Source organism: Cupressus sempervirens, chromosome 11 (genome assembly GCF_028749045.1).
Source record: "Cupressus sempervirens isolate cs-2001-9-10 chromosome 11, ASM2874904v1, whole genome shotgun sequence".
In the NCBI taxonomy this organism is placed as follows: domain Eukaryota; kingdom Viridiplantae; phylum Streptophyta; class Pinopsida; order Cupressales; family Cupressaceae; genus Cupressus; species Cupressus sempervirens.
In genome coordinates, this window is record NC_143128.1 from 420,009,195 (window position 1) to 420,081,283 (window position 72,089).

The 72,089-nt window shown below is 35.1% G+C and overlaps 1 protein-coding gene across 2 annotated transcripts; it reads left to right on the top strand.

The window, feature by feature from the left end:
- Positions 1–8,518: 8,518 nt before the first annotated feature.
- On the top strand, positions 8,519–57,417 carry LOC149530232 (eukaryotic translation initiation factor 4E-2-like). Of its 2 annotated transcripts, none has more exons than XM_089808456.1 (6): positions 8,519–8,588; positions 8,661–8,895; positions 45,459–45,630; positions 45,720–45,845; positions 56,880–56,945; positions 57,052–57,417. In XM_089808456.1, the coding sequence occupies exons 2-6, from the start codon at positions 8,669–8,671 to the stop codon at positions 57,097–57,099; spliced, it is 639 nt and encodes a 212-aa protein (XP_089664582.1). In that variant the 5' UTR covers positions 8,519–8,588; positions 8,661–8,668; the 3' UTR covers positions 57,100–57,417. The 2 variants fall into 2 exon arrangements, with proteins under 2 accessions (XP_089664582.1, XP_089664583.1); XM_089808457.1 differs by having other exon boundaries at positions 8,519–8,550.
- The last annotated feature ends 14,672 nt before the right edge of the window (positions 57,418–72,089 follow it).

Below are 72,089 nucleotides of genomic sequence, written 5' to 3' on the forward strand. Positions count from 1 at the left end.
ATTTCTTTCTTTTTTGTTTTCATGTGTGGCATTGAATAATTGTTCATTTTTCATAGGCACATAAAACTTGTGATTGGAGTCTTTTGGTAATAGGAGAGTATGCTCTTCACCCTTGTGGTGAATCAGAAATCTTGACTTGCCATTTGGTTTCAAAAGCAAGGGGTAACTGAATCTTCTTGGCGTGTTTGGGAGAAAATGATTGGAATAGGAGAGTATGCTCTTCACCCTTGTGGTGAACCAGAAATCTTGACTTCCAAAATTTGATCCACTTTGTGTAGTTAGAATCCTTTAGAGGGCCTGCTCTCGGACAACCTGAGAGGAACGACCCAAGTGGGAACAAGCCGATTACCTGGCTCTTCCAACCCACTATAAACTCAAGGCTATCAAGGACACAAAACCTTGGTAGACGTAGTGTTTATCTTCGTCTAGTGTGATCGCTTATGGGATTTCGACCATAGGGAGATCACTAGGCAAGAATGCTTAAGGTACTCTTGTGATCGCGAGATCGGTTACTCATCGCAAGGTGAGGTGTCCCGTAATTGGGAGCAAGAGGAACACTATGAACGGAATCCCTATCTAAACACTCTAAGTTAGTAACTACCCTTTTTTAGCCGCTCAACTTCTTGGTGCAAGGATTGATCCTAGTGGACTACCCGGATCACCCCAAGATTTACACTCACCATATGTGTTCCCTTGGTTATGCTTATGGCATTTCCATGACAAAGCCAATATCTCTTGTGGGCAACCACTTGGTGTGAGGCGAAGGAGCATCAAGCGTGGGCTAAGTTGTTGAGTAATGAACCATGACTTCTAGGTAGATATTGCTTGATGTGTTCTCGAATGTGCTATACCTGTGAAAATCTTTTGAACATACACATGACGATAATTCTAGGAAATTCTTTTGAGACGTCACATATGCTTGTATCATGTAAGGTTGCTTTGTCCCTTGCTTGATTGTTTGAAGACTACTCCATGTGTCGCTATCTTGCTTGGAAAGAAATTGCTTTTAAACATCAAACTTGCTATGCTATCAACTATTGTCAAAAATTTTCAACCAAGTCAAAACATCAAGTCTTAACATTTTCTTGTGTTTCTTGCTAAGAGGAGTCTCATCATTTGACTTTTCTTTTATATGTCTCTAGTGCTTGAACATGCTTAAAGTGACTCTTTGGTCTTGGTGCTCTTGGTATTTCTATCTTCATGGTCTATGCATGCTTGCTAGTTATCCTTTTGCTAAAATGGTTACCTTGATTTCTTGACTACACTCTTGGGTTGGAGAGTTGTTCACTTGTCACCCTGCTTGCTCTATCTATTTGGCTATTTGGGCATCTTGCCTAGCTATTGACTTGAGTCATTCATGTCGTAAGTTTCTTGGACATATTGTTTGACAAGTCACTTTAATCTCTCTCTGCTATCTTGACAAGTGAACACTCTACCTCCTATAGTTTCAACATCAAGTTATCTTCTAGACTATTTTATGCTTGGCTTTGCATCTAAAACTATGGGATCTAAACCTTGTGCTACCAAACTTCAACTGAATCTAGATGATCATGATATCCTCCATGTCACTAAAGAGTTTCAAGATCTATATGCACAATACAAAGAACTAGAAGAGACAAATGATCTTTCTTACCTTCTTCTATCTAAACGCATGACAGAAATGAAGTCTAAACTTGAGAAAAGGTTAGATGAGAAGATTGCATCATTACATGAATCTTCCTTAAGGTCTTTACATGCATGTGAGTCACCTTCTTTGAGGTCATCCTCTTCTTCTAGGTCTACATACTCTACTTCAAGACATCAAATGTCTTCATCTTCTAGATCTAAAGACCTCTTTAGAGAACAAGCAAGTGATACCTCCTTTGAGCCTATGCTAATAATGAAGACATGGATGCATTCTATTCACTTGAGAAACAACCAAAGGACTCTAGACATACTTTTGAGAGAAATATTACTCCCTTGGGGAATTCTTATGATGACATTTTGAGAACACTTCTTGGCACCAAGCTCATCATGTTGCCTAAGTCTAGCTCCTATGGAAATCCATTCTTAGATACCTATTGTGCCTATCATCAATCTAATGACCATGGTACTTCTAATTGTATAGAGCTGAAACATAAAATCCAAGATCTTATTGATGATGAGATTGTTGATCTTGGAACCTCTAGTGACTCATGTGCTGAGGACACTTCTCTTGAGCAAGATTACATTGATGAACCTATGTCTAGTAGTGGCTCCATTACATCTTCCACTTCTTCCAACACTCATGCATCTCCCAACACTTCAAATCTTTCCAACTTTCCTCCAACAAATAAAGAACCTAATGCTTTCCACATTGACTATGTGTATCCTCAAGGGCTATCTCTAAAAGAAACTCAAGCTAACCTTCATTTGGCTGCAAACCTTTTCCATGCTACCAATCCTAAACATCCTCAACCTTCATGCACTACTCCATTCACTCTTCATTCTCCCTTGTCCTCAGAAGTGGCTCCATGTCAAGAGGACTATCAAAAAGAAAAAGCTATAAATGTCAAGAAAGATCAAGATCAAGCACCCTTTCATCTCTTTCAATATTTTCCCCCTCCATATCCTATATCTTGTCCACCCCCCAAGTATGATGAAGATACCATTTCCATTATCTCCCTTGAGCTTACTGAAAATTATGAGAAAAGTTCTCTTCATATGCTATCCAAAGCTACTTGTCAAGATCAAAGCATCCCCTCATGTTCTACATCTCCACATCCACTTGAAAATTGTGCTCAAGCTTCAAGTGCTTCTATTAAAAATGTTCTTCCTATCAAAGGTACTCATGAGTCTATTGATGGCTTTGACCATGTTTCTCACTCTAAAGATGTTGATATCCCTTCCCACTATCCCTTTGCATCTTCTAAATCTATCCTTGGTCCTTATCCATCTAAGCTAAAGCATTCAAACCTTCCATCCATATTGGGGCCTTATGTTCCTCCATCTCCTACATTCACTTCTAGCTCATTCCCTAGCTCTCCTATAATACCTCAAGATCAACAAAGACAGTCATCCTTGATGACTTTTCACCCATCTATACATCTAAACCAGTCATATCATCCTTATTCATCCACAAATCCCAAGTCCTTTGGAAGTGAGAATAAACATAAGAATCCATTGAAAAATGAAGATCACTATGTCCCATCTAATCGACATGTGAATGCTAAGAAGGAGAATTCACAAAAGAGACCGCAAAGGTCAACTATTAAGAGGACTAAATCAAAGCAAATGTGGGTTCCTAAATCCATCATTGAAGAAATGCACTCTCAAGCACCCAAAGAACAAGGAAAATCTAAAGCTATATGGATTCCAAAGTCTCTTTTAAAAGACTTGAATATTGAAAATACTTCAAAGTTGACAGTCAAGCTTCCAAAGGCTTCCATTCCATCTTCTTCCAAAAATCTTTCTAAAAATATTCCAAAACCTTCCACTCCACTTTTTTCCAAATCTCTTCTACCTTCTCATAGATCTAAACCTCAAGCTATTTCATCCATGATTCCTCCATTGTTCCAATACCCTTCAAGGTGTGTGTCAATGTTGATCTTGTCCAATATTTTAGCTACCCACATGAAATCCTCTAAAACTTACACTTACTTTCTATATATGCACTCTTATCCTCCATATATTCTTCCTACTACCATTTCCCTTTCATCACCCTATCAACATCTTTGAGCATACCTTTCTATGGTCTTGGCTTATCATGGCTTATCTTTCCTATAGGAGCACTATCTAAATTCAAACAGCTTGAGCTCTTTCTAAAAAAAAAAAAAAAAAAAAAAAAAAAAAAAAAGAAGAAAAAATGAAAATGTGCCTTGGTGAAAACCACTTCTTGTGGTACCTTGGTAGCAAAAGTAAAGAGAAATAAATCCATCCTATGGTGAAAACTACTTCTTGTGGCACCTTGGATAAGTACCATGATGAAAACTTGGCAAACAGGCATCATGCGTAATTCTTCCATCATCCATCTATCCCCTCTTCTCTCTTTGATCTTGACAATGTTGAGCTATCTTTGCGTATTGGCTATCTTATCCACGAGATTTTCTATTGTGCTCTCCCATTCACTCATAGCCTCTATCTTGAGCTTTATTCTTATTTCTTTATCCCATTGCTATACTATCTAGTTGACCCCTTGGTCTTGATCATAATAAATGAAACATGGTTCTCATAGGTCTCTTGACATGTCTACTCTTTTGGACTACACGCTTTCATGCTATCTTACTCATTAGCTTCCATCGCTTATCTTATATGCTATCGCACTTGTTGGCTTCACTGCTTATCCTACACACTATCTTTCTCATTACTTCCATTGCTTATCCAAAATATGCTTCATATGACTATTTCACCTCTTTCCCTAGCTTGGGTACTCTTGCGGAGTCAGTTCTTGAGGATCACTTTCACTTGCTTCACATTCTTTTCTTATGCATTATTGCTTATCCACTGGCTTGTTTCTCCATCATGTCCTACACCTTGCTAGACATTGGGAGAAAATGATGTGATCTTGCTTGAGAACTAGTGATCTCTAAATTATTCTAAAAAATCCAAAAAATCATATATGATGCTGAAAAAATCCTAAAAATCAGAAAATGTCCTGAAAAAATGATCATCTTAGTGGAAACCTCACTTTGATGTATCACCAAAAAAAAAAAAAAAAAAAAAAAAAAAAAAAAAATCTGTCAAAGTGGTGAAAACCTGGAAACAGGCGCTACTTGAAACCCTTGCACCTATGTCTATCAGTCTCAATCATCCACTTCGCTACACATTTCCTAGCTTGGAATTGTTTCTTGTCCTCGTCTTGGGGGCACAACTGCTTAGCCTATTGAGGTATTCTTGTGCATTAGGGTTTCTTTGACAACTCACAAAATAGTGTTTCTCAACACTTCCCCCACTTTGACATCAAGTGTTTTTCAACACTTTATAGATAGTTTACCTACGGTCTCCGATGTCATGATATTTCTCACTATCAGAATCAAGTCTGGAAGAAATGGCCAAGTGACTTACACACACACACTTTAACACTTAAACGACTGAGCTATGCTGATCTTTATCTACTTTGTGTGCTTTCTATGATGATTTCTTTGCCAGGTGTTCCCTCCCTAATAGTCTTTCAAGGATGTCATTGACTAGAAGACTGGGGGCATGGGACATATTTTCTTGATTTCTGCTTGTGGATATACTTTTGTTTGTCTATAGTGTTGTAAGCATTTATGCTTGACCTATTCAACACTTTGACTTATAAATATATCATCCTTGACTGTTTTGCAAGATCACACTCAGGGTTTATCCTGGCGCTTATGCCTTGATATAAGTGTAATATTGCTAAATTAAACTTAGGGAATCTAATCGTGTAGTTATCTTGACTTACATGTCTTTGATGCTTAGATTGGATTTTCACATACCTATCTAATATCGATCATATTCATATCCTCATAGTTATACTAGTGATGGTTGTATGATCTCATGATGTCCCTAATAAATGCTCAATGATGAAATTAAGAGTCTAAATGTTATGCACTTCTTGCTGGTAAACCACTTTGCATATTAGCTTGCATTTTAGGTTCATTTTCTAGCTTAGTCTTGCATTCTTGCATATGGGGAGAGCTCTCTCTTCATCTTTCTGTGGACATATCAGCTAACTCCTTTCATATATTTCTTTACTTTCTTCTTGTTCATGTCTTTTCACCTTCTTAATCTTTCGCTTCATCTCTTTTCTATCTTGTCATCACATTATCTAAAGTTTTGACCTCTTAAATAATTTCAACATCCTAGATTCATTTTCGGGATCGAAATCCAAATTTGAGTTCATCTTGATGGTCAAAATTGTCTTTTAAAATTCTACTTTCTTCTGAGCAGTTAGCTGACCTTTTGAGGTCTAATCTCTGAATCATCACTGGAGCATCTTCATTTCTTCATGTCTTCATCATTTCCATACTTCATATCTACTTGAATTCACTGTTTCATGTCTAAAATCACCTTTCTACTCAATTTGACCTAATTTTTATGCTATATCCTTCAAGATCAACTCTAGTCAAACTGGGGCATTTTATCAATTTCTTATAGTCATTCTTGGGTTCTAATCATCTATCTGTCATCTTGGACATTGCTATATTCTAATTTTCTCATTTCTAGCCAGTTTTTGCATCCCCTTACCTCATTTCAATTTCGACCCCGAGGGGGCATAAATACTCTATCACTACTTAGGAGCATTTGTTTGATCTTCTCACTTGCTCTCACTCTATCTGCTTTTCTAAGTGTTAGTATTCTTCTTGAATTCTAACATCATCTCTTCCTAGTGTTCAGTACTACTGCTATCAGGCTGTGCATTCAGGACTTGCTATCTATTTCTGCATTTCACTCTTCAGAATTAGACATCTATATCTATCATCGCCTACTTGGCTTCGATTTTCTTTGACATAATGTGTTCCCAGATCGATCACGCATTAGTCAAAGAGGGGCAAATGTAATCACCTAAAAATGGTCATCTAGACTATTAGCCCCCTTCTCAGCATTTTGGCTAAATTAATTTAATCATTTACCTAGACCAAATTGCTAATAATCAATTTATTTGATTATAACCTATAGTTTGACTATGCTATCCTAAGTTCATTATTTGATTAAAAGAACATGTCCCCTTTTAATTAAATAAAAGACCCCATTCTTCTAACCCACTTAAAGTGCACACATAAAGTCCTTTTTCTATTTTGCAATTAAAAGAAAAGGCTTTGTGACTTTTGTCTTATATGACAAGTCAACTTATATTCTATTGGTTGATTTGTGTGTGCACATGGATCACTCCTCTTTTCAAATTCCACCGTTGATCATCCACCATCTTCATCTTGATCTCTACCGTCCATACATCTTTAAAAGGGAGAGAGCTTTCCCCCTCAATCAATCCATCTTTTGAATATTGTTATGCTGCAGGTTTTCTAATAGGTTTCTTTGGAGCTTTGTGGAGAACTTCTATTTCTTGTCTACATTCTCTCATCCATGGCATCCATGGCATTTTAGCTTAGCTTAGCTTCATTTTTACATTTAGCTTAAATCATATAGTCTAATAGTTGGATTGTAACACTCTCATCCATGCTTAGAATAGCTGCATTTTTCATATTCATTCTAGCTTAATCTTCATTTGCATTTCATTCTTGAGGAACTCCTTGGGACATTTGCATTCTTGCATCTTGTCTTTGGAACCTCCCATTGCATGGTTTACTAGCAAGAAGAGTATCTCTAAGGCTCATCTGAGAGCCCTTGAACTTGAAATACACTCTCTTGCACTCCGTGGATAGGGAGCTCTAAGCCGGCATCCAAACATTCCAAACTCATGGAATCGTTTGGATAGAAGGGTTTAGAGTGGGACACTTTCGAGTGTACAGAATCAACATGTTTTCTATATTGGTGGCTAGTACAATATGATTTCAACATTTTTTTAACAACATGACATGTTCTTTACATTAATACATTGTGATTCAACATTAGTGTTTTTTTGCTAGTGAGATAGTTGGCTATCAACAAGAGCCCTTCATGATTCTTTTTTGACAAAATAATGAATTCATGTCATCGTAAGATACTTGGGGTCTCTTTGACTGGCATCTAGGTTGGGAAGATAGATAGTGGTAAGAGAGAAGCTTTTTAAGATTCTCATCAAAGAGACATGTTCATATCAATGAGACATGCACAAGGTCCCTCTACTTCTTTTTGGTGGATGACTTATAGAATTTAGGAAGATTCTACATTTGGTGTCTTTGATATGTTTTTGTGCCTGATAAATTTATTTTTAGCATTTTTTATTTTTACTATTAATGGCCCATTTTGACTTCCAATAACTATGAGGTGGTTGGGGACTAAAAAATTGATGTCAATTTTCTCCTACGACCTTATGTATAATGTTTCAAGTGCATCCATTCTTATTTATCACTTGCAAGGCTACTTTTATACACCAATTTTTTATGAAGCTATCTCCTAGGCATGTGTTTTCCCTTCTATTTATAGGGAAATAATTTCCAAATTCCTTTCCATTTCCAATCTTTTGATATGGATCTTAACCAAAAACCTAGCAGTTTGCTTTATCTTGTCCCCTTCAAATAAGGTATGCATGTTGTTCGCCTTCAAGATGACATCATAGAGAGATTGGATGTTGTTGTATGCTACACATTCTGAGAGAAAATGCCATTCCATTTCAACCGCTCTAGACCTGCAAAATATGCAAATTCTCTGCTCCTAAGCCTCTTTGGGCCTCTTCCCTTTTCTTGTCAGTTGTGTCCCTAATAACCTTGCCTTTCCTTTAATAGCAGCCCCAAGATATGATTTTTCACCAAGTTCCTACTTAAATTAAATTCTTTAATATAATAGACTTTTTTCCTACTCTCTATCATTATTGTTCACATACATTAACTTCCGTCGTAAACATTCTTATGTCCGGAAGAAATAAAAAGTAAAATTTTTGCAATCTGGTGCAAGTGAAATCTACACAAATACGTATCAAATTTCTGGTGAAGAGGCCCGCGAGGCTTTTTCTCGGACCATTGGGAAGTTGAGCAACGAGCTTACAATTGCCATTCGAATTCGAGGTTTTTTTGGTTTAGTTTTTTGTAAGGGCCTGTAGCCTCGTGGAAGTTATAGTTTCATTTTTTATTTTACAGGCACGATAATGGAGGATGTATCAGAGATGGGCGAAGTAGGCGCGGAAGAAGGAGAAATCGTGGATGGAGGAGAGATCATCGAAAGGTCGCTGAAGCCGGCAGACTCGAGCATACACCCACTTGAGCATTCATGGACATTCTGGTTCGACAACCCAAGCGGCAAGTCAAAACAGGCTGCGTGGGGTTCTTCCTTACGCTCTGTTTACACATTCAACACTGTCGAGGATTTCTGGCGGTATGCACACCTCTACAACAACCCTAAAACTGGATGTTACGTTTACTCGCTTTCTGCTTTCTTCTTTCGCGTATCTGGGTGCAGACGATTTTCTATTCACTACCAGCATTTACGTTCACTCATTTCTGAGACACTCCAAAGGGAGTCAGTTTAAACTCAGTTTGTAATTCGGTTCATAGATTCTCGTTATGGGTTTTCCCCTATTTTTCTAATGGAGTGAGAGAATTCATATGAAATAACTGAAACTGTCAATTCCCGTTGATATGGTAGAGTAGAGGATAAATTCTTGTTGTGTTTGTCTCCTCGGTCATAATTACTTCCAAATTCACCGGACTCTTGCTCTCAAACTTGCAGGACGCGGTGCATTTTCAATTGGGTCATCACCATCCCAACAGCTTCACCCTACCAATAGATAACGCTCGTCTGGTAAATCTTCCCTCACTTGTGATTGTGAGGGATAAGTCACTTTTAGCTGTAAAAAATATCTCCACAATATAATCCCATTCTGAATTTCGCCAAAGTCAATAATACCCTTCATCAAGCTGCTTCTATTAAATCAGCATCTCGAAATGCTTGGTTATTTAGTAACGCAGATGAAAAATGCTTGGTTAGTAACGCAGATGAATCATCGAAGTCTCGATGTTAACATCTAATCAAGAAGTGGACTACTTTATATCATATCATCTTACAAAGTTTTAAAACTAAAGACAAAACTCCGTGAATCCAATTACAATATATTCAGCTGTGTTTTTGTCTTAGGAAAATTATTGAACAAACTTGTTCAACCTCCACAATTGGTGTTTCAACAAATCTAATTACTGAGACTATCGAGAATCAGTAAATGCTTGCTATCCTTCTCCTTTTCTAGCCCCTGGGATCATTCGAGAAGTTATACTTCACAATCATTTCTAGAAAAACCATATTATATTTCTTTGTAAAGTTTCTATTAGTTTAATTTGCTTTCGAACTATAGGAGTTACATTATAGTTAAAGTAATTGTATTCCCACACAATCCTCAAATTGTGAGAATACTAAAATAGGCCAATTGTGAATTCTGACCATGCCAACATAACCTGAAGTTCGTAGTGTTGATGATATGTAGCTTCTGGAGATATTTCCTCTGACAGTATTCTCTGTGATATGATTCTGATCATCCTCTCTTCTTGATGTGTTCTGCTGTTTGTTCTTCTTCATTCAAGTATTATTTTATATTCTCTGATGTCGTTTCATCAAAACAGCCAGTTGGATCTCTCTTAACTTGTAGTGGTCATCATGATATGGATGGTTGCCTGAAGTCTATGAAATGGTTTGTGTGTTGGCGTCAGTTGGAGTGGTGTCGCTGAGTTTGGTGTCATTTCATAAGTAACAGTTGAATCTACAGCTGGGTGTAAGTTTGTAATGGTAGACTTTTGATTGTCTTCAACAATGAAGAATCGCCCTCTTTAGCTTTCGGCAGTTTTGGTTCTGCCTTTTGAACAACATATTATAAATTCTGAAAGACACATTTTGTTGTGTGTAATGTATGTAATCAGGACTTTTGGTTGTTCATGGAGATCTTCTATTTTTGGCTGTCTTTATTGTCTCAGACATTTGTGATGGTGACTAGCATATAAGGTGTTTATATTACATTGTTTCTGTAGATTCAGTTTATTGCGAGGACTTTAAGAATCAGAATCTTATTATTATTATTCAGTTAAAGTGATTTTATAGTGTGGCTGGGCTTTTCCCTTCAAGTTAGAGGGTTTTCCTGGGGTAAAATTTGTGTTCTGTGTTTTAAGTTATCTATTTTGTGTACTGTGCTTTTCTGCTATAAAATTAACACATGCAATATTAAACTTGATGACATTTGACACTTCTCAGAAATTGCAGACTTCTCCAAGAAATGTGGAATGCTTCAGAATGTCTAAAGTGCATTGGAAAAGTTCCATGAGAATCATTTTGATTTTTAGTATTCATTGCCACTGTCAGAATTTCCTTTTGAAAAAGTTGGTGTTCTCTAACTCTAAGAAAGTTGGAATTTCTGCAGACACTGGAACAACCCCCCGAAATGGACCTTACAATATTCCCTGCCTAAAGGTCACTTGTTTTCAAGCAATCTCTACTCAATCATTGACTAATACTAGATAAAAATCTGAGACTCTAGTATCCCAGATTTATTTTGGAGGTTTGTGAATCTTTTTGTTTGATGTCCTATCTTGCATCAAATATCTTGCATCAAACCTACAAATGGAACCTCCCTTAGATTTTTAACTAAATCTGCATCACTCTTTGAAAAATCTATAAAAACATCTTTTGTTTTTACTTTCAGTGCCACTAATTTATGGCCATAACCATGCAGAACTGTGTTATCTTGCATTTGTCTCAGCAATAAACCACTGACATTTTTAACAAGATCATCTCTCATATTTTGCAAGTAAGAAGTTGTTTGTTTACCTGGGGCTATGATGGAAAATTTGGGATTAAGAGCTGTTAGTGATTGTAGCTGCAGGAGTCATGTTTTCTATACCTGCAAAAACTCCATCAGTGTACAGGTTGTATGAATGTGTTACCTATTCACTGCGATGCCTAATTCTTCCTTATGGTTGGGTGACTTAGACTGTGGAGAGTATTTGAATGTTTATCTACTTGAAGAGTCTTTTCTGTTGCTCAAGCTCATGTAACGTCATTTTCTTTGCAACTGTTGTTTGGTTGTGTGCCATCACAGTCAGGTATCTAAGCGGCCTTAATTCATTATGCCTGCATTCAATATTGAAGACTGATATTCTGGCATAACTTTGGGAATTCAAAGGATCTCATGTAATGTAACCGTTTATCATCATAGACACTCAAGTTTGTGACTGTTGAGTTGCTCAAGAAAATAAGTGTCATCGTTATGCAACGGAGAAAGCCAGCAGTGTTTTTCTTTGGTTTGTATTCTTCTGTGCTGAAAATCTAAGGTTGTTGATGCTGTTCTTTTGGAATAGAGAGATTGTTGTATTTCTTGTTAAGGCTATATTCTCAGATCAGGGTGCCAAGGTGGTTGCGGTAGAATAATATTGAGTCTTCAACATTGTTGATCAGTGTTGTACTTCTTCAATATTCAGTATTGTGTGAAGGAGATAGTGTGGGTGTGTTATTTATCATTTCTGTAGTCCTTCCAGTTGCAGATTTGTTATTTTAAAAGAGAGTTGGGTGTGAAGACTTGAAAGCTTGTGAAGTTTTGTATTTAGACTGATTTTTCAATAAAGTATCAATTTTTATTGTTCTATCTTATGATATTTTAGTTTGAAATTTAACATTGTATCAGAGTGGGTTCAAGGAAAGACTTAAAACCAGATTTTTTCAAGCTTTGAATCATTCTTTCTCTTCTAGTTTGATTCTTTCAGTTTTCAAAATGGTGAATGGGCTTAAAGTTGAAGATAGGCTGGATGGTGCTTTGAATTTCACATCTTGGAAGTCCAGAGTCCTTATTGCACTAGAAGAGAATGATCTCTTAAAATATATGAAGGAGGATGTGCCTGAGCCAACCGATCATGCTGAGAGAGCTCAATGGAAGAAGAATAACATTATGGCAAGCAAGATATTGATTGATTCTGCAAAGGATTATCTTGTGCCTATTATATCCAAATTGAATTCAGCTAAAGAAATGTTTGAGAGTCTTCAAAGCTTGTATGTATTCAATAATACCAGCAAAGCTCTGGTCTTGAGATGTCAACTCCTTCATATAAAGAAGCTAAGGAAGAATCAGTTATCTCCTTCTTCAGGAAAATTACAGAATTGAAAGATCAATTGATTGCCATTGGAGATACAATTGAAGATAAAGTCTTGGTTATGTTGGCCATTAATGGGCTCCCTCATTCTTGGGAGTCTTTTAATGGTAGAGATGAATTCCGCAAGTTTTATTTTTTGAGAGCTGATTGTATTCAAGAGGAATCAGTTAGAAGCAAAAGGAAATAGACAAAGATCTCATGACGAAGATCATGTTCTTGTTGTTCATGTTATTCATACATCTAAACAGAAGAAAGAAAAGAGAGAAGATAATTTTAAGAGGAGCAGATATAGGAATTCAAATTCAGCTCTTGAACCAAAGAAGAAGGATCTCTCTAGAATTCAATGTTTCAGATGTGAAAAATATGGTCACATTGCTAGAGATTGTTCAACGAGACCAAAACAGCAAGCTGCTACTTCAAATGTTGATGGTGCTTTACCTTAGAAAGAATCTTGTGACAATTTAGAGGGATTTTAATTTTAGGTGTTGTTGGTTCCCAAAACCGCAGATTGGAAATCCAAGAGCCTGCCACTTCTCCAATGGGACTTCTCAATCAGTTTTGGCCAACGAACGGGAATACTTCTTGATTCCCTTGCACTTCAGGCTTTGCTAAACCCAGGTGGGTAAACCTTCACCTTAAACACTAACTGTCTGGTTCAAGACTTTTCTATAGCGAATTTAAACTTCTGGAGTTCTTCGGCTAGCAAGGTCCTCAAACTCAATTAAAATGAAAATTGGATGCTGAGTGTTTGAATTGAATGAATCGTAAATATTTGTAAATAATGGATTTGATGTTTGTAGGAAGGAATATATAGATTTTCTGACTTCAATAATAGAAAGACAGTGCCTCTGCTCATCCGGGCAATAGAGTCAACTTCAGTGAATTTTCATGTACAACTTTATAATGTTTTACACACCTTATTGCCAACAATTAAATAATCAAGATGCGACAGATCAAATATATACGCAATCTTAAATTTAGTCTAGATTTAACTTTAACTCCTCTGGTAGGGAGACAAACTGGACATAGATACAGAAACAACTTAATAGTTCACAATATCCGTGATGATCAAATTTAAAATGCTAAATGACCATGTCCACTTATCCAACATTTAAATTGTACATAGAATTCCGAAAATAATTACAAAGGATGATTCATCTGCAGTTTAAATCTCCACGCCTTAAATAATAAATAAAGAACATTTTATTTTATTATTAAAATAAAATAATTGAATTTATATTACAAAGTCATATTGAACTCCTTATCCCTCCATACAATAATAAATATAAAATACTTTCTCCCCAGAATATGAATCTGAATGTTTTTTTGAATATGTCTTTTAGGTTCGATGTTACATCTCTTTATTTATATTTTGACAATCAAAAGAACGTGACCTTTAAGAATGAAAGGTCATATCTTTTAAAGTTGAATAATACCTTTCTTTAGCTATAATCGCACCTTTGATTGTTAAATCCTTCTATAATCACAGTCCATTAAATATACAATTATTTTATTTGCATATCCTAAGGATCATCGGGCAACAACAAATTGGCTATGGCATGACGCTACAGGATGGAAGCATCGTTTGAAAATTCCAACTCATCCAGTTTTCCTTCCAACCACGACAATTTTGCAAGATTTCATCCTTATCTTAAACTCAAAACATGATATGCCTCCCAATAAACATTGCGGAATCATCCTCAAATCAGACTTTCATACACGTTACATCCTTCCATTAACTCGTGTGTTACCAGAAGAGGAAATGGCAGATGATGAATTGTATATCCCTTTATGCGATTGAAACTTTCTCTAGCTTTCCATACTTGTGTCCTTCCGCAATGCGTAATAGTACCGATGACTTCGTCACCATTCTTTGTGCATCTTCTCACAAGCACCTTGTAAGAGCTTGCATAGGTTCATTACGTTGCGTATTTGCATCCTTTAATACCAGATTGGAGGCTTTAGTGCTTTCTTTGGCTCTTTTCTTGTATTTTACCATCCAACTCTTGAAGCAATTCATGTGCTTGTTCGGGTGCCTTCCAGCATGCCGTCTCTGCATATTTATTAGCAATGAAGACTTCTGGTGATTGACATATCTCGTGGTTAATTGATTCAACCTGTTTGTGTTGGAGGGAATACTGAATATTTTCATCGCATTTGTGTTTTGCCGCTGTCTAATGTTCTATCGCACATTTCTTTCATATTGTTCTTCATGTGCAAAGTCTTCATCATATTCTTCATATACCTCTTGATTTCTATCGTTTCTTCAAGGCATAAAGTTAGATGCATATCCTCATCCATCCGAATGTGATTTCCAAAATGACAATCATCGTTGAAGAAAATAGTACTCTACTATATTGCGAGAAGATTGGTTCCAGGCGCTTGGTAGGATTGCAAATTAGATACATTGAATAGTAGGGAGATATCTAATCCATCTGATAGCAATCTATTATTTCTTCCCAGAAAATTTGCACATGACAAAATAGATTGCTTTTATCGGGCCTTATTTTTGTGTATCAATCAGCATATGATTGATCTTCATATGAGATTCTCAGTATTTTGTTTGTAATATTATCCTTACATTTTTTAAGATGAGATATTTATCAAACAAGTTCTCTGCATACCTGCTTCCATCATGGCTTCCTCAAATCCTATATGAACCTCCATATCATGTTTTGGTTTTGACTGTTTATATCATGTGGTTTCATTATATATATTCAACATCACCATTTCAAATGGAAACCAAAATTTGCCAAATTTTAGAGTTCCATCAGTGGTGTCGAGGACATATGTCCCTTGTGGACATAATGAGATTCCAGCTATGTTTGGAGGAGCAGATCGAGCACCCATGCTTAGCATGATGCATGGTGAAATTGGGTGGCCCCAGGCCCTCCAAAACTGAACATAGGTTCTTCCCTCTATCAAACACTCGGTTTTGATCACAACACACTTTTAATCTTGTTGTATTAGTCACATCATTCTTATAGACAATAATCATTGCTTCATCAATACAGTCTTTATTTTTCATCTCATGTTTAGCCTTTGAGAAATCATAATGTGTACCATGGTCCTTGCTAAATCGAAGATCTTCATGCATTTGATCAATTGTACCTACATCAAAACGAGTTTCCTTTGTTTGATTTTCCTTTTGCACACAATCTGATCCATCGTCATAGTGAAGACATTGTATCTCCTCATAAACAAGTTTTGAGAATGGTTTATCTTCATCAACTGTTACTGCTTTTATATCAAGATCAGATGGGATACCTTCTAAATGCATATCATGAATTTCATCAACTTCATTAGGCCTACTACCTTATGGACTTGATTGTATGAACAAACCTCCTCAAATGATTGATTCAAAACCATGGAAAATGAGACCTATCCCCTTCCGGTTCTTCTTCATACAATGGATTCATTTCCTTCTTTTCATATGTCGTATGTTGTTCTACTTCATCCTCATTATATGATTCCTATGAATTACCATCTCTTTCTTCCAATACCTCTTGAGAATGCTCTAATCTATCAAGTTGCTCAACATGATGTTTCAAGAAAAGATTTGAGCCATTTTTCTCAACATGCTTCAGATATTCCAGATCTAACAAGGCTAAAATTTCCTCTACACTTAGAGAATCCTCTTGCTCATTTTCACATTCACTGTCATCTGTAGGCATATAAGTATCATCATGGGCTGATTCTCCTTCAGAATGTTCAAAATTTTCATCTCCATTTGAATTTGAAACTTCATTTGATTCGTACGTTAATTCAGTCTCGCATTTATTTTCCTCTGCAACTAGTTCATTATCGATAGGTTTGAGAAAGTTAAGAAATTGATGATCATATAAGAGGCCTAATTCCTATATCCTGTAGAGAAGATCAGACGATGGAGGTCTGTATTTTGAAGGTATTTCTTTATAGGCATTAAACATCCTTATAAAGAATTGTGTTGTAGATTCATCTTCTTTCTTTTCTAAATTCAAATATGTGTCTAAAGGAGATATATAACTTGGACTTTCATCCAATATTTGGAAGAGAAGCATCAAATCAGGATCTTTTGGCGAGATTCCCAACTCACAAAACTTTCTTATCAATTCCTTGCGTGAAGGCATGATGTTTGAAGGTACTTCCCAAAAAAATCCACCATCCTTATAAATAAGTGTGCCAATGTCTCGCCTTCATATCTTTTCAAATTGAAAAAGGCATCAAGTGGGTGTATGTCTACTTCCTCCATAGTGTAACATAGATCCGTTTCCTGATCATAGTACATATTCTCCATAGTACATGATTAAATCACTTCCTTCTGAGTCTTCTCCCTCAGTAGAGTTACCAACCGAAATTTTATTGAATAGAGTCACCACTTCTTTCGAGGAATGTATTGATCTTCTGGGTTCTCACTTTTAGCAGGTTACGCTTCCAATCAAACCGTTGCAACTGTTTTCTGATTTCGGTCTTTCGAAATTTGAAACTCTGGGTAACTTCACAACACCTGTTACGAGCACAACTCTCCCTAGTAGAGTCGCCAATCTGTTGGTGTACTTGGACGAGGAGAGTAATGCTTCTCAAAATCTCTTGTAAATCAAACTAGGTGAACTTTAAAAATATGTGATGGATAGTTTCCCAATAGAGTCGCCAATCTGTTGGTTCCCAAAACCGTAGATTGAAAATCCAAGAGCCTGCCACTTCTCCGATAGGACTTCTCAATCAGTTCTGGCCAACGAACGAGAATACTTCTCGATTCCCCTGTACTTCAGGCTTCGCTACACCCAGGCGGGTAAACCTTCACCTCAAACGCTGACTATCTAGTTCAAGGCTTTTCTATAGTGAATTTAAACTTCTGGAGTTCTCCGACTGGCAAGGTCCACGAACTCAATTAAAATGAAAACTGGATGCTGAGTGTTTGAATTGAATGAATTGTAAATATTTGTAAATAATGGATTTGATGTTTATAGGAAGGAATATATAGATTTTCTGACTTCAATAATAGAAAGACCAATGCCTCTGCTCATCTGGGCAATAGAGTCAACTTTAGTGAGTTTTCACGTACAACTTTATAATGTTATACACACTTTATTGCCAACAATTAAATAATGAAGATGCTACAAATCAATTATATACGCAATCTTAAATTAGTCTAGATTTAACTTTAACTCCTTTGGTAGGGAGACAAACTGGACACAAATACGGAAACAACTTAATATTTCACAATATCTGTGATAATCAAATTTAAAATGCTAAATGACCATGTCCACTTATTCGACATTTAAATTGTCTACAAAATTTCAAAAATTATTACAAAGGACGATTCATCTGTAGTTTAAATCTCCACGCCTTTAATAATAAACAAAGAACATTTTATTTTATTATTAAAATAAAATAATTGAATTTATATTACAAAGTCATATTAAACTCCTTATCCCTCCATACAATAATAAATATAAAATACTCTCCCCAGAATATGAATCTGAATGTTTTTCTGAATATGTCTTGTAGGTTCGATGTTACATCTCTTTATTTATATTTTGACAATCAGAAGAACGTGACCTTCAAGAATGAAAGATCATATCTTTTAAGGTTGAATAATACCTTTCTTTAGCTATAATCGCACCTTTGATTGTTAAATTATTCTATAATCATAGTCCATTAAATATATAATTATTTTATTTGCATATCCCAAGGATCATCGAGCAACAACAAATTGGCTATGGCATGACGTTACAGGATGGAAGCACCGTTTGAAAATTCCAACTCATCCAATTTTCCTTCCAACTATGACAATTTTGCAAGATTTCATCCTTATCTTAAACTCAAAACATGATATGCCTCCCAATAAACATTGCGGAATCATCCTCAAATCAAACTTTCATACACGTTGCATCCTTCCATCAACTCATGTGTTACCAGAAGAGGAAATTGCGGATGATGAATTGTATATCCCTTTATGCGATTGAAACTTTCTCTAGCTTTCCATACTTGTGTCCGTCCGCAATGAGTAATAGTACTGACGACTTCGTCACCATTCTTTGTGCATCTTCTCACAAGCACCTTGTAAGAGCTCGCATAGGTTCAGTACGTTGTGTATTTGCATCCTTTAATACCAGACTGGAGGCTTCAGTGCTTTCTTTGGCTCTTGTCTCGGATTTTACCATCCAACTCCTGAAGCAATTCGTGTGCTTGTTTGGGTGCCTTCCAGCATGCCTTCTCTGCATATTTATTAGCAATGAAGACTTTCGTTGACTGACGTATCTCCTGGTTAATTGATTCAACCTGTTTGTGTTGGAGGGAATACTGAATATTTTCATCGCATTTGTGTTTTGCTGCTGTCTAATGTTCTATCGCACATTTCCTTCATATTGTTCTTCATGTGCAAAGTCTTCATCATATTCTTCATATACCTCTTGATTTCTATTGTTTCTTCAAGGCATGAACTTAGATGCATATCCTCATCCATCTGAATGTGATTTCCAGAATGACAATCACCGTTGAAGAAAATAGTACCTACTGTATTGTGAGAAGATTAGTTCCAGGCGCTTGGTAGGATTACAAATTAGATACACTTAATAGCAGGGAGATATCTAACTCATCTGATAGCAATCTGATATTTCTTCCCAGAAAATTTGCACATGACAGAATAGATTGCTTTTACCGGGCCTTATTTTTGTGTATCAATCAGCATATGATTGATCTTCATATGAGATTCTCAGTATTTTGTCTGTAATATTATCCTTACATTTTTTAAGATGAGATATTTATCAAACAAGTTCTCTGCACACCTACTTCCATCATCGCTTCCTCAAATCCTATATGAACCTCTATATCATGTTTTGGTTTACTGGGCCTTATTTTTGTGTGTCAATCAGCATATGAGATTCTCAGTATTTTGTCTGTAATATTATCCTTACATTTTTTAAGATGAGATATTTATCAAACAAGTTCTTTGCATACCTGCTTCCATCATGGCTTCCTCAAATCCCATATGAACCTCCATATCATGTTTTGGTTTTGACTATTTATATCATATGGTTTCATTATATATATTCAACATTACACTTCAAATGGAAGCTAAAGTTTGCCAAATTTTAGAGTTCCATTAGGTGCAAAGATCAAGAAAAAATAATTGGTGGTTTGTATTTTATTAGCACAATATTCAAGTTATTGCATATTAAATTATTTACTCTTTAATGCTGAATAGTTAAAGATTAGCTTGTTCTTTAAGTTTGTGACATATTTAGTATTATATGAATGTTTAACACAGTCTAAAAACTCGATATCGGCAATATCTTGGCCAGCCCAAAATTTTTGAAAAACTTAGAATCGGGAAAAACTCAGTGAAAAATTTGGCGATAAATCGGCACTTTTACCGAACATTTGAAAATATACAATCTATTAAAATATTCTTAACACACATATATACACCAAATTTGTAGAACATATAATAATTTGACATAGCCCCCATACTTTAATCAATATTTTAAGTTAAATAGTATTCAATGATTCATTATTTTAATAATTTAATAAAATTCTTATTGAATTTATTAATGTAATAAATATTATTAATAAAAGTATTAAAATTATACTCTTTACTAAATATTTAATAATTATTAATATACACTTACAAGGTATAAATAATAATCCTAATAATAAATACCAAATTAAAGTTGATGGTAAATGAAACCTTCTCAGTAAATAAAAATGAAACCTTATGAACAAAAAATTAAAAAAAAAAAAACATGAGAGACTCGTCTTCCTCAACCACTATTGCGACGATCTCACTCAGGGTAGGAGGAGATGGCACTTCGCTTGTGACGATCAACAAATAGCACCCCCTTCTATGAACCCTTCGCGAACGAAGTTAGGAGATCACAGGCCATAGATAACATATTGACGATTTTTTTCCCATTTTCTTGCGTGATTTGGTGAGATTTTCCGGAAAACACTGCTGCCTGAAAATCATTATATCGTTGCCGATATTTGCAGCGATAAAATTGTCCACCAATTTGGCCTGCGATATATTGCGAGATTCGCGATATCTCGTAGAGTTTTTGAACTAAACTTTAACATAGTCTTTCTTCTATGGTTTTGTTATAGACATTAAAGTGTTAAAGATTTTCCCAGAAATAATGACAAGCAACAATAAAGAACATAATAATAAAAATAGGCACAAAGGACACAAGAAATTATCTTGGGAAAACCCTTCAACTTGAAGGGAGAAAACTCAACCACACTAGAGAAATCTCTCTTTTATTAATAATTGAAGTTCAAGTACAATGCTTTCCATTTGATGTGATATTTATTGGCACAAGACAATCGTGAATATATATAGAATTGAAAAGACCCTTCATATCACAGTCGAAGGTCTATTCAATTTCCAAATACAAGTCTCTTCATATATCGAAACACATTCTTCTTCTCATGACACATGTCTCTTCATATAATATTATCTCAAATATTGTCATAAATATCTTCTCCAGCTGTTGACATAATAGCAAAAGTAGAGATAACGATCTATATCGCAGTTACTCTTCAACACTCTCTCTTGGCAAGAGAGATATCTTTAGTATGATAGACACACATGGCTATAACCAAAGATGTCAATGATAAATTCTCATTGCATAGATTCTCATTAAAACATGTTATCTCAGCATAACATAATTCACCATAGTAGCATAAAAATAAAGTCATGGAGTCACACACATGATTTCCACCATGCTCATTGTAGAAGGTGGAGTGAGGGCTTTCATCTCATACTTCTCTCAGAGAAGATTGCATTTGCACATGCCTACTCGCAGAAGATGGTCCATCATACCTACTTGCAGAGGGTGGAAAATCTCCTAGAATGCATTTACAGCATGCCTACTCGCAGAGGGTGGGACAAGGGATTTCATCTCGAACTTCTCTCGCATAGAACTCATTAATAAGGGATTTCATGTTGAACTTCTCTTTCATAGAGAAGAACTCATTAACAAGGGATTTCACCTTCAACTTCTCCTTCTCAGAGAAGAACTCATTAACATGTACAAGAATGACTGAGATTCTCTCTCAATAGACTCCTTCTTAGCAGGGACAACTTTGATTACCACAATAAGATAGCTGATTCCAGGTAACTTTAGAAGTTACATTGCCACATAAGCTTGCAAAGAATTAGATGCAACCTCTTTCTAAATCCAAATAGTCTCCCTCTGAATATCATTTCTTGTATATGATATATCTTTTTTAATGAAAATATGCATCATCAATTCAATCCAAGATTGCTCGCAGCATCCCAATACAGTCTGCATTCCTTTGCATATAATTTCTCATTATCTTATTGCGTCCTGATCCGTCCTACAACCCAGAGAGATTAATAATAAGTTAATAATAACTCATAAAGTCAACCTATCATAGAGATAAATACAAAAGTGTACACTATTTTCAGTTATATAACAAAATTTCATAATCATAGAATACTTATCTCTTTGTAGTGAGATCTATGAAAGAAATTGCTACCTTGTATTTAACACACATGGACTTCCGTGTAGGCCCAACAAAGATGATACCAAATCATAATTGACGTGAAATCCAGGAAGGCAGAAATATATTAGAACAAAAATACTAAAATCTCTGCAAAAGATTGTTTCAAGTTACAATTTCTTTGAAGTCGCATAAAAATGACACCGATAGAGACTTTAATAACCAGATAACCAAAGTTCTTGGGAATATGTCTTTTCAAACAAGAAACAATATCCTAAAAAAAGAGTATCAGAAACTACATAATTAAATATCAAAACAACTCATATGAAGAGTGCATGCTGAAAACAAGTTTAATACCCCTCAACACTTTTAAGAAAGGCCAGAATAATCTTCAGATTTGAGAGCTGAGAAATTACAATACTCAGGGTATCCGCTAACATGCAACACTCAGAATACCTGCTTTTTCATATCAATCACAAATGAAGAGACGAAAATATGTTAAAAGAAAGAATGATAAAATTCTTTATATACCCAAAGCAAATAGTATCACAAACTACATAATTAAATATCAAAACAACTCATATGCAGAGAGCATGCTAAAAACAAGTTTAATACCCCTCTCAACTTTTAAGAAAGACCAGAATAATCTCCAGAATTGAGAGCTGAGAAATTACAATACTCAGGGTATCCGCTTGATGGAACTCTAAATTTTGGCAAATTTTAGAGCCCAATACACCATGGCAAAGAGAATCTTAAGATCTTACCTACTACTTATATTTAAACAATATGCTTCAAAGCAACTAAAGGTCATGATCAGCGGAATGTGGAAAAGGAAACCGGTTCATATGCACGCATTTCAGCACTAAACAAAGTATCTGATATCAAACATGTCATGAAGAACTTCCAAACCATTATCCAAGATGCAAAAACAACGTTTCAGAATATAAGGATATACATTTGTGCATCAAGTTGTTTGAACAGTTGAAGTCCTATGAAGGTCTTTATTTGTATGAATAAGGAATAAAATTTCTAAAGAGACTAGAACTGAGCTATATGTTGGAATATTGTCATTTATGGTTTACATTTCAAAGTACTAAGGAGTCAATATATGAAATACTGAACTGCATTCTACAGAGACATAACATATAGCCAGCATGCTATAATAAAGACATATAAGTTGATGAAGACATGGACATGCAAATAAAGATAATAATCCAGGTTACCTATCATGTCTGGAGTGCAGCAGTCTGTGGAGTTTTTTATAATATTGTATGTAGTAGAACAAATATATACAGCAAATGGTGGAATTCATTGAAAAGGAAATGCTGGAGACTTTGGGGGATATGCTACAGCTATAGCTTTGCCTGGGCAGCGATATGATCATAGCATAGAAGTCTTGGCAATTAGTGTTGGTGCTTGCATATTTGGCTGAGTATTTCCCTACCGTAATACTAATACAGATTATTTTGAAGAGACATATACACAGAGTAGCATCAACATCATTGATAGCATACTGGAGATTTACAAATAAAGATAAATGAATCACTATCAATAATAATAAGCGATTCTATTGTGGTCTGCACATGAGGATGAGAAAGCATGGTTATTATCACATCTACCAAGACCAGGCCCGACACAAAAATAGATGCCATATACAAGGAATTCGATGGCGGAATCTGGAATCAACGCTCCAATAGAAGCAGACAATATGCCATAAGGTATTGAGTATGGATGAAAAAGTAAATAGCAAGATATATATTGCAAACGTGATTCCTTGCAAACATTGAGGGCTGGTGGCATATAAAATGTCCGATGAATATATTGGTCAATGGTGATACCATACAGAGATTAATGAAATTGAAATCTATTGATGTCAGTTTTGTAACACTGCATAACATATAGCAATTGAACACTTGATATGGGATATCAAACGCTCAATTCCTCTCTTGAAAAGTTAATACCGTGGATACTAACTCAGTTATCGATGTGATTTGTTGGTAATCATGTAGGCGGCCTTACGTTGTTCATTCAAGGATGACTTGGGTTTTGGGATGATGGTGACGATTTTGTATGAGTGCCAGGTGATGTTGATGGTGGTGATGATGGGGGTTTGTCTACCAATGATGATTCTCCTTACTTCCTTCCTTAAAGCTCCAAATACTAAACTACTCACTGCTCTACTCCTACTCCTATGAATGGAAAGATTAGCAAATGGAAAGGGATCGAATCTAATGAAAGTTTACCAACGGCTCTACGTCCATAGATGCAATGATTCAAGGGAAAAGGACTAGTTTACCACGCAAGGCTTCCCAACAAGCCGCTAGGATGCTAGTGGCCTAGTTATAGATCCCTATCAAACGTCCACTAATATCGGCATGCAACTATTCATCTACTCTTACTTAACAACCTTCTTGAAATAAAATCTACTTGAACAACTTCAAAGGAAATCTAACTTTAACTATTGGAAGTAGAAACCATGCAATAACATCAAATGTTCTTAATCACCATGCAAGTCACAACAATGATAAAGAGAGGCAATTTTGGTATTATCTTAGCAACAATTTTCTCCGACCCTTTACAAATGAGAGCAAATGGCCTTATATAGAGGCCAAAATTACAACCAATGGTAGAGATTAAGAGGCGAAACCAACGATCTAAATTGAATCCTAGAAACCCTAATTAGAGTTGCCACCCCATTAGCCAATGAGAAGATGCCAACTCATGAATGGACAAATGAAAAAAAAGGAAAAGTGGCAACCAATGAGAAGGCATCAAAATGGTAGCTAATCAGAATCAAAGACCTATCCTACCCAAGAAGAAGGAGAATTTGCAATTAAGCCCACTTTTCATTTTGCAATGCAATTTTAAATTTTTTCCAAAATAAATTATATTCTCTAGCATCCAAAATTGATTTTCCAATTTAATTTCACTATCACAAAATTTTCTCTTTTCACCAAAAAATTCAAGATTTTCCAAAACAATTAAATCTAAAAAAATTTCATTTTGAAAATGCTCAAGTCTATGCAATTATATCCAATTTTCAAAATTCGTTTAAGTCCCAAATCTTTTGCAATTTTATCCTGCCGAATATTATTCTAACCATCAAAAAATATGTTATCTTTGAAATTTGTTTGGCCTAAGGATAAAATTACATGCTTTGGAAAATCAAGTTAAGATCGGGTGGCAAAATAAATCCAACCACCTCCCTCCTGGCCCGAAGGTGTCCAAAGTGTAAAATTTTCAAACCAAAACTTTTTGGACAACTCCAAAAAAATTGCTTAGGCAACGAAAAAAGGGGATCCCCAAAATTTTGGGGCGATGGTGTGAAAACCTCACAACAAAATTGAAAAACTATCAAATATAGATGTCATGGGAATATGGTTGGCATGAATTGATAGATTGAAGCCTCAAACGATTAGCAATGACCATCCACGTCAGATTTTTGTGCCTTCATGAATCGAAAGAGACCTATACAGAATAACCACCATGTCTGAGCAATAATAAAAGGAGCATATAAATATGATTGGTAGAGACCCGATATGCAAATAGATAATTTACTGGCTTCCAAATCACAGGTCAATTATATAAAGAGTTCGAAGGCAAAGGATCAATGTGAGGTCTGACGGTGAATAATCGTTGCACAACTTTGATATATTTTTTAGGAATGTTTCAGATAATGTTTCTAAGAGAATATGAAAAGAGCCCAATAATCATAAAAGATAAGATTAAATAAAAGGGAATTGATTAAAATGAGCTAAGGGTGCGATTAAATTAAAAATAATTGTTATTGAAAAAGTGCTATTTAAGAGATGACTTTTTGAAAAGTTGTATCCTCCATTGGGTAGCATATATATATGAGTTATATTGTTGTAAAAGTATAACAAGATATATTTGACAAGAAATATTTATAGATTCATTTGTAATTCAAATATTTTATTTTAATAATAAAATAAATTGTCCTTTGTTTATTTTTATTGAAGGCATGGAAATTTAAACTGCAGTTGATTCATCCTTTATAATTATCTTTAAATTCCGTAAACAATTGAAATATTAGACAAGTGGACGTGGTCATTTAGCATCTTAAATTATAAATATGATCATCATAGATATAGTGAAATATTAAATTGTTTTTGTATTTGTGTACAATTTGTCTCCCTACCAAAGGAGTTAAAATTCAATCTGGACTAATCTAAGATTGCGTATGTATTTGATTTGTCACATCGTAATTATTAAATTGTTGACAATATATGTGCATAGAATTTTATAAAGTTGTACATGAAAATCTTCATTTTAGTTGACTCTGTTGCCCAAATAAGCGAAGGCACTAGTCTTTTAAATCATTGAAGTATTATTGGATTTATATTTGAAGTCAGAAAATCTATAATTTCCTTCTTACAAACCTCAGATCCATTATTAGAATATCTTATACAAAACATTTAATTATTTCAAATTCAGTTTCATTTTGATTGAGTTCGAGGACATTGCCAACCGAAGAACTCTCCAAAGCTTAAATTCGCTATAGAAAAGCTCTGAACCAAGTGATCAGGTTCGAGGAGAAGGTCTACCCGCTTGGGTGCAGCAGAGCCCAAAGTGCAAGGAAATTAAGGTGATTCTTGTTCCTTGGCCAGAATTGATTGCGGAATCCTATTGGAGAAGTGGCAAGCTCTTGGATTTCCAACCTGCGGGTTTGGGTACCAACACCGCTAACATGCAACACCCAGAATACCCGCTTTTTCATATCAATCACAAATGAAGAGAGGAAAATATGTTAAAAGAAACAATGATAAAATTCTTTACCCTCCCCAGAAAAACTCGATTACAGTACATCTCACTGTTATAGAAAAAAGAAACAAAACACCGAAAAGAAATGACCATCGAACCCAATCTAGTTGACTCAACATGGAACACGTGCAACTAAAAAATAACACAACCTATATTGAAGGATAAAAAACCTGAACGCTTGTAATTTCCTTTGTCCCAATTTTCAATCTATAGCTTTTATTTGGCAATGAGTATAGAGGAAAATACATGATATAGACATTTGGGGCTCTTTGTAATGATTTTCGTCAAAGTCGAGGTGATTTTGATTGCATAATGACATTGTTTTTTCCCTCAAAGTTTCCAATGCAGTCCAAATGGGCCTGCTACAATTCTCAATTTTGCATTGACATACAAAATCCATTTCTAAATTAAAGCGATTGGACTCGACACTTGGCCTGGGAAGACCATTTTCTCTTACGCTTAAACTATCTCATTCAGCATCCCCTACTCATAAATATTTTTCAGTTAAAAACTAATAAAACATGGCCATTTGTATTGAAAAAAGTGTGAGAATAGACAGTTATGTGGAGAGAAGTAAATTACCATTTGTCCACCATAGCAGCAAATTTGGCAACTTCTGCCCCTTTTAAAGAATTGTTGAGCCTAGAGGAGGCGTGGAAGCGTAATTCCTGCCAGTGTTTTGGTAGAAAAGGAAAAAAAAGGATACAAATGCCCTTCCTGTTCCCATAATGCTCCTGTGCATGGCCATTATCGCCTTAAAATTATAATTCAAAACCTCGATTCTAGTTTTTAAAAAAAAAAAAAAATCTTCAAAATTGGCTGCGTGGCAACTTGTCCCTGCCAATGCCATTGTTGTGATTTTGACAACTAAAAATAAGTCCCTCCAACATTTACAGATAGCCTAAAACATTTATAAAATTAGCAACAGATACATTAGCTATTGAAAAAAAACTTCCTTAACTGCTGTTATCTAACCCACTCTGCTACCATGTTAAAGATTTGCCCAGAAATAATGATAAACAACATTAAAGAAAATTAGAATAAAAAAAAACCCTTCAACTTGAAGGGAAAAACCCAACCACCAAAAAATTCTCTCTTTTATCAATAATAGAAGTTCAAGTACAATACTTTCTTCTTGATGTGATATCTATTCACACAAGGCAATCATGAATATATATACAATTGAAAGACCCTTCATATCGCAATCGAAGGTGCCTTCAATTTCCAAATACAAGTCTCTTCATATTTCCAAATGCATGATTCTTTGAATGACACATGTCTCTTCATAGAATATTATTGCAAATATTATCATAAATATCTTCTCCAACTGTTGACACAATAGCAAAATCAGAGATAAAGATCTCTATCGCAGCTACAATCTTCAACATAGAGTAGATGTATTTGATATCATTTTCTTGATATTGTAAATGAAATTGGTATGTTGTTTTATCATATATGATAACTGTATGACTTCCAGATCGGGCTGGCTGAAGTCTCCTATGATCATTGTTTCATGTAGTTTGAACTTTGTATTGCTGTGAAAATGTAGTTGCAAATGGAAAATTGAGACAAGAAAACTATAAGCTGGAACACCTTCTCTCATTTTTGTGATAATTGATCAGACTTATTGGTTTCTGTAGAGTACATAAGTGCAAATCTTACGCCCTATTTTCTTGAGCATGATTTGCTGTGAATAGATACAGTACCGGTTCCAGATTATCATGATTGATGAGTGCTGTTTTATATTGTTTCAGATAGTCAAAATGGGAGTATGTTGGCCGTCATTAGACATTACAGTGGTATAATTCAAGATTTATATAACTGGCATTTTTAAGGAAACCTTGACATTATATAATTTAGTTGCTGAACATGGAAGCCAGGCCTCATCTACAGAGGCACTATATTTTCATCTGGTATGAGTTCTGGGCAAGAATGTACAAACAGTGAGCTTGTATCTGGATGTGACTGCTCTGTGGGTTCCTTCTCTGCATTGGGGTAAGCATGATTGGTATATTGTCTGGTTCAAGTGTGCAAATTCTGTGTAGTGATTTTTCCTTCATATTGGGTTAGAGATTCAAAGGGAGCTTGAGTGGCAGATGGAGAGTGCCAAATTCTTTGCAGATGATTACCAAGCTCGAGTAGTAGCATAGCTCAACTGTAATTTATTGTGATAATCAAAGCTGTGAGAATGCTGCTCTTTCTGAGAGGGAGTTTGTGTTGAGAGGGAGTGTCGAGTTTGTGTTGAGAGGGAGTGTCAACATTAGTTGCTCCTTTAATGTGTTGCAATGCATTTTTTCTCTGTGATAGACAAATTTGAGGTGAAAGCTCTTGTAATGCATTTTTCTTTGAAAGGGAAAAATTTAAGGTGAAAGCCCTTGTAATGAATTTTTCTCTAAGATAGAAATTTGAGGTGAAAAACCTTGTTGCTCTTTCCACTCATGGCAGTAGCCATAGTGCGATGTTGAGACCCCATGACAACATCATGTTGAGTGACTTTGTGATGTGAGCTTGTGTTTATTTCACACATGGGAGTAGCCATGGTGAACATCATTTTGAGTAACCCCATGATGCTATCACATTAAGGGAATTCAACATGATGTTCACCATGGTGAACTACTTGTAACAACTTTAAAAGAGATTTTCACCATGCTATCATATTTTATTTTTTGATTTTTTTGGATTTTCATTTTAAAAGAAATCTCTCGTCTCAAATCTAACGTTGAAAGATCATTCCTCGTCAATTTCTGCTCTGAATTTTCAAGTTGATCCAAGAATGAAAGTCATTCAAGCCCTCCTAGCGCCAAATAATGTTGATGTCAGTTTTCTACCACTACATAACATATAGCAATTGAATACTTGATATGGGATATCAAACACTCGATTCCTTTTTTTGAAAAGTTAATACTCATGAAGACATGAGAAAAACTCCAATGTTCCTTACACCTGTGGATACTTACTCAGTTATCGATGTGATTTGCTGGTAATCACGTAGGCGGCCTTACGTTGTTCATTCAAGGATAACTTGAACTTTGGGATGATGGTGATGATTCGGTATGAGTGCTAGATGATGTTGGTGGTGATGGAGGTAATAATGCTCTAATGAGATTTACCTCCCTAACTTTCTTAGAATGAAATCCGACTACTCAACTACTTACTACTCTACTCCTACTCCTACGAATGGAAAGATTAGCAAATGGACGGGGATTGAATCTAATTAAAGCTAATCAGCGGTTCTACCTCCATAGATGCAATGATTCAAGGGAAAATGACTAGTTTACCACACAAGGCTTCCTAACAAGCCGCTAGGATGCTAGTGGCCTAGTATATAGATCCCTATCAAACATCCACTAATATCACCATGCAACTATCCATCTACTGTTACTTAACAACCTTCTTGAAATAAAATCTACTTTAGCAACTTCAAAGGAAATCTAATTCTAACTATTGGAAGTAGAAACCATGCAATAACATCAAATGTTCTTAATCACCATACAAGTCACAACAATGATAAAGAGAGACAATTGTGGTATTATCTTAGCAACAATTTTCTTCAACCCTTTACAAATGAGAGCAAATGGCCTTATATAGAGGCCAAAATTACAACCCATGGTAGAGATTAAGATGCAAATCAGCGATCTTGATTGGATCCTAGAAACCCTAACTAGGGTTGCCACCCCATCGACCAATGAGAAGATGCCACCTCATCAATGGACCAATGAAAAAAAAGGAAAAGTGGCAACCAATGAGAAGGCACCAAAATGGTAGCTCATTAGAATTAGACACCTATCCTACCCAAAAAGAATGAGAATTTGCCACTTGGCTTACATCAAATGATCTTCTAATATAGTTCTACCGTTTTCTTTCATCTTTTTAGCCAAAGCAATGAACTTGGCTAGCTTGTTGTTGACTTCCTTCATGGGAGGGCAAAGTGTATGTTTCATCTTGAGCTTAGCTGAATTCATCATGTTGCTTGTTGCTTGCAGTGTTTTCTCATGATCCTTCTCATATTCTTTCGCGTATCCGGTAAAGGCATTGAGAGAGGCAAGGGTGCTCAAATGTTTCTTCTTGATGGCAACCTTCTCTAACTCATCCAATCTTGATCCAAATTTTCTCATTGATGTTCTCCTCTTGTCCACTTGAATTATCCCTTTGGTCTCTAGCCTCAAATATTTTCAAATCACTTCCTCCAAATTTGCTCTTCCTTGAAATTCACTATTCGTTGACATTCACTTTTCAATTTTCACCACCTCTAAATCAAATAAAAGAGGTAGGGCCCCATATAGAATTGCTTTTGATTTTCCACTGTCCTAAGTTGCAATTCTAAATTTTCACTTATAATCCTAGCCCAATGAAATCTTCTCTTCCCATTTTCAATTTCATCAATAAAATAATAAATCCAGTTCTCGAATTGCATATCTTGAGCTAAGCCCATGATTCGGCTGAGAAGCACAATGAGATTGCCATACTCTGATTTGAAATCTAACATGGTGAGCCTTGATGATCTGGTAACTCCCTTCTTGCCTTCGTATAACTAATTCTGCTTTAGATGAATGAAGAAAGCCTCCTGATTATCCTGAAATGACCTGGCTCCCTGATCCATCATTACCACTGTCATGCCTTTGTACTGGGGGATATTAGATGCTTCTTTGACCACTTGTCCACCAATGTTGGCTAACACTCTCATCCCTTCATCAAAAATGATGGACTTAGTAACAATATCAAATTGGGATGCACACTCCATTACCAATTTTGGACAAGGCAAGGTAGGGGGGAAGGTTGCTGCGTGTACAATTCCGCTCTTGTAGATTTTTTTGGTCATGGGGGATTGTCCTTCCTTCAATTTGTCCTTTAACTGAATCTTGTTCATTGTACCAATATTGGTGTCACTTATTCGCCTCACTTTCGAGAAGAAGGTGGTCTTAGGCATCATGTCTTCCTTGTCTTTTTTGGTATTCATTCCCTTTGGGTTCTTGCTTGCACTAACATCTACCATCCTAAAACACTTATTTTTGCCTCGCCAAGTCCTATCTCTACGCTTATCAATCTCCACCCTTCAAACTAGGGGTGGGACTACCACTTATTTCTGCCGCTTCATTACATTAGGATGGACTACACTTATATCTCCCAACTTCAATCTTAGGGTGGTCTAGCTTATTTTTGCTTCGCCAAGTGTCCTATCATGGAATCTACACTTATCTGTCCAAACTTCAACCTATCAATTGAATGATGAAGTGATGGATGATGAATGCAAGAAGAATATAAGGGAAATGAACCAAGCAAGAACAAGGAGTGGAATCCGCTGTTAAACCAATCTTCACCTCTAAAATGAATAGAATTTTACCTTAATTTTGTCTTTACCAATAATCGGGCCCTCTTTAAGTTTGGATCAGATCTCAGAAATTTCAAGCCTCCTTGCAAATAATGATGCCCGTAGCAAAAATCAGAATTTTGGCCTCCTTGAAATTGCCCACATTCGCCAAAATCAAACCCTTGGATCACATGGCCTCTTCACCAACAAAATCGCTCAAATTTGGAAATTGAAATTGCAGCCTTTGGAAAGAAAATCAGACCCCAAGAAAAATCGCCTAAGCAAGAAAATTTCAGATCTACTCCAAAATCTGACCTAGGGCAGAAATTCGCCCGAGATAGAAGAAGAAAAATGCCACCAAGCAAGGAAAAATCTGCCCAAATAAGAAAATCGCCTAGGCTGGAAATTGTCTCTGTCAGAAAAATCGCCCAACACATGAGGAGGAGGAAGGTGGAATGAGGGAATGAGAGAGGGGGGAGCCCCTCTTATATGAAAATTTCTATGTCCCTCCAAGTTGGCTGACTTGCCCTGGAGGAAAGCAAAATTAAATTAGCATCTTTATTAATGGCCTAGATTTAAATGCCATGCTAAAATCACTTAGCTCAAAGTGAAATTAGTCCATTTAATTGTCGGTTGTGATCAAAAATTGCAAAATAAAACAAGGAAAGCCTAGGAGATGCCAAAATTTTCATTTAACAATGTTTTGGCAATTGAAATATCATTAAAATCGAATTTAGCAAGCTAAATTGATTTTCAATTTCAATTTACCAATTTCTTTTAATATTTAAAAAATGTTTTAGGCAATATTTCAACCAATTTAATGAGATTTTGCAATTTAATCCACTTTCAATTTGCAATGCAATTTTAATTTTTTAATCAAAATAAATCATTTTCTAGCATTCAAAATTGGTTTTCCAATTTTAATTTCACTGTCAAAAAATTTCTCTTTTTCACCAAAAAATTTAAGATTTTTCGAAATGACAAAATCTAACAAATTCATTTTGAAAATGTTCAAGTTTATACAATTATTTCAAATTTTCAACATTCGTCTGACTCCAAAAATTTGCAATTTTTATCTTGCCAAGTATTCGTTTTAACCATTAAAAAAAATTGTTGTTTTTGAAATTTGTTTGGCCTAAGGATAAAATTACATTTTTTGGAAAATCAAGTTAAGACTGGGTGAAAAAGAAATCCAACTACATCCCTCTTGGCCCGAAGGCATCCAAAGTGTAAAATTTTCAAATCAAAAACTTTAGACCACTTCGACAAAACTTGCCAAGGCAATCGAAAAAAGGGGGTCCCCATAATCTTGGGGCGATGGTGTGAAAACCTCACAACATGTTTTTATAATAGTCATCTTAGTTAGTTTTCTTTTTGGTTGTTTTTGATTGTTTCTTTTTAGAAATGTTGTCTTGTGATTTGTTAAGTAGAGCTTTTCATCTCTGTTGTATATAATATATATCAATTTTATAATTACATGTATCAAATCGGGTTAAGAATTTTTTTGGCAGATTTTTATTGAATAATAAAAATTCATGATTGCTTTGCTTGCTTGATGAATTTCGTGAAAATTTTGTTGGAAGTTTTTTTTTTCAATTTTTTTCCTGAAAATTTTCAAAGGGATATTCTTTTGAAAATCATGCCTTCTATTTGTAGAATCGTGGCGACAATATGTGCTATAAATTGACAATTGCGGTCTTATTTTGAGAAATTCTCATTTGTTTGAAGGTTTATCATGTCACATTTCTTCATAGTTTTTTACAAGGTCTTGTAACAATTTCAATTTTTTAGCCATGTTTGTTTTTAAAATCGTGGCTTCTTGTTTGTTGTTAGAAGCCCGTATGAGTGGTTTTTGTGGATGTGAGTCATCGTTCTCAAAACTTTTGTGTTCATACAACAATGGTTTCTTCAAGTCAACGACTTGCAAAGTGATTCTCTACAGCTTGCAGCTAGGGTTTCTCAAGATCTTTGGTTTCCTTAGGAATTGTTTTTACCTAGGGTTTGAAACAAGATTGTGGGTTTTGATTCTTCAAATTGGCTAGGGTTTCTCTACACTGTGGGTTTCTACTCTTTAGATTGGATAGGGTTTCTCAGTCCAAGCTCTATAAATCACAATCCTTGGTGAAATTGGGCGGTCTTCCTATGTTGAAAAGTTGTGGCAACTTTAGTTGTATGCTTGTGTTTTGTTTCTTGACTGGGTTTCTTTGGGCTCCTCTTTAGCATGTTGAGACTTCAATTTATTGGTGATGTGGGTTTTCTAATTTTTTTGCATAACTATATTATGGCAGGTTCTTCGGCTCAAGGGTTTATTGATCATGAGTTCTCTGCAAGGTCATTGCCTAAGGTTTGCAAAAAAGTGTTTTTAGCAATTTTTTGCATAAAAATTGTGGACTCTCTATTGCTGCAACAAGGGTTTCAGGTTTTTTTGATTTGATGAAGTGTATTGTACCACGTGAAGTCAGCTCTTTTACTCTGTGAAAGTTTTTGGATGAGTTGTTTTGTTTGCCACAACTGCAAGCTATTTTCTGCAGTGCAAGGATGTTCACATTTTCTGGTTATTTGCATGGTTTTAGTTCTTTCTCTACTTGAAAGTTTTATGTTTTAAAAAAAAAAAATCATGTTTGAGTTTTTAAAGTTTTCCCCAAAAATCATGGAAGCATTTTGCACGATTATCCTAAAAATCATGGTTGTCAGTTTTACAGTTTTTTCACTACATGGAGGGTTTGTTGATTTATCTGCAGAAGCATGGGTGATCTTAGCATCACATCAAGTTTTGATGATTCTTTCCACAAAATCATGGTTTATTGTAGTTGTTTCAGGTTGCATTTAGAGTTGTTGATTGAATGGTATTTTTTTAGACTACAAGAATTAGGTATAGCACCCCCTATATACTGCTGTGCATTGAGTAAATATTTTTATGTGATTACTAATGTTGGTACAACACATCTTGTGTTAGCGTGTGGGCTGGGTGCTTTACTAGAGGAAGCTCTCACCAATCAGACTGGCTCCTAGTCTAGGGTGAACGATGTTCATTTCCAAAAGTTTTAGATGTTTTTTTGAAAAAATATTATAGCGCTTTCTGAAGCAGTGGAGGGTTCGATGAAGTTTTGTCTAAATTGTGGTTGTAGTTTGAGAAGCTATATCGGCACCTCTGGTTTCAGGGAGATAAAACTTTGTTACTTAATATTAGGTTGGAAGGATTGATTTTTTGCAGAACCGGAAAGGGTCTTAGCACTAGGCTCATGTTGCAGAACTTTCTAGAGAGAAGGGGACAACCTTCAATGAATTTGTGACCAAAAGACCTTTAGATTATATCTTTTATAGGGTAGTTAGGGCAATGACCATCAAGGGAGGGTATTACTAAATAATATTGTAATGTCTCTATAATGGTTATCTTAGTTGGTTTAGTAGCTTTTCTTTTTTGTTGTTCACAATTGTTCCTTTTATAGATAGAGCTTTTCATGTCTATTGAGTATATATCAAATCATATAATAAAGAAAGCCAAGATAGTTCTAATTTCAATATTAGTCATAGAATTATAAATTGAATAAAATTATATTATTTTTGATAAAGTTATATTTATAAATGTATTACAATTCTCATCTTGAGTTGACCTTATTGTTTTAGGGAAAAAATCAGGAATATCAGGACGTTTTACACTTAGTATTAGAAACTTGAGCATGACAGCCTACAGGGTAAAGATAAGTCATGTAATTAGAAATAATATTGTTTGAAGAAGAGATAAACTTTGTAGAACTTTATTTTGAATATCTCAAGCATAAGTAGAGCTCCAAGTGTAATGTCCTTACATCGCAATGATAGTAGAATGAGAATTAGCAGGGAATTATGAGTGACAGAGCTTTAAATTTAATTGGGGTCTTGAAAGGTGTTAAAATAGTCCTTTTTAAATAGACCATCAGACAACAATGGGAAGTAAAAGAGGACACAATTATATAGTTGTTGAATGGAAAAAATGGCTAGTTAAAGGATCCAATGAAGAAGACACTCATAAAGAGAAATGATAGTCAAAGGCAATGCTGAACAACAGAGTGATTAATGACTGGCCTTTTTGTTGTTGTGCAGAGCTAGCATGACAAAAATCTCTGATAGGGAATGACAATGAGCAAGTACAAATAATTAAGCTTGCTGATTGTCAACACAATGATGGATGATTAGATTCAAAGGACTGTTAGCCCCAACTGATCATGTTGAAGATAAGGCAGCTAATGTATGTGGAATAGTTGGATCAATTGTTATGTTGTCATTGAAGTTAAGCTTGAAAAAGGTAAGATATTATGCTGATTGAGTAAGGTGCCAAACCATCTGAAGTATGTAGTGTTGATTGACGAAGAAGTTGGTAGAGATAATGGAGATTGAATAATAAAGAAGAAAATGGAATGGAAAATAGTATTGATAAGTATGTGCATTTCAATGGGCACTTGATGAGTTAGACTTTAGCAAGATAATGTTGATTTGATTGTTTTACATGAGATGACATACAAATAAGATACTTTGTTTGGACAGGAAGGAAAGAAGTTATGAGGTGAGAAGGCAAAGAAATAGTGAGTTGCACTGATCTAGTCAATTATGTCGGTAAATGAAGGACTTATAGTCACCAAGCGATCATAGTAGTCATTGAACATATGTTAAGGAAGTGAAGAATGAACAGTATTAACCGAGCAAGTACAGTACTAACCGAACTTAGTATTGATCAAGCGAGTGTAGTATTCATCGAGTAAGGGAGAGTGAACAATTTTTGGAAGAATCAATTTCAGGCCGACATTTGATGAAAATATGGATTGATCGAGAAGTTTCTAAGATAAGGATGAAGTAAATGAGAGAATTTAATCAAGGGTTTGAGTTAGTTATAATATGATGGAGGAGATTGAACGATGAAAAGAGAAGTTCAAAGTTCGAGGACAAACTGTGTTGACCGAGGGTCTAGGTTAAATGTATCTAAGTTGGAAGATGATTAGATGGTTCTGATTAAGCGGCAAAACATTTGAGAATTTGGTGAAGTGGCAATAATCTGTTTATTTAAGGGATGAACGAGATGTTCATAGTTGCTGATCAAAGTCATTTGTGAAGATGAAGATAGAAAATGATATTGAGCATAACTGTATTGCACGATCAAGCAAGTGAAGTGCGAAGTTGATGTGTGTGTGAGTGGATCAGCTAGAAGACAAAGGATGGGCGAAAAATGGAGATTTGAAACAACAAAGGTAGTTGCATTATTTATCAGATCATTTCAGTGTTACTCTCTAGCAATAATAGCATAAAATCTCGTAATCGAGTGGACTTAACAATCTTATTTGTAAATGCTTTTTAAGGTTATAGTCCATTGAATATTTTGTAAGCCCTTTAGAGCAGGCCTCTCAAATGACGAGTGATAAGGTCTAGATGATCTTTGGTTTAAATCCTATAACAAGGTCACATTAACAATGTGCATGTAACCTTTAACAGGGTTGGCTCCTAACCGAGCTCACTTTAGAAGAATGGAAATTTTGAATTATCGGTTCCAGGCGGTTTTTCCCTTAACATGGTTTCCACATTAAAAATCTGTGTCAAAATGTGTGGATGATCACGTTGCATGTTATTTCATGGTTACTGTTTATTGCTGCAACTCTGTATATGAGGTATCCAATTAACAATTAATTACTCTGATACTTGGTATAAGCTACAGTTTATTATTGGTAAAGGTTAAATTGTATATCATTATAGAGTTTGAATCTATTTACCGAGCTTGTTTACTGGAAGTCTAAGTTGTTAAGTTGCAGAATTGGAATTAAGGACCTGAGGATAACTGATTCACCCCCCTCTCAGTTATCTAACAAGGACAGTCATGAGGATGTTCTAAGTAGTTATGAGAATGTTGTAAGTGCTCTTCAAACCTAAGTTAACTGGCATTTAGACAAAAGAGAACATACAGAGGAAGGTTCTCAAGAGTGAAATGAAAACTAAAACAGTCATGAAGGCAAAGGACTGTCATAATAAAAAAAGGTTAATGAACAAGAAGATAGTTGGAAAGATGTCCCTACTATACTGACTTTTGAAAGTCAATTTCTTTGTGGTGTGTGATTGTAATGACAAGGAAAAATAGTGACCTTTAATTAGTATGACAACTCTCATATCTTAAATAATTAAAACTCAAGGACATCTAATTTAAGGAAGAGACAAGAGTTGTGGAGTTGTGAAAAATTGCTGTTACATCTGCACTTTCAAGGTATCTCTAAGAAGGCATCCTAGTTTAGGATTGCTTGAGGACAAGCAATCTTAGTGAGGGTGAATTGTAATGTCCACTTTTCAAAATGGGATTTTATAATAATAATAATAATATGATAAATAAAATTACGAAAAAAATAATAATTAAAATTATATTAAGGTTAATTAATAAATGGTGAGAAGGCATGAAATGGAGATCATTTCATTTATAATAAAAAATAGATTTAAGTTTAATAAATGGTCAAAAGGCATGAAATGTAGACTAAACATGGGATATAAAAGAGAGATCATTTCATTTGAGGACATTTGTCCATCAATCAATAATCAACCAATGAAGGAAGCAATCAGTCAATTGGCAGATAAATGATTATTCTTAAACGATAACAATTAATGTTGAATACTTGTGACTCTTTGGAAGGGCAGAAATCATGAAAGTTTGTGGCTCTTTCATGAATAAGAGATAAAAGAGAGATCATTTTCTTGGGAGATCATCAAAAAGGAGTAAACAAATCGTAAATTGGGGATGAAGGAATTAATTTGGAAATAAATTATTGTTTTCAAAGGTAGCAGCAATGACGAATGGTGACTCGATTCTTGTGAACATGGTGAATCGTTGACCTATAAAGGAGAGATCAATCAAAGAGTAATCATTCAAGCAGTCAAGGAAGGATTAATGAAAAATTAGGAATTCATCATCAATATGATTTTATTCAGCTATATACATTATCTATTAATTAGAAATCCATTCAAGAATCAATCTATAAAATGACTATGCAAAAGTATATAAATTCAGCATTAATTTAATAAACCAAATTGACATCAATCATTCAAATTGCAATCATTTAACAATAACCAATCAATCAATTATCTAATCCTTAATCAATCATTTAGGCATCAATTCATTCAAGCAACATTTAAGCATTTACACACCAATCTTGCAAGCAATGCCAATTCATCAATAATCAAAAAAATTCTAGGAAATACATCAAGATATCGGGTTTGGATTCTTGTTAGTACTTGCAAATTGGATGGGCTTTGGGTCCACAGGGTGGCTTAAGGTTTGGAGGTGTAACATAAGAAATAGGGATCATAGTTCAAATGTGTAAACTAAGGATCCTATGACTCTATTTCTTATATTGCATTGAAAGGAAGATGACTCAGTAGGGTCAAGAGGACTTAAGTGTTGAGTGGTTGTAATGATCCTTTACTTTGATTGAGGGATGATTAGGAGGATGTCGCTACGTAGCGCAAGTAATGAGCTAGAAAGGAGAAAAATAAAAGCTTTAGGATGCACAAGTTGATAGAAAATAGACAAATCATTACAAATATCAGAAATGGGGTCCAAATGATGCAATTGACATGCAAAATCAATTTTCAGAGGATTTGGAGGGACTAGGTTGCCTAGGCTGACTCATTCCCAACACTTTTCGATGATTTCAATTGTAACTGTTTGCCAGATCCTCATCTTATCAAATCTGATTCGGTGGGAGGACCACCTCTACGTACATACAGAAACAAGGAAAATATTGTGTAAAGAGGTTTGACTTAGTGAAATCCTAGTTGAGGAATCAACCTTTGAAATGAAATGAAATATGCTTGAAAGGAAAGTATGCTAATACGAAATGGAAGCTAGATCTGAATCATGGATTACCTTATATTTTGATGGCACAATGCTTCTTTGGATGTTATCAAAGTGTAATGCAATAGCTTTGACCCCATAAAAAACCTAAAAGGAAATTACAGAAGACATGCCTTGCATAATGATTGTTGTAGTTTGCCACATGCTTGATGAAGATGAAGAATTCCTTGAATGCTTGAAGACCTTGAGCTGCTAGCTTGGAGCTTGATGCTATGTTCTTGTGTTGATTATGTTGAATGATTGGAAAGGGAGGTCTTTATATAGGGATCCCAAAGGGAAATCACCTTTACGTCGACTTAGGATGATATTTCCATTTTGGGCACTCATGGGGAGTGTAAAATCACTGAGTCTCACTTCCAAAATTTTGGGCAAAAGATTGAGAATTGGTTGACTTTGATGGTGTGTGTTGATTTTGGGGGATTATGATGGTTTTTGGACTACGCCGGATTTGACCATGTTCTTGCCTAAATTAATAGGAGTGAGATAATAGGGTGTAGCTTCTGAAAGGATGTGCTACGTGGATATGTGAGGTTGATAGGTGTGGAAAATGTGTTTTGAACTTTAAGATGAGGTTGGATTCATATCAAAGTGAGGAGATGAATTTTTTTATAGGGAACACTTATAATAAATGACACAAAATAAGATTTTGGTGAAACAATTAAGAAAGGACTCATAATATTGATTTGAAAATGAATGAAATTAATAAAGGTCCAATGAGTAAGTGCTAGGAGAGTGTGAAATTGAGTTGAGATGCTTGGAAATTAACGCGGGAGGCCATACATGCTAAAATAGGTGATTGAGCATTTAATTACACGTGCTTACAATTTTGGACGATATAAGAGAGATGATGTTTTTCCTTTTGACATACTGTGGTTGAGGTCCATGGTTTTGTCATTTTTGAATTAGATATAGGGTCTTTTAACTCAGGGGATTTGCAAGGTATTTACGGGGAATTCATGATTTGATTAATTTGAGTATTGTGCCATGATAAAGTTATGTTTATAAACATAATACAATTCTCATCTTGAGTTTGAATTATTCTTTTAGGGTAAAAATCTGGAATATTCCATAAAGGGACATTACAGTCTAACTTAAGCCAATAACGTAAAAATCATAATGAATTGTATGCTCACCATTGAGGATGCTAAGTTCATTGATATTCTTATATTAAGGGGTACTAAATCCCTGAGCTACTAAAACATGTAAGAATTATTCTTATAGGGTAAAAATTTGGAATATTCCATATTCCATATTCCATATTCCATAAAGGGATATTATAGTCTAACTTAAGCCAATAACATGAAAATCATAATGAATTGTATGCTCACCATCGAGAATGCTAAGTTCATTGATATTCTTCTTTTAAGGGGTACTAAACCCTTGAGCTACGAAAACATGTAAACCTTTGAACTCTTTTAGCATACTCTTTTCGACCACTGAGCCCTCATCTACATCTAAATCATGATGGAGGATCAACATACACTGAGGATCAACATACACTTAATAGAAACAAATTTGTCAAAAGTTGGTCTAGATGGTCTAGAGAGAACCTTATCACTATGTTGAAGGAAAACATGAGTATTGCAATCACCACCTAGTATTGCTAGCATAGCGGGAGTAGAATGTTCCATGCTGATTAGCTATTGGTTTATAGACATTTAGGAAGGAAACAAAGAAAATAGACTAAACTAAAGAATTGATGTGTGAATTCTCCTCAATATTTGGATTCTAATTTCAAGGCTGAATTCTTGTTCAGTTCTGTAGGAAAGTTTATATCCCAAATCTTCTTTCAAATTTGTAATGTCGCTTATTTGAGATTGCCCTTAATCTTGCCCAGAAATCACAAGTGTCATAAAAAGAAGAAATGTGATATAATGAAAGTTAAAATTTTACCAAGATAAGTGCTTTAGGAAAGATAAATCCTAGTTTAGGTCCTGCAATCATGTTAGATGTTAGTGGAAATATAATTCATAAGACCAATTTATTTTATCAGGGCTAGGATTTAATAACATATAATTGCATACCCGTGTTCATGGGTCCTTTGAGGGTTCAACTTCTTTCATTTAAGACTAGGAAGATGGATTGGAAACCTCCAGATTTAGGGTGGATAAAAGTCAACTTTGATGGTGCTTCTAAAGGAAACCTAAGTCCATAGGGGCAAGATGCGTAGTAAGGGATGAAGTAAAAAGGCTTCTTATTGATACAAATAATGAAGCAGAGAGATTAGCTGCAATTTTTGCTATTAAAATGGTGAAGAAGATAGGAGTAAGGAAATTGCATTTTGAGGGGGATTCACAGATTATTGTGAAGGAGACAATAAAAGGGGAATCTGAGACATGACATTTGAATAAATTCATAAGAAGGATAAAATTGTTGCTAGAGGAGTTTGATTAATTCTAAAGATGCTCATGTTTTGAGGGAGGCCAATGAAGTTGCAAATGAACTCTCAAATGTTGGAGTAACACTAATGGACCAGAACAAGGATGAGCTTATTGAAGATTTTAGGGGAATGTAGGATTATTTTTTTATCTTGAGTCAAATAAATGCTATGCAAGGCAAGGGAATTGATTTGAAGCAGAGTATGTAGGTGTAAAGTGGTCGGGCCCACAAACCCATTGGCTTAGACAATTTTATGCGGGCTAAAAAATATTGTTGGACGAGCTTAGAGACTCTTCTATCCAAAATTTTCATATCATGATGCTACTAGTTGTAGTCGTCATTGCCAAGGTGTGAGATGATTTCAATGTGGTGTCAGGAACAATCTGGAATGGGACCACAACTTTTTTTATGGGACCAAAATTCTATATAAAAGTGTGACCATCATCACAATGCATGTCATGATCCCGTTTCACGATAGAATTTTGACAATCATTAGATAATATAATATTATTAAATAAATAATGACAATAATATCATATATTACAATTAATATAAAAATATAAAACTAAGAAATAATAATTAAATACTATTATTATAATATAAATAATAACATATATAATCTATTATCAATAAAATAATTTTTAGTATAAGATATAAAGCAATTAAATAATAATAAAATTACAATGAATGACTAGATAAAATTAAATATAAGAGGCAATATTGTAGAAAGTATGTTACCTTTATAAATAAAATAAAATAAATGATAATAAACACAAAAAAAAAAAAAAATTTAGATTGATGTAAATTAACTAAATCTAATGAAAAGTCAAGAGAGGAGATATGTAATAAAGAGATATGACTCCCGTAATATAAATAGAAAAGGGAGGAGAGTTCATTTGAAAGAGAAAAGAAGAGGGGAGTTAAAGAAGGATTAATGGAAGAGGAAAGGAATGAGAAGAAAACGAGGAAATGACTTATTCAAGGGTTGCAATGATGAAAAGATGTCTCTTCGAAAGGGTTGTAATTATGAATGGTTGCGACTCTTTGAAAATGTTGTAGTTATGAAGTGTTGTGACTTTTTGAAAGGATTATGAATTTTCAGAATGATATATTTGACAAATAAAACAAGATTTATAAATCAACATTGAATAAGAAGAAAAGGGAGAATTGTATCAAAACGAGAAGATAGAATAAGAGAAAATGATATCAATTCACATCAATTTAGAATAAAATAAAATATGGAAGGACATGGATTTAGGTGATCCCATTCAAGGGGAATGTAGGAGATTTGATAAGAAAATTCTGTAGGCCTTAAGGAACAAATTTCAAGGAAGATGACTAACTAATGAAGGATCATTCTGTAGATCACATGGGGTCCTTCTAGAGGGTTACAGAGCCAGACTTCAATAACAGTTTCAGGGAAGACAATAGAATTATAATGTTGTTTACTTATATTGCATTGATGGTAATTATGGATATAAACATTATCTTGCTGCATATCTGAAAGGTGATTACCAGATTTCTATATAAGATTGCTGATTATTTGATCTATGGATTTCGTGTAAGGTTGCTCTTGTCTGATTGGATCTTGTTTATTATACTTCGATAGTGATTGGAATGATTGCTTGATTGCTTGATCACTTGATCTGTCATGAATTGATCTGCTCTATATGAACACTGATGCTATTAAATTATGCTTTCCCTGATTGTGGTCTTTTGCCTTTAGATCTTCATGTCTCTTGAAGAGAGAACTCTTGGAAGTTGCCATCCTAATGGTCACAACCTTTCTTAATAATGCCTCTTCAACCCCAAACCAATTGCTGCTTGAAGTGTCTTAATTGCTGTCAGCATAATAAGAGTGTTGTTTTCCTTTTATCAATAATCACGTTTTCTAAAATAGGATCACTGTCAGCCATTAATCTCCTGTTAACTTGCTTCTCTTAGGGTAATCACTGTTATTAAGTGATTGGCACTTTGTTCATTACTATCCTTATTTTATTGCTGCATATTATATATTGCTGTTCCTTAACCTTACTCACTGTTCTCTGCTCCGATAGTCACTGCTTATTTTTTGTTTTATATTGATCCCCTTAGTTAATCACACTTTACTCCTTAAACACATGCCCATAGTCCTTTTTAACAGAAGTTGGTCCTGAAGCAAAATAGATTTAATTTAATTCAACACCAATAGGTCGGCTTTTCCATTTGCCCTAGTCAGCCCTTTACGATGCCTTCACCCAGGTTTAGCTATTAATACTGCTTTGAGGGACTTACTGAAGTCTCCATTTCAGGGGCACGACAAAATCATTGAACTTGTAAAACCAATCTTGGGTAGAGCATTGCAAGTTATTTCCTTGGTTATCTGCATCAATGCTTGTGTTCTTAGTTGGCCCAAAGAAGACTTTTAGTACGAGTAGGCTGAACATTATTGAGGTTCAAAATCTGGGAATGATTTTCACTTTTCATGGTGAGATAGGTTTCATTTGGTGAATGCTTCGGAGGAGCATAAGCCATTTAGCATGAATCTAATCAAAATGAACAACCCTTCTTTCTATCTCTGCAACCTACTAACTTTAAAGTGCATTGAATATTTGATATAAGGGGGAGATGGATGTGCCTCCCAGGTATTGAGTGTTCATGTCTTCTACATCTGTTATGTGTATTGCCAAAGTTATTCAGCTTGCTTGAATTATTTTTGTCGTCTTGTTCAGGAAAATGTACTATTTGTGAAGAATTATTTTGAGTATTGCATCTTTAATTATTTCCCATATGCTAGGGGGTGGTTCATGCATATATCTTCCTATATGGTGGTTCATGCATATATTTTCCTATATATTTTTGCATGCTTGACAAAATTTACAATTCTCTTTGAATGCAAATTTTATTATGATGCTTAAAATATTATAATCAAAGTACATCTTTGTTTATCACTCAGACCAATATATTTGATATTTGTAATTAGAAGGCTCGCTTATTCTGTCCACACATTTTTATTTTTATTTTTGACATTATCAAAGTTACTCTGGTGTAATTGCAGCCTCTATAACAATATAGTTCAGCCAACTAAGTTGATGCCCGGTTCAGATTTTCATTGTTTCAAAGATGGAATTGAGCCAAAGTGGGAGGATCCTAAATGTGCAAATGGAGGAAAGTGGACAGTCAGCAACAGTAAAGGAAAGCAAGCACTCGATATTCTGTGGCTCCATACTGTGAGTTACATTTTTTCACACTGCATAATTTAGTCTTCGCTCTTATGATCTTGGGGTTTGACTTGGAGGGTTTTTTTCCTTTGATCCAGTTGTTAGCAATGATTGGCGAACAGTTTGATGAAGGTGATGAAATTTGTGGGGCCGTTGTCAGTGTGCGTAATAAACAAGACAAGATAGCACTCTGGACTAAGAATGCTGCAAATGAGTCTGCCCAGGTAAATCTGGGGCAATGAGAACAAGTGACTGGGTTTGATTGGTTTTATTGCTTAAGTTTCAATATTGAATAATATTATAATGAAAGATGTTTTAAAAAAAAATTAAATGATGCCCTTTATAAATTTTTACATGGCTACAAAGTACACTGTCAACCTAAGTTGCATCGCATATATCCCGTGCAAAGAGAACTCCCTTTGCAATTCTACAGATCTTAATCTCAATGACTATGTCCTCCAACACTAGAATCTTGCATCATCTACTCAAAGATTGTGTATAGCTTGCTTGAAACCTCCTTGTCTACCTTGAATTAAGGTAGAATTGGAATGTTGACTTGAAGAAATAAGTAGCTACATATAGGGGCTTTGCAAATGGAGGTGCCATCATCTATTAAGGATTTCCCAAACTGAGCAATTCTTATTCTCAACTTTTGCATATATAGTTCTAACAACCTCCTTGGCCGTATCTATGCCCTCATATATTTCCCTGTTGTGAGCTTCTCCCCATCAACAACTTGTAGAGAACCATTGGAGGCTATGTGAACTGCAATTATTGTGAAACACTAACATAAGTCGGAAAGAAAATAAACAAATAAAATAAAAACTTAATAAAAATGCAGTGGAAAATTAGATTTCCCTCTCAAATCTTTGCGATTGGTACCCAAAAGTTTTGATCATTAAAAATTTCCTGCATTTGTCTTAACATTTAATGAGGAACTTCACTTCTCACTAACATGCGTCTCAAAGTTCTCTTTGCCTGAAGCAAGGATTGCTATGTTATACTATTGGTTGCATATGGGGTTATTCTAGGATGAGCCATTTCCTTCTCTATGAATTACCTGATTAGGTTGAGGCTATCTTGAATTTAAAAATATTTTGGTTATTTGCACACACATTTTGATCCATGGAATATTGTCAGGATTCTCCAATATGAAGTCAAACCAAGGAGAAACACAAGGTTTAAAAAATATAGGTAGGTGCTTATCTGTGAGTAGTCTATGTGCTGCATTCTCTGTAACCACTTGCAACTCATAATCCTCACCACCTCAGCTTAGATTCCCTTCAAACCTTCACAAAGGAATTCAACACTTCCGGTGTTTCTTGATGTTAATGGACTGGTAAACTCTATATCAGACTGTGATATTACCCCTTTAGATCACTGATCAATTGTATATTGTTTGCAAATGGATGCAATTCAGATTGTATATGCATCAAAAAGATATTCAGAATTAAGAGAAAAAGATATTCAGAATTAAGAGATAAGTATCAATGATTTTATTACTGGTATAAGTCAGAAGTACAATTTTCAGAGATGGAACTATTTGTGTTTTCAATGGTTCTTATCTCTTGAGGTTTGTCCATATATATAGCCCTACTGATGGCCATACCGAGGGCGGTCATGTCTGTTCGGTCTGAAGAGAGTCGAGACACAATGATTAAATTATGATTGTTTCCAAAAGCTCCGATCCTAATCAGGTGATTATAAATAACCAATTAAAAATTAAAACTCCGATCTTAATTAGGTGTTGTTTGGATAAACGAATCATCACCGATCTGCATTAAACAATGTTCATAGACTCGATCCATGCTTGATCTATCTGGCAAGGTAATAATACTCGATTTCAAGAGATAATGTACAGATATCACACTTAGCATGGTATGCGCAGTCAGGTTGAATTCGCTTATGGTAAGGATAATAATTATGTTCATATATGCGTGTGTGTGCATGTATATCAGTTGACATGGTGGACTGGTATACATCAATGCACACACAGTTACCAGGTTAATCCTTCCATACCGACTGATGCTACCATATCTTTAACACTTGAAGCATCAATAGATTTTAAGAACACTATATTAATTGAAAATTAAGCAAAATCAATGATTCAATAAAGCATAATTAAAAATAATTAGCCATTAAATCCATGCATTTGAGGAAGTACAATCACTTGAGGAAGAAACAAGAAAACTTAGCAATGTTCTATTTCTTCGATCTGTTCAACCATTAGTCATGATGGTGCAATCCTTTTCCTCCATATCTCCTGCCATTCATTTATTATGACATTCACATCAGCTACCTTTTGAGACAAAACAGAGCCCTTTATCTCCTCATCACTAGGGGCTTTGAACCTTGCACCACAAACAATTATTGGTTTACCATGTTTTGCCAATAAGGAGACTGAGCACAAATAAATAAAAGTAAACCAATTTTTTGTAAAATGGAGTGTTTAAATAAATTAAACTTGAATTTGATACATCTCTAAATATATGAATTAAAACACAAAGAATCAAGCTATATTTAAAAAAGAAGAAGTTAAACTGGCTGCATAGAATAGATTGTTGTAATAGAATTGAAAGTCTCCAATTGCACTCCTAGCTGCGTCATGTTTATTTTTGTTCCAACCATGCTCTTAAGTGACGGTTGGGAACTTGGAGCAGAGTGTGGCAAAATATGTGAATATGCATGATCTCTAGGCTCAATGCTAACACTGCAATTGTCTCTATCACCACCACTACCAGCGCTCGAAGATGGATGATGCTAACTCTGGTTTTGATTATTTTTCTCCTAAATATTCTTATAGCTGTTCTCCCTTAACTGTCATTGCACGTCAGGGTTCCCTTTAGCAGATCTCCTTTACTTGCAGACTCTTCTCCCACTCCCCTGTGACAGACTATTGTGAGATTGTATTAATGTTTTTTAATGTTTGTTATCATCAGACAATGATGCATTATAAGTTCATATAAACAAGCTAATTATTGCTTTTGCATCACCATTAATGGAATAACATAAACACCCTAGACTCGGATCTGATTTCTGTATTCTCGCCCTGGTGCTGAAGATGTGATCTTTGAAGGTTTTATATTCTTGTTTATGTTTCAGTGCCTTTAGAATGAATCCTCCTTTATACTTTATTTGGGAAAGGGTTACCACCTTTCATAAGAACTGACTCGCCACATAACATTGTTGCCTTCGAGAATAATATATTATTCCCCAAATTGATCTCCCTTGGATGTCCTCCTCAAATGAAACCTTCTCCCCTTTATATCATCCAGTGTGGGGGATTCATACCTCTTCATCATGTCCGCCCCTTTGTAATGGTTACAACGTTTAACATCTACCTCCATTCAAAAGTCACAAACCTTTAACATTTCTTCCCTTTGAGAGAGTCACAACCCTTCATTATTGTCCCTCTTTGGAAGAATCACAACCATTGCCGCCCTTTGAAATAGTCACTTTCACACCATTTCTTTTTCCATTTATCCTTTTTTAATTTCTATGCTCTCCTCTTTCTTCTTAACATATTACCTTTCAAATGAACTTGCCTTCTCTTTATATCTTACGTTGAGGGAGTCACATCGCTTAATGATGTATTTCTTGACCTTTTATTAACTTAACTTGCAACTGTATAATATTATATTTTATTATTATTTCTCTTCTTATTATTTTATTCAATTATTATTTATTATTAAATAATATTTCAGAAAGGGGTCATTACACAAGCCCAAGAGCACGAAATGAACCTTAAATCTGTTCTGCCCCTTGGCCAACAAGTATGGCAGGACCTCTAGTTCATCCATCTTGGGGTGGCATATTTGATGCTGGAAGACCGAGACTGCTGGATCTTCCTAGTCACAAAAGATTTTATAATGATGCTAAACATGATCGCTGATGGAAATTAATTAAATGCTTATCCTATATCGCTTGATGGGTTGGCAATTTAATCATATAAATAACTCTTAAAAGCTTACTAACAGATTTGTGTTGAGATAAATCATAAATACAATGCTACTGCATACCAACTATTTCTCTCAATATTATATAGACTGCTGTTCTTAATTTCCAAGTCAATCTTATTTCTGAGTTCTTATCCAATTCAAACTGCTTGTTCCATAGATGGTTGGCATATTAATTTCTTATTGGATTTATACCTTCATATATAGTTGAGGAGACAAAGGTTATCCATTTAAAGGGTCATGCCTCTTGATCACGACCTTCTGAGAGTAAATAATCACTAATGTTCACTCATTAATCACGGCCTTAAATAAGATATATCAGCTTAATTGCTGTCTTTGTGAGTCACTTATTACACATGATGAGTGATTAAACCCTTATTTGTATGCCTTTGTTTTGGGTTTTAATAGGGAACTCGGTCAAGACTGTTCTAATTAGTATGTTAATAAAACACAAATAATTCCTTCTTGGGCCGAGATACAGTAACATGCTAGAACATAGGAAATATATTGATTTGAATAGGAACTTGACTTGGTAAATGAGAAGTAGACCACCTTTTGATAGAATAATTTAATTATAAGACAGGGCTGTGAACTTGTCTTTCCCTAAGGTCTATTATCCTTAGTTTTGCAGGGGTGTGACATTACTAAAGAATGTTAAATCCTTTCCAAATGTAAATGAACAGTGGTTAGTAGCTGAATTAATAATTAATAACATTACTTATGATAATGCCTAGGTAGGTCATTACATTACTTTAGAGTGTTTGTCAAAATGCCTTTTATGAGGAATAAGATCCTTTTGAAGCTGTTGTTACATCTATTATTTTAGCTACATGTGGAAAAACAAATATAGAGAATAAGTAATTCATATTGGAGTATCTACTCCAGTTTTTGAATACGGACTGATTAAGATACAAACATTACCACGCAACTTTTTCTCTGCAACTCCCCTTCCCATAAGTTTACCTGCTTTGAATGCCATCCAATTGACAGGTAAAGCACATAAAAAGCCCTCACACTAGGCAGTCATTCTAGGGTACAAGTAGAATAATCTTTACAGCTTGATTATTTGAGCATGATGGTAGGAATATATTGACAAAGTATTTGGCATTGTTCTTTGGCTTGATCACCAAATCAACCGGTTGCAGTAGTGTTAGCTTGTTAGTAAGATCAAATGTCTCCCAAGATCTCGATGGTGAGTCATCTCATTATCCAACATAATTATGTAAAGTAATCACATTAAGATTTTAATTAATTCATCTTCAAAGTCATCCACTGAAAGTTTTTGTTAATTATAATCCCAACTTGATCTTCTTATTCATTTATAATATCTTTTGATAACATTACTTGTCCAAACTAGGAAGTGAAAAGCTGCAGATAACTATACTCATTCGTACCATGAAAAGTATGAACTCTATTCTCACTGGGTACATAATTACCATGCAAGCAGAATAATTTTTAAGTAACTAAGACATCCATGAAAACATCCATAAGCTGTATGAACTCGAAGCTCATTGTTACCACATAAAGACCCCCAAATGTGTCATAGGAAGTGTGCTAGGTTGGCTTACAAGGAGACTGATTACTTGAAGGTTGTTTGTCAACCTTCCAAGCACATGCTGTCTCCAGAAGTGGATTTGGTGCCCGTGGGGCCGAACACAAGAAATGAAGATTCCATAACCGCATGTACACACAGACACAGACACACGTATGCATTATATATACAAAAGAATAAGAGATACACATAATTGTAAAACTAAATCATTTCATTGTATGAATCTATGATGCTTGGATCAATGCCAAATGTCAAAGATAAATGTTAAAAATTTAAAGACTTGATCATTGATCGATTTTTACAATTCTAAAGAAAATCATCACATTGAATTACAAAATGCAAATTCAAAATATAGTTCATTAACGTTTGAAACATGATTTAATGTTCATGAGTCATGAAAGTATTCATTAATCATCAAGTGGATTATCAAAAAAATCCGGATCAATGGGTTCTTCAACAGCTGCGAGTGGTAGATCAACATCATTAGTGGAACCCAAACCGGTTCCACTAGCACTAGAGGGTGTTGTGTCATCCTCATCATCATCCACATCAGGCAAAATGAGAGAATGTGAAATGAAATGTGTTTGGAGGCTCCATATTAGGTTCATTTTAGGGTTTGGTGAAAAAAATAATAATAAATAAGTTTTAAGTGAGCTTGGGCCCAATTTTACTTAGTTTGGGCCGTGGGTCCATGCGGATCCCTGTGGAATTAGCCTAGGTCTGTGCAGGATCCCCCCAGGCCTATGCGGAATCTATATAGGGTTTGTGTTCGAACTTCTGGGTTTGTCGGATCCGTAGTGCTGCGGGTTTGGACGGACCCACAGGTCCGAACACAGATGCAATGCAGATCCAACATGGACTGATCCTTGAATCTGGATCCGATTTGCACCTGGACCTAGTTCAAGGGTCTAGGGTGCGGATTCAGTAGTGTAGAAGTTTTACCTTTTTTTCTCAAAATGAAGTTTTTGTGAGCAAATCCGAGCCTTGTGTTTTGTGCTATCTACTCACAAAGGTTCTTTTTGTTGCACAATGTCTCTATTGCGTCGTGCGCCATCTGAAGGTTTTGTATGTTTTTCTCCTACTAATCATGTTTTTTTTCCATTTTTTGCACAATTTTTTCACATAAAAATCACAGTATCTTTCCAGCATCAAGAAAAAAACATGGGAGGGTTTGGCCCAAGTTTCCAAAAAAACATTGTGGTGTTTTTTGGATTTTTATTATTATTTTTATTTAAAAACTTTGTTCTGTTGGGTTATATAATTTTTTTCTACAGAAAAACTATTTTGGGTTTTATAAAATTTCCCTGGAAAAACCTGAGTTCTGATCAAATTTTGTCTTTAAAAATTGTGTATGGTGGTTGATCATGTAATTGCAAAGTCTGTGCTTTTAAATTATTAGCAAGAGAATGTGTGGATGAAGTTTCTGATCAACTTGTTGCATGGGTATTCAAGAATTGTTTGGGTCATTTTGTAAATGGTTATTTTTCAGTGTTCTCGTTGGGATGATCTTGCTGTGGCCTTTAGTGAGCAGTTTGCAAGTAATGTTGACTTCAATTTTCGTGTCCAAGAACTTGCTAGCATGAGGAGACAAGAAAGAAAAATAGATTTTAATCTTAACCATAGATTTGCAAGTGTTGTGTCCAACATCTTCAGGGAAAGGAGGCATGAAGTATCAGTTATGTGTCTCCTTGTGTTCGGGGGCATTTAAGCCTAGTATGAGTTCGCTTCCAAAGGAATGAAAGCTATAAGTTGTCTCCAAGCTTGTGTGTGATATGGCATTCTTGAGGAAATTAGGCAAGCATCAAATATTGTAACTGTGACACTTTTCTAAATTGATGTTGACAAGTCAAGTGACTTAGATGGGGTGTCTTATGTTCGTGATGCTTATATAAACATTGTTGCAAGTGCAGGAAAGTCTAACAACTGTCCATCCCAGGTTAGCTTTGTTGATAAAGACGAAGATATGGATACAAATTATTAGTTTGAAGGAATCCCTCTTGAAGAGGGTTGTATTGAAGACCTTGTGTGTTTTAACTTTTGACATTTATTTCTCTGGTGTGGTGCACGTTGTTTTCCCCATGCTGTGTGTACTACAGGAGTTAGAGGAAGGAAATGCAATTGGATAAGAAAGATGAAGAAACTTTTTATGAACCTGATTTTTGCAGTAACATTGTTCAGCTAGTTGCATTGAAGATTATACAATGAAGAGACAAGCAGAAAAACTTGGTTTTTCACATGAGGTGCATTTAGAGCTTTATTTTTTTGTTGTTTGCCTGCATAAAAAATTGGAAGATGCAGGTGCTTCAAATATGACTGATTGTATTAGCATTTATAAGGAACATGCATGGTTAGAGTTTGGTGCCATTGCGGACTTGTGATTTGATCTTCCTTGGCTACAAGTGGTTCTTGGCGATCCAAGGTAAAGCTCCTCCTCCATGGAAGTACTCTTGCTTGCATGTGTATGTTGAAACCAGATGGTATGGTTGATTCAACATACAAGTTGCACATGTTCCCAAACCCTAGAAGCTGGTAATGTTCTAAGTGATGCAGAGATGTCTTTTGGTACTCTCCTTAAGGGACAAATTCAACTCAGGGGATTCAACAAAAGACTCTCAGCACCACAGGAACATACTTTGCACAAGTTCTCTTTCCCAAATCTGCATAATCTGAACATGTTTTATTGTCATAAACACCATTCCATTGGATGAATCACTGATGAGAGGCACATTTAATATTCCCCAGTAATCGAACAATCACAGGTTAGTCTTATAAAAATCCATTTTAATTCTTCTCACAACATTCCAAATATCGATCTTTCCCTTTTTAATACTGTCAATACTTCATTTCAAAAGCCCGACAGAAAATTATAAAATCAAACTACGAGTAGGAAGAAGTCATTTTCATAATGACAGAACTGGAATTAATTCATCCCTCAATAAGCAATCAATGTTGTACTCAAAATCATGCCTTTATAAAGCCCCCTTTAAACCTTGAATCAGTTGGAATCAAACCAAACCCAATACCATTTAATTTCATACTTATAGACTCAATAATAAAAAAACTTGATTCCAGAATTCCAAACTGTGAAAGGCTGCGCTAAAACATCAGCATCTTCCAAAATATAATGAAAATTTAAAATCGCTCTGGTACAATTTTAGGAAATTGGGGTGGTCATGACATATGCAAAAATTTAGAGAATCCAACGGTTCAATAATATTCTATGCCTCTTGTATCGAGACAGATTTTTCTGTCAAACGCAATAAAAACTCAAGGATTCTTTAACTGGTTTGATAGCTTAGTCCAAGCCATAAACCAAAGAGCTGATACCGTGCATTCTAGAATCAAATTGAAACTTATTATTGTGTGACCAGTTTCTTGAATCGATCGGATTGTAATCAAATCAATTTAAATCTATGCTGCTGCAAACCTGATACTCTATGCAACTCGAATCATAAAATGAATCAACTGATTTTTTAAAACCATGAATCAGTTTCCCAAAACACAACCGGAACTGATACTCAATCAATTGAAAAGTGGGTCTAAAGATTTGATAATCAAATCTCGAAATGCTATTCCAAATCACAAAAGCAGAGAATTGATGCCTAGGAGTTCAAAAGATAGTATAATGGTAAATAAAATTTATTGCTTGAATGTAAATAATATACTGTCCAAACCTCTTAAATTCAACATTCCATATTCTGCTTTCTTCTGGACTGTCGTTTCCTGCAGGCAGACAGCCAGAGGGCTGTTCTTCATTACATTTTTTTCCCCTCTGTTCTTTGTGCTCAATTCAAACAATTACAACCTTTTAATAGACTCTTTTTTGACTGACCATTCAACTACCGATGACCCATCAGATTACCTATCGGCACATTTGGTACAACGTGCAAAATTTCCACTTCTGCAAAGTTGTATTTTTAACATATTTAATACATAATGATTCCAACCAAGCCTTTAATAACGCTAGAACTTTTTAACCCAACTAAATCTGATGAGGACAAATTATACAATGACTAATCTTATTACATAAAATATAATTAAACCAATTATTCTGTAGGTGCCTCTGCACTACTAAGAGGCAGGAGTGATCGTGGAAAACAAGGTTGCTTATGATTCGTCTTTGAACCCGCTTATGTATAGAGCTGGTTGAATCATAAATGTAATTCCATGGCATCAAATGATGCAAGTCTTTGTTCTGGAAGTGGCTTAAAGTGTCTAGTATGACTCCACAGAATATGTCGTTTAGAAATAGGTCTCCATAGTTGTCTCCTTGGTTGTAGGTGTATTCCGGAAATCCTATGTGTGTACTGAAGTTGTTTGGCCACATTAACTGGTTTGATTGTATTGGGAAATAGTTAATTACACAACATCTTTTTAAATTTTAATGTAAATGAGATATGTTTGGCCAACTGGTCTGTGAAGTAGATCAACTGCATGTAAGTTTTGACTATTGATTTCGTGATTCATATGCATATTTTGTGCCAGATTTTAGTCCATACTCATGCTTTCAGTTTTTCTTGAAAGTATTAATTATTTTTCGTTCAATGGAGCAGGCACTATATTTGGTGGTAAGATATCAACAAACCTCCAAACATTGAATTCAGATACATATCTTTTAACTGTTTATGATAATTGATAATGTAGGAGAATTTTTTGGTTTCACATCCTTTCACGATCTGGTAACGCATTTCATGCCATACTTTTTGCGAGTACAAGACTGATATATTGGAGGAGGGTCATGCCAATATTTCTGCAGCTTGAATTAGTATGAGAAACAGGGGATATACATGTATAAATGCACAATTGATTTTTAAGTGCATGTTCGAGAATGTTTTAATCTTTTGTACTGTTAAGTTTAGTTGCAACCACTATTGACATGAACCTTGTGACATATCTAGGGATATACAATTAGATTAGATATGGTCGCTGAGAGCATAACTTGTGTCTAAACACTCTTTAATTGTCCTGTCAATGACCTAGCAGCTAACCTGCATGGTCTATCAGAGCCCAAATAAGATGACGTCATCCACTTTTCTGCATTGGCCCATTGTTGCCACTACTGATTGTAACTACAGTCGATCACCTTAAGATGACCTTCCCTAGGCTTAGTTTAGGCTGCCGTTCTTTAGGATTTGTGGAGATGCAACATTGAGATCCAACACATTTAAGGACTAGTCTTAGAGGCAAACTGGCTGATGTTAAATCTTTGTAGTTGTACAAACACCTCTCACCATTAACTTTGCACAAGGATGACACAACCATCATGGGTTTGCTCATGTTCACATACAGTTTGTCTATGACATCCATGCCCCATCAAGTTCAAGCTCACTGCTATACTGTTGTTAATTCGCCACTTTCAGAGACTTCATAGATGTGGTTTGCTTTCTTCTCACTACATTTATAATGGCCACAACTGCCAAGAAACCTCTCGAGTAGCTGCAATGGAAACTCTCCCACGTGGGAAAATGAAAGAATGGCTCTGATTTTCTGTTCTCTGTATGCCAGCTATTGTCTTATTTCAGTTTCCATTTTTATGCATTTTCTATATATGAGAACAATCTTTTATTGTTGAAGATTTCCAGGCTACGAGGTCTTTATTTTATTTTGTCTTTGATGGTTTTCACTTATGATTTCTTATATGATCATTGAAGTTATTCCCTAGGCAATAAAAAGTGTATAATTATTTGTTTAAAAAATATACTTCACACTGTTGGTTTCCTAAAAGCAGAGCCCATAATTTTTTTTTGCAGATGAGCATTGGGAGGCAATGGAAAGAGTATCTTGATTACAATGAAAAAATAGGATATATGTTTCATGTAAGTTTTCTAAATGCACTTTTTTGTTTAAATTAATGCAGTTAGAACTGCCCTTTCCATTCAAAATATGATCTGATATCGCTTTGGTATTGTTTGTACTCTTCAGGATGATGCCAAGGACAGAGCAGCAGCCAAAAACAGATATAATTTATAATAGGACATCGCCATTGCGTAGCATGGATATACTTGAAATTTGCTTAATGTATGTATCATGTTTTGGAAGGCCATATATTTTCTCTTAGTGAACAAGGTTTCATGTTCGGTTTTGTCCCAATCAACTAAATTACCCACATTATTAAACATGGTTTCATAGTTGGTTTTGTGCCGCGTCAACATATTGTAAGCAAAATAAATGGTATATAAACATTATCAAGATTTTTTTTTTTTTACGTTCCCACTTAAAAGTGACTTTGAAGCTAGTGTATTTTCAAAGTGAAGTATTGCTTATAAATAGTATTACTTTAAGCCTAAATTCTGTTGAATCCTTTCGATGTACGTGTTGGAAGAAGAAGCTAGTCTCAGAACCGTTAATTTTGTTAGATCTAATCTAGCTTCTTATAACCTGTTTGCCTGTTTGAAATCAAGGCCACCTGAATATTTGTTTTATGTAGCAGTTATTGACTTGTGTAACTTGATACTGATGGGGATTGAGCTAGGCTTTTGCATGACAATGTAGTAAGTGTTTTTGATTAAGAAAAACAGGTTTTGAAGGGTGCCTGAAACCCTGTATAAGTCTGAAGATATTCAATAAGTGCAGAGACAAAAAATACAGCAGACAAAAGCAAATCTGGTCACCCCCACAAAAAAAGGGTAACCAAGGTGATAGAAAAGCCTATCACCAGCCAAAAGTAAAGATCCAGCTAGGAGGCAAATGAGAGCCAGATACTACAATTTCACGATTTGCCCTTTGATTTAGAACCTCCCTTGCACGATCGGAGGTACATTTCAAAAGGAGGAGCAGATGGCTTAGTTTTCTTTCTTTTTACTGCAGTCCAACCATTTTCCACCTTAGCTGCCTCAGCAATCCAATCCCCAGAAGAAACTGAATAATGGAGCGTAGGGGAATCTGAAACAACATCTAACTCCCTAGAAGAGCCTGTAGCCAGCTGGCCCCCCACTGAACAAGGAGGGAAGCCAATACAGGGGCAGGGACAGGGGAGGGTACAGGGACCTGGCCCCGAACAGGACCAGGAGGAGCATGACGATGTAGTAAGTGTTAGAAGATAGCTGTGGTCTGAGTAAATATTTCAAAATTACTGTATGGTAAATCTGATAGGCAAGGTAACTCCTAGTTGTTGCAATTTCGTAAGGAAATAAAAAATAAATGTTTCCAGCATTGCAAATAATTTTTTTGTAGGCAAATACAAACTTACTACCCCCAGCATTCAATTTCATTGAAGACAGGCAATCGATGTTTTGATGTGTGATATATAGCCTAGAAAGTGGTTCATTGTGTTCATAACTTTATTTTGCTTTATTCTTGAGTGACCCTATTAATTGATATATCTCTTAACAGGTCTTAAGAATATGAGGTTTGTTTAAGCTTGTAAACTAATAATTTTATGCAGTTCACTAAACAAATAGTAATAATTATAGATGTAGATGGACAACAAAATAAATAAAAATCGAAAATAAAAAATTGTTAAGAGAAACTCCTGTGGGAAAAGAACTCCATCCAAAAAATAGTAACAATTATAGATGTAAATGGACAGCAAAATAAATAAAAATCGTAAATTCAAAAATTGCCAAGAGAAACTCATGTGAGAAAAAAACTCCATCGAAAAAGATTTGAAACTTGTATTAATCTTGTAAGTGAGCTATATAAATACATCTCTCTTCTATTATTATTATTATTACAATTCATTGCCTCGAGAATCTATGAATTAACTTTTATTTCAAGTACTAATAGATAAGCATGAAAAAACATGAAAAATCACAAATCAGGCTTCTAAACTTGTGCAGTCACAAAATTTAGAAATACTTTTCCAACTTACGATCTTACCCGTCTGTTTAAAGATCTTCCATTTCCAAATTTTCATATATCTATATGTTCTAATTTTTTTTCTATTTTGAAAATTGGAGAACAGCTTATACGGTATCATAATTGTATTTAATAGCTTTCATGACGGCTAAAGAATAATTACAAATTGCTAATTAATAATAAAATATGAATATGGTGAAAGCAAGATTTCGACATTTTCTCAACATTCTCCATATCAATGCCATTCAAACAGCATAAAGAGAATAAATAAATCAAGTTCCAGAAGAATTTAAGACCGCTTCTTTGCACCAATTTTTTTGTGTTACTTGTTTGGCAAGATAATCTACAATATTCTTTAAGGTCTACATTTTGTCACACTACTCTGTAATGCCCTCAACTATTTGCCAAGTAATATCAAATCTGTGTGTGCTCCGTGTAGGAATGATACATTGGATTTTTAGCCAAACAAAATGACACATTGACTATCACATCCAATTCTTATTTGTTTACAATGAAAGCCAACACCAAATACAATCTAACCACACGATCTCCTTACAAGCATGTCTTGCAGCTATGAATTGTAGTGTGACTGTTGCTAGCCCAATTGTTCATCCAAACAAAGTAAAGCGATTACTACTTGTCGACCTACAATTTAGAACACCAACAAAATACGAATCAACAAAGCTTAAAAAATTAATTGTCTCATTAATATCATGAGATTAATCTACTTATAATTCACTGCTTGGATAATATTAGGTCTTCATATGGAAATTCCTACAACACTAGCATATGGAACCTTATACATCTCTTTACCATTTGTTTTATAACTTTGTTTTGGAGATAGCTTAGTGCCAATTAGATGGCTGAACCCAACGATATAACGGCAGTAAGGATAGAACATCGTAGGGGACGGGTGAAGGAATACTAGCTAGTTTACAATCATACATTGACAAAACACTATGTTGCCCTCGTACTAAGTGCGGCCAGTTATTTTTAAATTTTGTTTGTTTTTAAGTAAGGTCATTTGCAGACTCATTGTCCCTAAACCATCCCTTAATTTTTCTATGGTTAGTGTGTGTCAAACTTCCAAAATTTTATCGTTTCTGGTGAAAAAGGAAGTGATTGAACTCCAAGTTTTCGTCTTAAAAATGATCAACTTGATACTCCTAAATGTATTTATGTTGTCATTAGTGAAAAAGTATGTTGATGAACCAAGTCGGTGAAGATCACAGATAGGTAGGTAAATAGTTACTGGGCATAGTGTAGAGTGATTTGGAAACACAATTACCAAGCAGAGCGGATATTGTACAAATAGAGTTAATTGAGCATGGTAGAGTACCGACAAAGTATGATAACCGAGGCATATATATTATTGAGCAGGAACAACATTACAACCCAACAGATCAATAGAGATTACTGAGCGACATAGGATGGCATAAAAGTTTGTAAATTTACAAAATTCTAGATGAATGGGTTCTACCAAGCTAGGAAACGGTTTACAAAGATTGAGGAGAAGATTAGGTGAGATTTATTGGTATCGTAACATGAATTTATGGATCCCAAGGCAATTCCTGAACCAACGAGAATAAAGCAAATAGTTATTAAAAATAGAGATTGGATATAGATCGTAGATTTGATTATTCGAGCATTCCAAAAGGATATAAACCCTAATTAGGTCAAGAACATAGAAAGCTACATGATTTCTATATAAGGATGGATCAAAACGAGATCAATATGCACGTGAGAGGAGGAATGAGCATAGATTAGTGATACAACAAAGAGTGTTGCAGAATAGTGACCATAAGTGACTTCGGTGAATTCAGTAAGGAGAAGGTGACGAGATTGCACAAAGCATAAAGGATATGACTTAGCATACAGGCAGATGCATTATTTCAGACAAATCATTGAATACATTGTTGTTATTGTATTGTATTCTTAAATCTCAAAGATTGGGTAGGCATTAACAAGCCTTGCATTGTAAATCTCTTAATAGAGTGCACACTTTAAGTGTGTTGCAAAATCCTTTACAAGGTAGACTTCAACAAGTCTTTTTGTATTACTCCTAACAGGGTAAGTCATCGGAAGTGACATTGTTGTAATCTCTTACTGAGCAACCTTTATGCTGTAGTAGTGAAGGATTGTGGGTGCCATCCCCACTGCAGTTTTCCCTTTAACCAAGGGCTTTTGTGTGACAAATATCATGTGTCAAATGTGTTCATGCATGTGATGTGTTTATTGTTGAAGTCTACTTATTCACCATACCCTCTCAACACCTTAACTTTCCAATAATTGGTATCATAGCATAGTTCCCATATTAAGAAGTCTAACCACTTGAGAGAAAAGATCCGAAGACATGGAAAGATATAGACATGAAAAGGTGATCGAGAATGTGAACATAGAATTAAAAGTTGCAAAAGATCAGATTGGTGAATTGACGAAGAAGTTGAAGCATTCACAAGGCATTAGAAAGGAGTTAGCTCTACAATTGAAATATACTCAAGATCAGGTTGAAGAACTTGCAGAATTATTAGAGGGAAGCTTGTCTGATGAATCTTAAGTTGCTAAATCAGGTCTAATGGAACAAAACCAAACCCTTACCGAGCAAGTAAAATAACTAAAGAAGGAACAAGAAGCTCACTTAGTGAGAATGTGTGAAGTCTTGAAACAAAAGAGAAAAACTGAAGATGATAAGTGAATGATAGAAGATGAGAAGACAAATGAGTACAAGACTGGATGAGAAAGATGTTGAAATACAGAGGTTGACATAAAATAACTATGATATGGCAAATTAGTTATTCAGTGTTAATCATGAGATTGCAAAGAAGGTGGAAAAGATTGCAGGATTGAGATTAAAAAAATGAACAACTGAATAATGAGATGAAAAATGTAAAAGAAACCGATGAAGGTCTGAAGAGATTTGAAGATAGTATAAAAAAATTGGACGAATAATTGAGAAATTAGAGAAGACCAAGAGATACCAATGGACTAGGCTTCACCGAGCACTCTTCAAATGAGAAAAGAGAGTCATCAAAGCAAGCAAGACAAAAAAATGTGTATGCCACTCCAAAACCTAAGAAGCCAATATGCTACCATTGTGGTAATCCCAATCACACAACGCATGTATGTAGGACCAAGATTAGTAAGTCATCTGTTACTTCTAAATTTGATGGATATTGTTATAACAACAAGTATGGTCATCAAGTATCTAAATGCACATCTAAATTCAATAAGACTCCAAGACAACAAAAGTTTGAAGGTTATTGCTACACATGCACTAAGTATATAGAAACAAGTCACAAGATTGCAAATCATAGGAAAAGCACAGCTGGATACCGAGTAGACAAGGGAACACTATCAATTGGGATTACAACACAAGGATTACATGTACAACTTGTGGAATATATGGTCACATTGTATAAAACTGTATAAGACTGCACATGGGAGGAAATATTGGTACATGGAAGATTACTGGCATGACATGTTTTGATTATAACAAGGTCGGTCACTTGAGCAAAAGCTATAGATATTGAGCATATGCACCCAATAATGAAAACAAGGGAAAAGGCAAGGTAAATCTTGATGACATTCAAAATCAAATGGACAAGATATGGAAAAGAAACAAGAAACTTGATTAGTTGGTGACACCTCATCCTCTGGATAGGGTGACTCCACAACTACAAACTAAATCATAAAGGTATGCATGGGAACTGCATTTGAATTGTTTCGATCTTACAACAGATCCTTAGAATCATGAAATGATATCTAGATCAACAGAGAGTAAGGTGCAATGTGATAACTAGTATAAGTGTTGGAAGTTTGTGTGGTTGGTATGCATAACCGGGCAAGTTAAAAAGTCAGTGATAGAGAGTTAAGTTACCAAGAGATGATTTGTGTTCGGTGTGGATATTGGTTAGTAAAGTTGGTAAAAGTGCATCTTAATGCAAATATGATCGGTGGGAACCCTAAAGGGTCACTTTTCACTATAAATAGACACTACAACATTTCATTTTTTACCTTACATTCTAAGAGTATTTTAGAGCGATATTGAGCGACTTGTGTGAGCGTTGTGATTTCAAGCTAGATTAGGCAAATTTGTCAGCTATTTGAGTGAATTGAGTATTTTGAGCAAGTCCTAGTTATTGATCCACTACTAAATGAAGCCCTAACTTATTGAATTGCATAAATGGCATCAAGATCAACCCAAGCAAAGACATCTAAGGTTGTAGAGCGAATTTCAGTGAAGAGCACGAACCGTGAAGAACGAAATTATAGATTGTATCCTAAAATTGGCACTAAGACAGATGAAACTGGTGCTTTCTCATCACTACCTCCAAGGGTTTCACTAGTATGAGATATCAGATCCTACACCCATCACAAGATTGGAGAAATTTGTGAGTATGAACTCCAAGATGCTTACAAGGCACTGTGCGTAGATGGACAATTAAATGACAAGAACACACATTTGAAAATAAAGGCTTTGACACACTCCCTACATTTCTCGAAAGTTTTCAAAGGTGAGTGGATTTGAATTTTACTCAGTTGGGTTCATGAAAATTCAATGTGGCTAGAAGGTCTTGTAAAGATTACGAAGGATGTAATGCATATGGTGACTAGTTACCTGATTGGAGAGAAATCAAAGGTAGTTCTTGCGACATTGAAGGGAGAAATTGAAAAATATATTAGAGCAACATGGGACAATAGAGGTCTTTGAGTGTCTACCACTAAAGATGCTAAGTTTTTTGCTTGTTTTATAGCTTATAGAATCTACCAATCAAGCATACCAAACAACATAATGCCTGAAGCTGTTGACTTGGCTTATGAAATTGCAAATAAAGGTTTCAAAGTTGACCTAGGTGAGATACTTTTGAAGTAATTTGAGGACAATATGCACACCATCTGAGTTGCCAAGACACACACTAGAATATGGATCACTTTTTGGTATGTATGTTATTTTACTTGCAAAATTACTTTCCTACAGTTAGTGAACTAAATTGGAATCTACATGACCGGTTATATATCAATTTGGTAATTACATTAATGGTATGGGCGAAAATTTTGATAAAGTTATGAATGTGCTTTACACAGATTAAGGCTAGAATGCATCAAAGGTTTAGGATACCCCCACAATTAGTGGAAGACCATAAGTTACTGAGAGGAGGGGTGAATTAGTAACTAATAAAATTTAATCCTTAATACCAATTAATCCTTCATGTGTATTATGATCTAACTGCATGCATGAATAATTGAAAGCATTAAAACATTCATAACACTTTGACACACAATTTGGTGACCCAGAAACCTTCCAAATAGAAAGTAAAACTGGGGTGGGGATGATACCCACAAGCTTTAGTACTGCAATATAAAGTTGGCTTGTTAAGGCTTACAATGATCACTTCTGATGATCTACCCTGTTAGGAGCAATAAAGACTGCTAGGTCCACCTTGCAAAAGGATTTACAAACATACAATGAAGTATGCACTCAATAAAGAGATTTACAAAAGACTATTAAGTCTACCTTGTGAAAGGATTTAACTGATCCACCTATTAGGATGAAATAGTGGCTCATCTTTGATCTTCAACTTGGTTTGCTAAATTAGATTCCTTTGAGTGTAATGATCACCTTGCTGTAATAGATAAGTTTTTGCTACTCCTTATACTACTGTAGCCTTGTATTTCGCACTTCCACCTTTCTCTGCTTGTTATCTTACTTCCATATCATATATATTGGATGTAACACAATACATCACGTATATACCAATCCAATTTACAAATCAACAAAGTCGGCTACAATAAGAGTTTACACAAAATACACAAAGTCAGCCCAACTGCAGGAGCTCGGGTTCTAAAGACTAGTTCGGTGAGGTTCTGATACTGGACATCCACTGTCAAAGCTCAGCATCGTCATGCACTCGGTAGACATAGAAGCTTAGTCCATACTGATCACTTCCAAGTAGTTTGAACCGGTCTGCACTGGTGACTCAGTGAATACTGTGAAACTCGGCATATAAACTGAGCCACTTGATTTTGACTGCATAGCTCAGGAAATGCTATCACTATGAGCTTCATATAAATTGAGTCACTTGGTTAACATTGAGTGGCTCGGTCAATACTGGATTCACATCGCTATGACTGCAAACTCGGTAAGCACTACACAACCCGGTTTGTACTGAGAAACTCAATAAACCTTATGAAGCTCAGTTTACACTGCTGATCACCATCGTGGTAGAAATTGCTCGGTGCAAACTAAATACTATCTCTTGGATTCAATAGCAATTGTAGAACTCAGTAGAGTTTGAAATGCTTGGTTAACTCTGTTAACTGTATAATATACTCGATAGATACTTACAATCCGAATAAGTGTATGTTACTAATAAAAAACATGATTGAAATGTCAACAATCTCCCCCCTTTGGCATTAGTGACAAAAAAACTTATCTGTAAAAAATGAATTCGAAAAGAAGTTCAATAACACCTTTTATTCATCTCCTCGTGTCTCCAACTTGGCAGAGTACTCTTTTTTTGAGATTTTTCAAAATTGTTTTTGTAAGAGATGTATCTCTGAGTATCTGTACATATATAATGCTCCCCCATACATATATACAATCTACTTTTCATCTTTTCACATCTAATATATACATTTTCTCCCCCTTTATGTATACTTCCTCTTTATAATATACATCTTTACAATATACAATCTTCTCCCCCTTTTTGAAATTAATGCCAAAGATGTATGCTATATACTATACACTAATGCCAAATTGTGACAAGAAATCTAAATGTACCTTTAAAATCAGCGCCATTGTCTTGTCCCAATTTTCTTGCAACACATTGCATGTGTGCAATGAAACTTGAATTTCTACTGAGAGTTCTATCATGTGATCTACAATTGAGAAGTTGTTATCATGGATGAGCGTTTTGGCATGTGCAATATGTTTCTGCAATGCATCCATCTTTGGGAGAATCATGCCCTATATGTTTATCAGTGTAGCCCTTATAGCCCTTATTCTAGTTTCTTCTCTTAGCAATTCTGCCTACATATCAATTAAGAATCTGATCTTTGTGTAGTGGGCAGAGCTATAACTTAGGTCAAGTTGCAATTGTTGTGCACTTGCCTATAGATCTTCATCAATCTTTGATAGTTTTCCCTTAATTTCTTTGGTGAAGATTGAAATATCATAGAGTTTACCGAATAGTGAAGACACATTGTTGCAAGAGGTCTCCAGCGAGCCTAGAATGGTAGATAATTCTACTTGATGAATAACAATTTGTTGAGCTATTAGTTCCAAAACTTTATTCTCAAATTTCTTCTCAGCTCTCTGCAACAATTTCTCCTGTCCATTCAAATCTTCAGTGAATTTCTTGACTGCCTCTGCTAATTGAATCAAAATTGGTTGAGAAGTGTCAACCTCTATGTTTAGTGCCTCTGCTAGGATATTCTTGGCATCTTCAATTATTTGAAATTCTTTGTTTCTTTCTTCTCTAAGCCTCTACTACTTAGCTTTCTTTTGATGAAGTTCTCCAAATATATGCATTTGATCAGGGTTAAGATTTGAGATGTTCCAATTTGGAATAACAATCTCCTCATCAAGATCTACATCTTCTTCTTTCTCTTTCCCTTTACTCAAAAAAATTATTCTTGGTTGAGGCTTGGTCGCAACTGTCCTTGCACTTATTATTTGCATACTAGGAATGGAAACAATGGTAGAAATTGTGGGACCAGCTGAAAAAGTAGATACTGCACTGATTGATGGAATACTTATTGTTGAAATACTTGCTGTAACCAAAAATGATGAAGAGGGAAGTGCTATCTGCTCGGTAGTACTAAGTTGAACAGGTGCAAAAATTGATTGAGTGCATGTACTTACAATGTTTGACAGAATTAATCCTATAGTCATTTTCTCTAGGCTTGATGTCTTCAATGCTTCACTTGGAGAATGAGGAAGTGAGACTATGACCACTACTGCAATTTTCACTAGGTCAATCTCCTCAATGTTCTGATCTTCAGGTAGATCTTCCTCAGTAGCTTCCTGTTCCCTTTCCTCTTCCTCATCATCTACATTGTCATAATGTGTAACTTCTTCATCATCATCCTTGTCACTAACATTGACAACAAAAGCACTTAGGTTGTGAAGAACATAAATGTTCTCCCATGTGTTGGTAGCATTCCTTACTGCATGTTCAATGTCATTTAACAATATAAGACAAGTGTTGAATCTCAAGGTAAGTTTTTCTTCATTCTTTTTCAGAGATTTTTTTACCTCCTTGTCATTCAAACTCGACATGAGTTGCCTTAGGGTTTGCTCATATATGTCTTTAGCAGTCTTCATGACATTCTCCCATCTTTGCTTGATCTTTTCCATTACATCACTCAGAATCTACTAAGCAAGTTGGTTTGGGAATACTTCCACTTACCCATTTTAGACATTATCATGTCTTCTATTTGCTTTTGCTCCTCTGCAGTTCTAGTCTCATACTTTAGTGATTTAAAATTTGTTATGCCTACTCCTGACTCTATTTTCTTCAACCTTTCCTCAAAGGCGAGTGGCGGCCTTTTGAAGATTACATCTCCTCCTTCTTTGTCAAGTTTCCTCCTAGATGTCCTCCTCATGAACACAACAGTAGATGGTTTGGCAGGCTTGTTTTAGTAACCTTACCTTTCTTCTTTAATGGCTCTTCTTCCTTTGATTTCTCTTCAACTTCTACTTCATCTTTCTCAATATCATCTCCTTTGCCTTCAGTCACAGAAGAGTGGTGCTAGTTTTCAATTTTGCAATCCTCTTCTTCCCTTTGTTGACTATTTGAGGGAGTTTAATTTCAAGTTCAATTCTTGCCTTTTCCTCATGATAGGTACCAAAGTTTGCAACTTTAGGGTCAACATGCTCATTAATCAGTGCTTCAATGATGTCCTTGGTTTCATCTATGTTTACCTCATAGCCTAGAGGTTTGACCCATACAATTCTTAGTCTAAGTGTCTGAATATAAACTTTGTCACTATCAAACATGAAACAAATTTCATTTGTGTAATCATCAACAAGTTTCTTAGGGATCCTGAATCTATTATTCATCTTTTCTTTGAATGCGTCAAAGTAATTTTTCATAATACTCACATAGTTTTCTCCAATTTCAGCTATATATTCATTAATCTGATAAAGGACATGTGCATCCTTCTTCCATACGACAACACTTTTAGATGGGAAGAACTTTTGCACATAGAAAAATAAACAAGTTAAGAATGAACATGACTTACAAGGATTGTTCTTTGAAGTTCTTATGCTCTCCATATTCTTGTTGAACTGGTTCAACATCAACTTGACAAGGTTAAGTGACAGGTTATTCTTGACCACCTTGTATGTGAGATCCACTGCTTCGCATGACACACTATTGAGTCTTCTCAAGCTGTATATCTTGTGCGCAATAACATGTGTCCTGAATTTTAGTTTCATGTCTGTAACACAACTGATCTTCATTCCCCTTCCATCCCACTCGGTAAGGGTTTTCTTTTCAAGCTCGACCCGACTTAAAGTTTTGGTCATTTTAGCTTTTGTCAACTTTTCATCTTCAATTCTTTTAGTATTCATACAGTTCTTAGCAAGATGACCAAGTTCCGTATAGATAAAACATCTTCTAGTGGCCTCTCTTGTCCTCATGTGATGTTTTACACAATTCATTCCAATGTGTCCAAATTCTCCACAGTAATGACATCTGCACCAAGTGTTATAGTCCCAACCAAATATAGCTTTTGCAATCTATTCTATTGGGTTCAATATCTTAGTTTTGCATTCTAAGGATTTGTGCCCATACTTCTTGCATTTGTCACATTTGCCTTCAATTTAGGTTTTTCTTTGCATTCATTAGCTCTATGTCCATGCTAATTGCAATTGTAGCACTTTCTATTGAATTTAGCTTTCACATTGCTCCAACATTTGTTTGATGTATGTCCTATCTTACCACAGTGACTGCAAGTAGGTCTTTAGTTCTTTTGAGCTTCTTGCTTAGATGATTCACCTTCTTCTGTATATCCAATTCCTGCTTTTCCTTTTTGTTTGTAATGATTTTACTCATTCAATTGATTCATTTCTGCTTGAGATTTCATCATCCTTTCGTTGGTTTTCTTTTCAGTGTCTAGATCATTCTGCAATCTTTCATTCTTTGATTTGAGATTCATGATTTCTTCATTTGTATTAGTGAGCTGATTAATGAAGCCTGCTTGCTGAAGGAATAGATGCTGAATCTCATTGTTCTTTTCTTCTATCTCTTCTCTTATTTTGCTTTTCTATTCCATGACTTCACACAATCCTACTGACTGAATTTCTTGCTCTCTTCTTAGTTTCCTTACTTCTTCCTGAAGTGAACCATTCTTTTCTAATAGTTCTTTGATTGCCTCATTTGCTTCATCTGAATTGCTTGAATGTATGTCTTCAATTCTTTCTTTAATGTAGAGTTAGTCATTCATCTGTATGTACTGCAGGATCTTTTCTTCTTTTCAAAGATTGAGAGAGTTTCTCTTTTTCTTTCTTGAGTTTTCCAATAGCCAATTCCAAATCTAGTGTCTCATTGTTAATAGCCTTGTCAAGTCTGAATACCTCCATAGCCTCTGATCTTTGCTCAAGCTTTTAAACTTTTCTCTGAGAACCACAAAGCTCTGATACCAATTGTTGAAACTATATATGATAGGCTAAGTTACTGAGAGGGGAGGGGTGAATCAATACTTAATAAAATTTAATCCTTAATTACCAATTATTCCTTCATGTGTATTTTGATCTAACTGCATGCATGCATAACTAAAAGCATTAAAACATTCATAACACTTTGACACACAATTTGGTGACCCAAAAACCTTCCAAATAGAAAGTAAAACTGGGATGGGGATGATACCCACAAGCTTTAGTACTGTAGTATAAAGTTGGCCTATTAAGGCTTACAATAATCACTTCTAATGATCTACCCTGTTAGGAGCAATAAGGACTGCTAGGTCTACCTTGCAAAAGGATTTACAAACATATAATGAAGTATGCACTTGGTAAATAGATTTACAAAAGACTGTTAAGTCTACCTTGTGAAAGGATTTAATTGATCCACCTGTTAGGATGAAACAATGGCTAATCTCTGATCTACAACTTGGTTTGCTGAATGAGATTCGTTTGAGTGTAATGATCACCTTACTATGATAGATAAGTCTTTTTTCCTCTTTATACTGCTGTAACCTTGTATTTCACACTTCTGCCTTTCTTTGCTTGTTATCTTACTTCCATATCATATATATTAGATGTGATACAATACATTACATATATACCAATCCAATTTATAAATCAACAAAGTTGGCTACAATACAAGTTTACACAAAATACACAAAGTCAGCCCAATTGTAGGAACTTGGGTTCTAAAGACTAGCTCGGTGAGGTTCTAATACTCAACATCCATTGTCAAAGCTTGACATCATCATGCACTCGGTAGACATAGAATCTCGATCCATACTGATCACTTTCAAGTAGTCTGAACTCAGTCTAAACTGGTGACTCGGTGAATACTATGAAACTCAACATATAAATTGAGTCACTTGGTTAAAACTAAGTGGCTCGGTCAATACTGGATTCACATCGCTATGACTGTGAACTTGGTAAGCACTATACAACTTGATTTCAACGAAGGAACTCGATAAACCTTATGAAGCTCGATTTACATTTTTGATCACCATCATGGTAGAAATTGCTCAATGCAAACTAAATACTATCTCTTGGATTTGGTAGCAACTGTAGAATTCGGTAGAGTCTGAAATGCTTGGTTAACTCTGTTAACTATATAATATGCTCAGTAGATACTTACAATCTCAATAAGTGTATGTCACTAATAACAAACATGGTTGAAATGTCAGCAATATCATAAATTTATGAGAAAACAACAATACTTGTTTTATTAAAATAGTAGACCTGAAAATGTCTTGAACCAATGGGATATGAGATTGATATTTGTAATGTCCCCACTATTATGATTAGTTTGGGAAAAGTAATTCTTGCAAAATAATGGTTAGAATCACAACAATAACAAAACTAACTATATTAATCTACCCTCTAATTTAACCCAAATCTTAAGGATGTCTCCAAGTCAGGCTTCCTAGCTTATAGCTACCTTGCCGTCTTCCTGGGAGTGCGCTCCTTAATATTCTTCTTAGACGAGCATCCTCTATCCAAGGCTACTCACATATGCATAGGTTGACAACATCAGAATATTTTGGCACATCAATTATCAACCATGGTGGACAATGAAGATCTTAATATCTCAATGCTCCATGCTTCAATATTGATTCTTGACCATGGCAGACAATGAAGATCTTAATATCTCACATGCTCCATGCTTCAAGTTCACATTGATTCTTGGTCATGGAGGACAATGGAGATCTTAATAGCTCACATGCTCCATGCTTTGAGTCTCAGTAATATCCATGGTGCTAATCCCATAGGTTAACACAATATTACCCACAATCATGATTCATTAATATAAATAAACTCATAATCATAATTAAATAAATATAATCCATAAACATACCTTTCTTACCTTCTTCTTTCTTGTTCCATGTGGCTCTATCCTTAGTCGGCCCTTCAATGAATTATTCCTTCTAGATTATCTCAGCTCTATATGTACTTTCCAAAAATTTTCATTTTCTAATTATAAGAAAAGGAAAAGATATAATTTTTCATTTTATATTTTCTAAGAGTTGCAACCTTTCATAATACAAATCCTTTAAAAAGTCACAACACTTCATAGTTATAATCCTTTTGAAAAGTCACAACACTTCATAACTGGAATCCTATGGAAAAGTCCCAATACTTTATAATCAAAATATTTTTGAAGAGTCACAACTGTTCATAATTATGACCCTTTCAAAGGTTTGCATCCTTTCAATATTTTTGATACCTTTTCAGAAAGTCACTTCCTTAATTTTCTTCATATTACTTTCCTCTTCCATTTTCCTTTTTGAGCTCCTCTCTCCTTCTCTTCCTTTTCTCCCCTCTCTAAAATAAACTCTCCTCCCTTTTATATCTTAATTTTAAGGAGTCATGTCTATTTGTTAAACATCTCTTGACTTTTCATTAGATTTAGTTAATTTATATTATTCTATGTTATATGATTTATTTACTTACTTATTTATGTTTATTTTATTTATTA

What these genes read in the sequence shown, in the direction of transcription:
- LOC149530232 (XM_089808456.1), top strand. Translation starts at nt 8,669, where the DNA reads ATGGAGGATGTATCAGAGATGGGCGAAGTAGGCGCGGAAGAAGGAGAA. An exon ending in ATATTCTGTGGCTCCATACT is followed by an intron (nt 45,631 to 45,719) that starts GTGAGTTACATT and finishes CCTTTGATCCAG; the next exon opens with TTGTTAGCAATGATTGGCGA. An exon ending in AAATAGGATATATGTTTCAT is followed by an intron (nt 56,946 to 57,051) that starts GTAAGTTTTCTA and finishes TGTACTCTTCAG; the next exon opens with GATGATGCCAAGGACAGAGC.